This window comes from Cornus florida, unplaced genomic scaffold, assembly GCF_030987335.1.
Source record: "Cornus florida cultivar Cherokee Brave unplaced genomic scaffold, ASM3098733v1 CherokeeBrave_3.0.0_Hap2_Chr06, whole genome shotgun sequence".
Classification (NCBI taxonomy): Eukaryota; Viridiplantae; Streptophyta; class Magnoliopsida; order Cornales; family Cornaceae; genus Cornus; species Cornus florida.
Genome location: NW_026775576.1, coordinates 45,876,243 through 45,948,331, shown reverse-complemented (window position 1 = coordinate 45,948,331; position 72,089 = coordinate 45,876,243). Strand labels below are relative to the sequence as shown.

Sequence of the window (72,089 nt, the reverse complement as noted above, 5' to 3'; positions counted from 1 at the left end):
AAATTCAGATCTTGAAAAAAAGGGATGAAGTGATCACACTTTGGAAGGGTTAAAGCATTCGAGGAGTGTTGTTTAATCTACCTGATGAGCACTGAAAAGTGCGCATTTAAACCCGTTAAGCTTAAGCATTCTAGTACCTTTATCTATCTTACTTTGCCGTTTTAGACTTATTACGTGTTATTTATATTTTCAGGCACTAATCCCAAAATTGAGCTAACTCAGCCAAATAAGAGCTTAATTGAAGCAACCCTAAGATAAACCAAATGAGGGAGCAAAGTGGAGAAAGAAAGGAGCAAAAAGGAATTAAGTTGTGCAGCTGAAAAGTTCGATCGATCCAACTTAGAGTTCGATCGATCGAACATCTATGATTGATCACAGTACTTCTCGATAGATCCAACCTTGGCCTTTGCTGAAATTCCAAGTTCGATCGATCCAACATCACCTTCGATCGATCGAACCCTATTTTGTCCTATTCAAATGATTGATCTTATCCATAGCTGTACGCCTACCAATCACTTTTGTCCTTTTCCCCATAAATATCTTCGAAATTTCTCAGCCTTGTCCTTATCCGGAGGAGTCAGACCACTTCGATCGATCCAAGATGTAGTTCGATCGATCGAACACATCTTCGATCTATCCAAGTTAAGGTTCGATCGATCGAACTTCCTCCAGCGAGAAAAAGTTAAAGTCCAGCTCATTTATTCCGTCCTTCATCCAATCATTGGAGAATATGCCTTGCACGACCACAGCTCATCATAGGGTGTATTTGACCTACCTATATAAGGAATATGATACACTTTTTGGAAGGGAGTCTAGAGTTTCTTGTCACATATTGAAAATCATCTTGGAGGCTATTCTTGGAGTGGAAGAAGGGAGGAAGCTAGAGCACCATTGGAGGAGATCTTCACCAACAAGGAACAGCCATGGAGTTAGCCCTTGAGGGTTGGATCATCACTACCGTGAGTGGCTAGACATCTTCTTGGGGCTAGAGTTAGCCCCAAGCATGCTTTTTATACTCTAATCTTGTGTATTATTGAGGGATTAGTGTTGTATGATACATCTTGATATTCATGTATATATAAATCTTGATTATTTCATGGTTTGTATGGTTTAATGCTTCCAATTGACTATTCTATTCTACCCATATGTCTATGTATGCTAGAGTAGGATATTCATGTGCTTATCTCTAGATTTAGTGTTTTTGATGCATGTCTATGTGTATTGATGCTATAGATCTAGAGATTATCAAGATGATATGCTTAATGAATACTATTTTGGTTCATTTGATGGTTTATGTCTAATCTTGATGGTTTGTGCCTCTCCCCTAGTCTAGATAGCTTTATTTTCATGCTAGTAGTGTAGATTTAGTGTGGTGGTAGTATAATGTTAGATGGGAGGACAATCTACTCTTGATGTTTGATGTTCCATGCTTGTGAGTCCAAATGGCATATTCCTCTAATATTGTGTTGTATGTGGATTGTGAGCTTAATGAAGGATTAATGACTTGTTTTGATCTATTGTGCTATCCCCATGTTGTCTAGACAATATATGCTCTATTATTTAGATATATTGTGCTCTTCACATGATATTTAGACAATGCTTGCTTGATTTGTCATCCTTGCCAATTGAATCAACCTAATGCACACACACCCTTATCATTTTGCAACACATCCATTACCCTCAATTGATCACTTGTTAGTAGTATAGAAAAGTATTGCTTGGTGGTGATCTCTACACCCCAAGACCTCTCTCTCTCTTGTTTACCTCATATTATTTTATTTAGTTGAATTCAATTTAGCTTAATCAACCAATCAACCAATTGTGTGATCACTCGACCTACTAACCCTAATTACCATAGTTCACAATTCGATACACCATCAAATCCCTTGGGACGATCCCTACTCATCCTATCTATATTTTATATAGAGAAAGGTAGTAGTGGCTTTTTATAAATGTAAAACTTGGCCACCTCCTAAATTCACACAACTCTTCAAGCTTGACTTGGTATCGCGACCCTTGTAAAAGAGGACCTGGTCAGATTTTGGCGCCATTGCCGGGGATTAACGGTTTTGTTGGAATTAAACTAGACAATAGTGTTCATTAGATTGCTTCTATTTTTATTTTATTTTCCATTGTATATCCTTTTCTCTTGATTCTCATTATTATTTGTTCAATTAGGTACTTGACTACAAGGAAGGCGAACTTTGGAACTTAAAGCAATCATTGGAGCTTAAAAGCTAAATTTGAAGTTGAAGTGCTAAAGGACCATTGTGAGCAATTCTTGGCACTCTTGTATTTTAATTGTTTCACTTCTTTGTATGCTTGTGATAGCCCTTGTTGAGGCTCATTTTATTGCTAAATTTTTATCCAAGCATAGGTCCTTGTTGAGGCCAATTTTTTCTTGCATTTGGGTTTTAATTGTGAATGGAGGAATTGTTTGATCCAAGTTTGGGGGGGGGGGGGGGGGGAATTACATCCTTTCACTTTATGCTCCTCCATCACATTTTAATCCTTATGAGATTGAGTCCAATTCATTTCACGCATCATCTTATTATGGACTTGATCACTCATTTAATCCTTCTTATGACTATTGCCCTCTACCACCATTTTTTGATGAATTAATTCCACCACCTTCTAAGTACTCACCCGGATTTGAAGAAAAAGTGTTAGCTTTACTTGATGTGCATATTTCACACATTTCACTTATTAATTCTCATTCTCAAACTTTAGCCAACTTAGAAGCTCAAGTTGAGCAAATTGCAAGTACTTTTTCTCATCAAGAAGAGGAGGAAGAGGCAAATGAAAAAATGGCAAGAACTTCAATGTATATAGATGAGGATGATGAGAGTGAGGAGAATGAAACAAGTGAGCTTATGCCTAGCACTCTATCTTGTATAGAGGAGGAAGTGGCAAGTGAGTTAGTGGCTAATCCAATAGAACATAACATGATTAATGAGGACTTTCCTTGTTTTGATTATGATTTTATCTATGATATGGCTACTCTAGAGAGTGAGGAGATGTTGACCACACTTGAGGTAGGAGAGAAGGAGGAGGAACTTGTTGAAGAGGGCCTTCCTTCTATTATCTCTAATGACCCTCTTGAGGAGTGTCTTTTGGAAATGTATAAAAATTGTGGTCTTGACTTTAAAAGCTCTAAAAATGAAATAAACTCTCTAATGGACTCCTTAGCTTACTTAGAAGGTGAAGAAATGGTAATTTATGAGGAGGAGAAGAGGGATGAAGAGAGAGTGTTTCTTATTAATTCAAATGAGTCTTTGAAAGACAATGCCTCGCCAATTATTAATATGGATGATCATTTGAATGTGTTTCAAGAACATAACAAAGAGGCAAGCCTAACCATGATTGATTTTGTTTTCAAGACCGTGGTTGAAAGGAACAATATCATCTCTTTTATTTCTTTTCAAGTCATTCTTTTGGAGGATGATTTTATTGTCATAAGTGGGACATTAAATGAGAAAAGTGAAAAGAGGGTCAATAAGGATGTTTCATATCCAGTTTTTGATTCATTTGATTAGTGAGTTGACCTAACGTCTTGTTAGAGACGTTAAACACTAGTATTCGTAGAGTTTCACAACTCTATTCCTCCCTCATTTCTTTTTATTTTTCATTCTTGTGTACATTCTTCTATCTATTTTTCAAATTTTCATTCTTGTTACCATCATTGGGGCTTAGCATAGGATTTTCTGCACTTTCAGTTCAAAATTAGGCATTTAGTGCCAATTCGATCGATCACAAGATCACCTTCGATCGATCGAACTATCTTTCGATCGATCTAACATATGGTTCGATCGATCATGAGTCCCAACACTTAGAAAAATTTTGGGCCTGCATCCAAATTCCAAAATGCATGCTCTCGGGATCTCCAAATTTTCAAAAGTTCGATCGATCGTAAACCATTTCGATCAATCGAACTACCTTTCGATCGATCCAACATGTGGTTCGATCGATCATGAGTCCCAACACTTAGAAAAATTTTGGACCTGCATCCAAATTCCAAAATGCATGCTCTCGGGATCTCCAAAATTTTACATGTTCGATCGATCGAACTTTATCTTCGATCGATCACAACTTTGCCCCTTTGACCCTTTGACTTTTTGACTTTTTCCTATTTCTATTTTTTATTTTATTTTATTTTATTTTTTATTTTATTTTATTTTATTTAGTTACTTCTATCTTGGTATTAAAAATAAAAAAATATATATATAAAAAAATAATAATAAATAATAATATTTCTTTTCTTTTCTTTTATTTCCTTTTATCTTATTTCCAAAAATCCAAAAATATTTTGTTTAACTTTAATTTTTAATTTCAAAAAAAAAAAAAAAAAAAAAAAAACTTTGCATTCTTTATTTCCTTACATTTTTACCTCTTGCATTCTCATTTTTATTTTTATTCACTTGTCTTTTTATTTTTGTTTGTGTATATATTTGTTTTGTCTAAAAAAATAATAATAAAAAAAATAAGACGATTTTTCAAAGAAACATTCCGTCTTGATAGAGACGTTAAACTTAGCACCCATTTTGCATATTTCTTACATTTTTCATTTTTCTTTGCATGTTTTCACACATAAAAAAAAAAAAAAAAAAAATGAAAAACAAAAAGTAAGAATATTTTGTATATACTTGCATTGTACATATTCTTTCCATTTTTTTTTACATTGTACATGTTCCTTTTTCATTTCTTGCATTGCACATATTGTTTTTCATTTCTTACATTGAACATATTTCTTAATTACATTTTGCCTTATTTAATTTTCTTTTTATATTTTGTTCATGCATTTTATTCTTTGTTTTTCGTGCATTTTGTATATACTTGCTTTCATTAAATGAAAAATATAAAAAGATTCATCATTGTGCCCTTATGTGTAGTCATGCATACTTTATGCTTTAGTTAGGGCTTGATCTTATATCTCTCTTGCATCATGTGTTACATTGCCTTAGAATGCTTGATTTGATTATTCTTATCCCATTTGACATTTGATGTGAGTTTGCTAGTGTGGTTATTCAAGTAGGTTGTTGATTCCAAGTTTGGGGGAGACGTCTTTCGAATTAGATCATGACCAGGCTTCATGTCTACACCACCACGGTATACTCTTTCCATTTTTTTTTTTCCATTGTTCTCATTGCACATTGAGGACAATGTGCGGTTTAAGTTTGGGGGTAAGGTGTCTTGTTGCATTCTACTTAAGATTTTAGCTTTAAATGCATGATTGAGATTTGAGATTGATGTTAGCTATGATTTTGATCTTTTGAGGATTATATTGCTTAAAATTTAAAAATTACTTGACTTGAGAGTCCAATACTCCTTGTATGCCTTGAGGATGCCATTTAGGAGTAAATTTTTCAAAAGATTGATATCTTGCTTGCATTTGTGGTCCACATCATCCTGAATTTGTGATTGTTTTGAGATTCATTCTAGGATTCTACACTAGCACCGGCGCACACTAGCATTCAATTGTGGGGTACATGCTTTGTTGATTATTGAATTGGTTATATCCCAATTGGGTTAGTAGTGCATTGAAAGCTTTCATTCTTGATAAAGGTGGATAACAACCTCTTTTCATTGAGTAGCCGGGATTCTTGCCTCATTAAGCAGTGAACTTCTCGCGCCGAAAGGTGGAGGGCCCAAACTCTAGGTTAATAATTGATTAAAAAAAAAAAAAAAAAGAAGATAAAAAGTTGCAAAAGTAATAAAAGTGAGGACTTCTCCCAAAAGGTGAGAAATAGGAAATGATTAGATGGTTGTTGTCTTGATTTGTAGCCTAGTTGATTTGAGTTTGTAAGTCTATAGGGCTATCTTAACACTTAATGCCCTAAAACCATCTGGTTTGGAAGTTATTGACCTAAAGCTCGCTACATGAATCTTCTGGAAAGCTTAAGAGATCAACACATTGCACAATATTTCCATCTTTGATCCTCAATAAAAAAAATAAAAAAAATTAAAAAAAAAAGAAGAAAAAAGAAAAAAAATAGAGTGAAAAGAATAAGCGCACCTAGAACAATAAAGCTTTAATAAAAGGTCCACTCTCTTATCTTGATGATCGGTTCTAGATTTGTGTGCTAGTTTGAGGGTAAGGATGTGATTACTTCTCTAGTTGGCTAAGATAGCAACACACTTGATGCCGGACCTCTCACATGGATTCTAGACTTGTTTCGATTTTCATGATCATTTTCTTAATATGTGGAGGATCATACTTGCTTGTTTGATGTTGAGATTTTGGGAGATTGCTTGGAAATGGTTGAAAAATTGCATACTTGAGGTAGTTTTCTCCCAATGCTTGTTTGCAATATTGGTGCCTCTTTTGAAAGAATGAGCTTAATGTCTGTGGGTACCATTTCTGGAAACCCTCACGAGACTTTACTCGTCCACTAGGGGTAACCTAGGGGTTTAAAAGGCTTGTTGCATATGCTAAATGCAATCGTGTTCCCTACGAAAATGGTGTTATCATTTTACTTGCTTTCCAGTTTATACTTGTTTAGTTGTTCATTTCATTCCTTTACTTCTTAGTTTATTGCTAGGGACTAACAATATTTAAGTTTGGGGGTGTGATGAGCACTGAAAAGTGCTCATTTAAACCCGTTAAGCTTAAGCATTCTAGTACCTTTATCTATCTTACTTTGCCATTTTAGACTTATTACGTGTTATTTATATTTTCAGGCACTAATCCCAAAATTGAGCTAACTCAGCCAAATAAGAGCTTAATTGAAGCAATCTTGAGATAAACCAAAGGAGGAAGCAAAGTGGAGAAAGAAAGGAGCAAAAAGGAATTAAGTTGTGCAGCTGAAAAGTTCGATCGATCCAACTTAGAGTTCGATCGATCGAACATCTATGATCGATCACAGTACTTCTCGATAAATCCAACCTTGGCCTTTGCTGAAATTCCAAGTTCGATCGATCCAACATCACCTTCGATCGATCGAACCCTATTTTGTCCTATTCAAATGATTGATCTTATCCATAGCTGTACGCCTACCAACCACTTTTGTCCTTTTCCCCATAAATATCTTCGAAATTTCTCAGCCTTGTCCTTATCCGGAGGAGTCAGACCACTTCGATCGATCCAAGATGCAGTTCGATCGATCGAACACATCTTCGATCGATCCAAGTTAAGGTTCGATCGATCGAACTTCCTCCAGCGAGAAAAAGTTAAAGTCCAGCTCATTTATTCCGTCCTTCATCCAATCATTGGAGAATATGCCTTGCACGACCACAGCTCATCATAGGGTGTATTTGACCTACCTATATAAGGAATATGATACACTTTTTGGAAGGGCGTCTAGAGTTTCTTGTCACACATTGAAAATCATCTTGGAGGCCATTCTTGGAGAGGAAGAAGGGAGGAAGCTAGAGCACCATTGGAGGAGATCTTCACCAACAAGGAGCAGCCATGGAGTTAGCCCTTAAGGGTTGGATCATCACTACCATGAGTGGCTAGACATCTTCTTGGGGCTAGAGTTAGCCCCAAGCATGCTTTCTATACTCTAATCTTGTGTATTATTGAGGGATTAGTGTTGTATGATACATCTTGATATTCATGTATATATAAATCTTGATTATTTCATGGTTTGTATGGTTTAATGCTTCCAATTGACTATTCTATTCTACCCATATGTCTATGTATGCTAGAGTAGGATATTCATGTGCTTATCTCTAGATTTAGTGTTTTTGATGCATGTCTATGTGTATTGATGCTATAGATCTAGAGATTATCAAGATGATATGCTTAATGAATGCTATTTTGGTTCATTTGATGGTTTATGTCTAATCTTGATGGTTTGTGCCTCTCCCCTAGTCTAGATAGCTTTATTTTCATGCTAGTACTATAGATTTAGTGTAGTGGTAGTATAATGTTAGATGGGAGGACAATCTACTCTTGATGTTTGATGTTCCATGCTTGTGAGTCCAAATGGCATATTCCTCTAATATTGTGTTGTATGTGGATTGTAAGCTTAATGAAGGATTAATGACTTGTTTTGATCTATTGTGCTATCCCCATGTTGTCTAGACAATATATGCTCTATTATTTAGATATATTGTGCTCTTCACATGATGTTTAGACAATACTTGCTTGATTTGTCATCCTTGCCAATTGAATCAACCTAATGCACACACACCCTTATCATTTTGCAACACATCCATTACCCTCAATTGATCACTTGTTAGTAGTATAGAAAAGTATTGCTTGGTGGTGATCTCTACACCCCAAGACCTCTCTCTCTCTTGTTTACCTCATATTATTTTATTTAGTTGAATTCAATTTAGCTTAATCAACCAACCAACCAATTGTGTGATCACTCGACCTACTAACCTTAATTACCATAGTTCACAATTCGATACACCATCAAATCCCTTGGGACGATCCCTACTCATCCTATCTATATTTTATATAGAGAAAGGTAGTAATGGCTTTTTATAAATGTAAAACTTGGCCACCTCCTAAATTCACACAACTCTTCAAGCTTGACTTGGTATCGCGACCCTTGTAAAAGAGGACCCGGTCACTACCAGCAATCATTCTACAGAGATTAAGAGTAAGCCTGGAGTCAAGAGCTGTTGGATGGGACGTCGCAAAGCCAAAGACTGTCAGCAACTGGTTTTTAGTAGAACAGTAGGTACGAGCCCAAGTCAAAGTTTATTGTACTTTGTTTCAAACATAGTGGATCGTTTTGTTTTGGACTGCGCAGTCCACGAGGTTTTTTCTATAACAATTGGTCTCTTCTGCCTATTGGGGTTTCCTCGCTAAAATTCTGGTGTCATCTCTCTAACTCTACTTGCTTTACTTTTCAATATTTATCTTTGTGATTGTGGATGTTTAAATTGTCATATTGCTTGGATAAATTAATCAATCACAAAAATTGGGCAAGTTGACCTAATAATCTCATCTAGGTCATTTAGGGATTTAATCACAACTCAATCGGCTAACACCTTCCGCACCGTGTAACTCACATTTTTAAAAACGTATACGCAATTTTTGGTTACAAAAAATGTTTATACAATTTTCTCATTACTTGCATTGTCAGTTTTATTTTAAAAATGATAAAAAATAAAAAAATAAAAAATAAAAAAAAATCAGTTTTCATTTTTGTTCCTTATATGTTGTAATTGAAAGTTTGTTTGATAGATTAGAGGGATTATATGTTGTAATTGAAAGTGTGTTTAATTGAATTAACAAGCATGGATGACCAAATAAGTATACATTGTCTAGCCAAACTAGTGAGTAGCACAACATATCAAATCAAGCCATTATTCATTCCTTAAGGTTCACAATTAATGCACATCATCAAATTAAAGAAATATATTACTTACATTCATAAGCATGGAACATCAAACAACAAGCATGGATTGTCCTCCCATCTAAGAAAGTTAGGCAACTACACTACAACTAGGTTAGTGACATGAGAATTAAACTAATTAAACTAAAGAGGAGGCACAATCCATCAAGAAATGAGTATGAATCATCAAACAAATCATAAGAGTAATCTATTTAAACACCATGCCTTAACCATCACTAGATTCATAGCATCAACACACATAAACATGCATCAATATCATAAAATCTAGAAGCAAACACATGAACATCCATTCTAGCATACATAGACATAGGAATAGAATTAAATGATCAATTAGAAGTATTAAACTATACAAATCATTGTAGAAATAAGATTTATATAAATATCAAAGGTTAAGACAAACATTACAACACTAATCCCCATTAATTACAAAACATCAAAGTCTAGGAAGCATGCTTAGGGCTATCTCTAGCCCCAAGAGAATGGTTTAGCCACTCATCGATGTTGTCATCCAACCCTCAAGGGCTATCTCCATGGTAGAGCTCATCTTCCTCCTTGGTAAAAACCCTAGATGAGAGGAAGAACTTTCCAAATTTTTTATATTTCTCTCTCTAATCTCTAGCCAAATCTCTCCCTCTAACCAACCTCTCTTACTCAAAATAGCCAAAATCCTTATATAGATAGCTCCAAGGTCACACCCAAGGTCAGCCCTCGTGCACCAGGACCTCCAAATGATTGCACTATGAGCATACATTTTATTTGGCTTGAAATCAACTTTTTACGCAACTTGAGGCAGTTCAATCGATCACGAGGTTGCTTCGATCGATCGAACTAAGGCGGCGAGTTTTTGGAATAAAGACAAGGCTGAGATATTTTTGGGATATTTTGGGAAAAGGACAAAAGTGGTAGGTGGGTATATGATCAAAAGGGTTCGATCGATCGAAGGAAATGTTGGATCGATTGAAGAAGATATTTTGCTGAGGATAATGACAAAAGGCTCGATCCATCATGGCATGGTTAGAACAATTGTTGTGTGATCGATCGGAGCTTGATTCGATCAATCGAAGAATGCTATTTTCCACCACTTTGCCTCCACTTTGCTCCTTTCTTTCACTAAGCTTGAGATTACATCTTTTATGCTCGAATTTAGCTGAATTGACTTATTTTAGGGATAAGTGCCTGAAAAGAGAAAAAACATGAAATTAGACTAAAACGGTAAAATAAGATAGATTAAGGTCCTAAAATACTCAAGCTTAAGGGGTTTAAATGCGCACTTTTCAGTGCTTATCACATTATATAATCGGATTCTCTCTTATTCCATCTCTTCTTTCAATATTTACTCTTTTATCTAACTCAACTTCAAAGTGTACCCATGAAAATCAGTATTTGGTTTATGCGGAGATCTCAATGCCTATAAAAGTGTATACAATTTATAAAATTTATATACATTTTAAAAAGTTAAAGAAAAACAATTGAATTTTTGTTAACACCTCTGTAAACCATTGCGTATCTAACTATGACAACTATTTGGAAAGGCAAAAAAATAATAATAATAATAATCAAACCAATAGATGCCTCTTCTAAAAATTGCATATATTATCGATAATTTTCAAAAGCATCACCAATTAAAGATATCTCTTGTCAAGAGTTGTCAAGATGTATCTTGTCAAGAGTTATCTATCATTTTTATATATACCTAGAGAGTCATATATTTTAAGATTTTACAAGACATAAAAAAATAAAAAAAAAAATAAAAAAAAAAAACCCTCCATGTTCTCTTCTCTTGTAAAAATGTTATTATATTCTTAAGTCTATTGCCTATATAATTTTGGAGTCATGAGATTTACAGTGTTGCCCAACTCTTCCTTTGAAACGATTTCCAGTTCTTCTCTCTTTTATTACCTTCTTTTACATTGTTATCCCCAATTTTAATATAAGAAATAAATGTTTCTGTCAAAATAGTTTTACAAAATTATATACGTTAATATGGTAATTTTCAACCGTTAAGATATATGTAGTTTATATATGGCTACAGAGTCACATATTTTAAGATTTTAAGGGGAAAAAAAAAGAAAAGAAAAGAAAGATTGCAAAAATATTATTCTATTTTCAAGTCCACCACCTATAGAATTCTTTGTCAGATATACTTGTTTATATTTGTTGGAGTCATCAAAATTGGGGTGCTGTGAACTCTTCATTTGAAATGATTCCCAGGTTTCTACGTTCTTCTCTCCCACACACATATATATTTCAACATGCTACTAATTTATACATTAAAAACAATTTTTTAATTTTAATTGGAGAAATAAACGTAACTTTTCGTTTTAATTAAAATTGGTTTACAAAAGTATATACGTTAACATTCCACAACGATAATTTCCAAAAGGCACCCACGATTAAGATTTCTATTGTCAATGGTCCTTTTTCTATAAATGTCTAGAGAGTCCCAAATTTTACGAATTCAGAAAGAAAAAAGAAAAGAAAAGAAAAAAAAGAATCCTTCATGTTCTTCTCTTTGAAAATATTATTCTATTTTTAAGTTTCATACTGATACTATACTTCTTTTTATGATAATTTTTTAAATTGGATAAAAGTTGTAATTAAATTGTTGGAATTATCATATATAGGGTGTTTCCAACTTTTAATTTTAATTTGCTGGAGTCATTAGATTTTCTTTCTTTTTATATCTATATATCTCCATATTACATACACTTTTAAAGTAGTTATTTTAATTTTAAATAAATAAATTACGTAACATATAAAAGAAAAGCTAAACTAGTTAATGAGTTACAATCTTAACGACAAACTATTTGACCAAGAGGGGGGGGGGGTTGAATTGGTCAACTCCTTAAATTTATAAACTTGAAAGCAATTAAAAAAAGTACATAATAAGCATTGCAACAGGATTTTAAAGGAAACCCTCTCAATTAGGGAAAACCTTGGTTCTTGGCCTCTGCCAATTCAATCATCCACAAGTTGTAAGCAAGTTATTGCACACTCAGCTGTCTCACTCTTTACACACATCCTTGTAAAAAAGTAGACACTATTTTTCACACACTCTACTCGCACACTAGCTCAAAACAGTGACACAGTCACTCCCCCTGTCCTAGGCAACCTTACTTGAACCAAATAAGCTCTCACAGCTCATAACACACACCATTATAGATATGTAACAATGTAATCAAGTCTTTCCTACAATTGAAATAGGTTAGACAGCTCAAAATTCTAAGTTACTACCTCAAAACACTAATCTGCTGAAGATAGGGTTTGAGGGGTAAAATGGGAATTTCCCTTCGAGAAAAATTCAACAGCACCTTACACAATCTTCTTTCACTGTATTACTCATGTTCATAACTTTAAACAATGAAGTATAGCATGAGTTTATCACAAAGATCAATCACAACACATATATCAGCAAAACACAACTTTAGCCTTTGAACACTCAAAATCAAAACATACCACTTTTCTGTCACAAGTCCAACTTCAACAATCTTGATTCATCAAAATATACTTGCTAGCAGTTAAATAACTCATGGAATAGCTAAGTATAACCAATCAGTACTTGAATCCAAGATTAAACCAGAAAAATAAGCTTAACTAGTGATCTTACAGTCCAAATTCATTTTCAGCATGTTTTTTATAAAAAACACAGAACTGAGCAAGTGTAATAAGATGAATTATACTTGTGTCAACCCTCATAATATACCACAGTAGCTTGGAACTCAGAATCACTACTCAAACCAGCACTTGCATCAGTAGAAATGACAGTAGCAACATCTTCTTAGTAAATACACTAACAAAGCTTGAATCAGTGGGTTTTTCCTGCATGGATCATCATGAAACAACTCAGACAAACTTATTCATTCAAGGCTCTCTAGAGTAATATAGTAGCTCACTTTTTCAAAGAATTCATAAGGCTTAAAACCTTAAAATCACTATAACAGTATATTTATAGTGTCACTGAATACACAAGGCCTCATACACCAAGAATGTACACTTGTCACCTTCAGCCAATGATTGTAAGAGGATAATTCAGATATTTTCATGAGAGAGAACCAATGAAAGCAAGCCACCTCAACTATTTTGTCACCTTTCACACCAAAAATTACACCTCACAAGATAAAGCTGTAAATTCCATTCTCATCCAGATTTAGCCTCTAAGAAATGCAATATTCTTGCATATACTATCTCTCTAGGACCACTAAGACGTGTCACATTCTTGAGCACAGCTAGAAAGGACCAAAATGCCCTTGTAACAGATTTTAATCTTCTCAGCAAAGTAAAGGTCCTAAGACTGTATAATTCATAATGTAGGTTCAACCAAGGTAATTCAGTGCAATGCAACTACCTGAGCATATGTGTACATACAAAATACAGCTGAGAAAAGACCATAATACCCCTGAGACCACCTGTAGCCTATTTTTATATGATGAACCTTACTGAACACAGTAATTAAACCTGAGCAGAACTCAAATCAGTAATGTACTATTTCAAATCACTACAAATAATGTGTCACACTAGAGTAAAAGACTATACTACCCCTGTATGATAATTCAAGCAACAGAGCAGCATGAATAAGCCCTCTAAAGCCTCAGATACACAGTTTTTTAACATTAAACAGACAACCATACTTTAGCAAACTTCAGGACCAACAATCTCCCCCTTTTACCGTTATTGACAAAAACTCCAACATGAAATAAGGACTGGGTGAAAAGTTTCAACCACATAGATACCAAATAACAACTAGCATAGTAAAAATCAAAACCAAACAAAAGGAATAGCTAAAAAAATACCCTTATTTCAGTCCTTTCTCCCCTTTTTTGACATTGAAGGTCAAAAAGTGATAAGGACCAACAAATATAAGCTCAGTAGGGAGGTGGAACAACCCTGAGAAGATCTCTAAGGGTTGAAAATCTCTGAGGGAGAAGAGATTTGGTCATGATATCTGCAAGGTGATCTTCAATTGGTAAATAAGTAATATCAAGAACGCCTTTTTAGACTTTATCTCTGAGAAAGTGATACCTGATATCAATGTGCTTGCTCTTCTAGTGGAGTATGGGGTTTTTTACTGATTGTAATAGCACTTTGATTGTCTTAGAAGAGCTTGGGAGGTCCTGAAAACTGAAGTCCAAGGTCTGCAAGGGTGGTTTTCATCTAAAATAATTGTGAACCAGCTTGAGAGGCATCTATATACTCAGCTTCTAAGGTAGAGAGTGGCACAATATCTTGTTTTTTACTCAACCAAGAGACTAAATTGAAGCCAAATAGATAACAGCAACTTCAGGTACTCTTTCTGTCAGGTAAAGATCCACCCCAATCAGCATCTGAAAAGGCTATAATAGGCAGTGAGGGTGAGAAAATGTAGTGTAAACCATAGGAGATAATGCCCTTGACATATCTAAGAATCCTTTTAGCAGCTTGAAGATGAGAAACCCTTGGATTACTTTGAAATCTTGCCACCAAACCCAGAGAATACATTATATCAGGTCTTGAAGCTATGAGGTACAATGAACTTCAATGATAGACTTGTAAAGAGTAGATGGGACAGGTTCTGTGGTACATTCAAGAGTATTAGGAGTATCAGGTCTTGAAGCTATGAGGTATAATAAACTTCAATGATAGACCTGTAAAGAGTAGATGGGACAGGTTCTGTGGTACATTCAAGAGTATTAGGACACAATGATGTTGAGACGACCTTATAATCACCCATATTGAATTTCTTAAGTAGCTCAGAGGCATACTTTTGTTGAGAAATAAAGATTCCTTTGGATGTTTGAATGATTTAAAGGCCTAAAAAGTATCTGAGAGTTCCCAAGAGAGACATTTCAAATCTGGTCTTCATTAAATTGGCAAACTCTGAGGCTAATGAAGTATCTGAGCTTCAGAACATGATGTCATCCACAGAAATTTGAAGAATGAAAAACTGATCTTGATGGATTTTGACATAAAGAGTACTATAAACCTTTCCTCTATGAAATCCTTGTTCAATCAACAACTGGTGTAGCTTATCATACCAAGCTCTAGGGGTATTGTTTAAGACCATATAAGGCCTTATTTAGCTTGAACACATAAAAAGGATGCTTGGGATCTTCAAAACCTTCAGGTTGTTCTAAGTAAACTTCTTCATTTAAGTCTCCATTCAAAAAGGCTGACTTAACATCCATTTGATAAACCTTAACTTGTTTGTGATAAGCAAATGATAATAGCATTCTAATGGATTCCATTCTAGCAATTGGAGCAAAGGTTTCATCATAATCTATACCTGCTTGTTGAGAGTAACCTTTACAAACCAGTCTAGCTTTGTTTATGATAACAGACCCTTTCTTGTCACACCCCAAGACCTATGTCCCGAATTGTGAACACACCACATGGATAAACTACAATTTCAAATACTAACATCCCTGTAACCTGTTCACATACACAGCATTATCCACCTATCCATTCCCATTACAATCCCGTACAGGAAAGTATACAGACAAGATACATTAATTACAACTTTAAAGTGTCGAGTCCGTAATAATATTTATTACAAAACAGGGATGTAACTGAAGCACCTTTATACAATACATTGTCTATTATACAGCAAAAAACACCACAACACTAGCCCCGACTCTGTCTACAGCTGAGGAGGAACATCCTCCACGACATCTTTGCCATGACCTGAAAAGATGTATATAATATAGGAATGAGCAACCACAGCTCAGTAAGAGTTGCCTAAAGTGCACTCCTTAATATCTCCGTGAATCCAAACATAGAACAAATATAAGATAAAGGGATCATACAGGCTCGTGAAAATAATATCATGTGAGATAATAAAATGAAGTGCAATGCAATGCTAATGTCAATGCCACTGCTACTTCCCAACTTCCTGAACACCAATTAACAACACATCCCAATGGTTAATGAATCCGGCCCAGGGTAATCCCCAGTACCACGAGAAGAGGACTGGTCATCTGTCCCTAACCCAAAGTAATCCCAAGCGCCATTTGGGGCCCAGTGACTCAACCACATGCAGAGTATATCTCTACATCCTCTCTAGATCCATTACCGACACGGACACGAGGTAATCCCCATCATCCGGCACCTAAGACCATTCTTCCTATTTTCTTTTCAAAAGCCATTTAGCAACATTTCTAACTTCTCATTTCATCCTAAATTCATCCCCAAATCATGCGAGATGAATGTATAATTTCAATAGTATAATATAACAACACTTTAGTATTAACATTCAACTTCAGCCCATGCATAGTTAGTACTATCAATTCTATTTTCTATAAATCATAGCATTTTCACATTTTAAAACACAAGTCTATAAACTAATCATTAACAAAAATTTACTATGGTAGCACACTTTATCATGATATAATATTACAACATTTCAGAATTTCCAATTAAACATGTTGTCATTTAACCCACACAATCATACAAGATATTTTGGGCACCTAACTTATAGTAATTTCAAGAAAAATCATATAATTTCAGATAGGCTACTGTGCACGAAAATTTTCAGTTTGAACACATTAGAATATAACAAAAAAAAATTAGTTTTTAACTACACATAGCATGCTCGAAAGAAAGACACAATTCTACTCAATTTAGAAGTTCAATTCCAAGGAAATAATTCACTAAAAGTAAAGGTTGTAAACTTTAGAAAAACCCCTACCTCAAGCCAAGTAAGATTCCCCAAAACAGCCAATAAACAGCCTTTAAAACAGCCACGAAACAGCCACAATACAACCCCTTTTTGAACCCAGTAGTGAAGAAATAATTCCAAACTTAATATTAAAAGAACGAATATGACTAGAGGAACATTTTTCATTCACACACCCACACCAAAATCTCATCAAAAGGCCGTCAATTCCGAGCCTAAAAGAATTATTATGGATGAGGAATAAAAGGCACGAAAATTGTTCTGCAGAATTGTTTTGTATCTATCTCCTCTCAATGCAATACACAAGTCATCACACACACACAGAGTATACAGCCAAGTGCCCCTCCACACGTCAAGCATGCACATGGCCAAAGCATAACCCCATGAAATGACTAAAAGGCCTTCACACTTTTACCAAATACCAAGTATGCTACTTGCATACTAAAAGTCCACAATGTCCTTAAAATTACCAATTACCAAGTATGTCATTTACATACAAAAGGTCAATAATGCCCCTCATAAAATAAACAAATGCCATTCAAATAAATTAAACATATTTACAATTTAAATCATAATTACGACAATAAAATAAAAATGTATAAATGTCCAAGAAAATGATTAAAAAATGCAAACCGTTACATTTCTCATCTAACTTGTTTCTGTAAATCCACTTAGAATCAATGACATTCTTGGTTGCAGGTCTAGGAATAAGAGTCAAAGTGTCATTTTTGTGGATTTGGTCAAGTTCTTCTTTCATAGCCACTAACCAATCTTCACTTTTCTGTGCTTTATAGTAAAACTTTGGTTCAATTGAAGATAACATTACAAAATGACTATATTCTTCACCATCTTCAGCTTCTAACTCAGTGAGCCTCTTCTTGTTTCTTATTTGAACACCAGCCTGAGGTGAACCAATGATGTTTTCAACTTGAACATGTTTCTGTGATCCTGGATAAGTGACCTCCCTTTGATTGTCAAGCCCTGAAGTGGATTGAACAACTTTATTTAGTCCTTGAATTGAATAAGAAGGACTAGCTTCTGTTGATCCTGGTATAGAACAGCTATCATCGCTGATACTGGATTGAGAATTCTCATCAAACTTAACATGAATTGATTCAACAACCTTGGAGGATCTGAGATTGTAACATCTGTAAGCCTTGCTTTTGATAGAGTATCCCAAGAATATTCCTTCATCAGCCTTAGAGTCAAATTTCCCTAAGCTTTCTATGTGGTTGATAATGAAACATCTGCTGCCAAAAACTTTAGAGTAATGAACAATTGCAGTCCTTCTATACCACAATTCAAAAGGATTTTTAGTTGAATTTGGTCTGAGAAGCACCCTATTGATGATGTATACTACAGTACTCACAGCTTCAGCCCAAAATCCCTTTGCAAGACCTTTTTCAAGCAACATTGTTCTCCCCATTTCTTGAACAGTCCTATTCTTTCTTTCCACAACCCCAATTTGTTAAGGAGTAGCTACAGCTGAGAACTCTTTCTTGATACCCTTGACATCATAGTAGCTTTCAAACTCTCTCATTGTGAACTCAGAGCTAAAATCAGACCTCAGTCTCTTTATAGTGCACCATTTTTCATTTTCAACAAGATTCACAAACTTAATGAAGTGAGAAATAGCTTCAGATTTCTCGTTCAAGAAGTAAACCCACACCATTATACTGAAATCATCAATGAGAAGCATAAAGTTCTTACTTCTACCACTACTAATAGTTCTAGAAGGACCACAGAGATCCATGTGTATCAAATCAAGAGCTCTGGAAGTGTTAATTTCTTTGGAAGGAAATGAAACTTTAGTTTGTTTTCCCAATTGGCAGGCTTTGCAGGTATGATTATCACTCAATTTTAAATCAGGTAAGCCTTTCACAGCTTTCAGCTTCAGGATTTTAGACAGATTTCTTGAATGAAGATGACCTAGCCTCTTGTGCCACAGTATAGCATCATCAAGTGTGGTTAAGTTACATTGAATAGCTTCTTCAGTGACTGTGTAGAAATTTTGAGAAGATCTACAGGTTGAGAATATAACTTTTTCTGATTCAATGTCAACTACATTGCACTTCTCTTTGTTAAAACACACCTTCTTCCCACTGTCACACAATTAACTTACACTTAGAAGGTTATGTTTGAGGCCTTCAACAAGTAAAACCTCTTTGATCTCAGGCAGTTCTTCAGATTTGCTCACAATACCAATCCCTATAATTTTAGCCTTTTGATTATCACCAAAGATCACATTTCCACCATCAAAGTTTTTCAGAGAGACAAACTTGGAATCATCACCTGTCCTGTGCCTTGAGCAACCAGTATCCACATACCATTTGTCATTAGTGTTACAGGCCTTAAAGGTTGTATACACCAACATACTTACTGCATTCATCCTTTTAGGCATCCACATCATCTTGGACTTTACAAGAGAACCTTTATCCTTAGCCTTCAGAACTTGCGTTATGTCAGATTTTTTCACATACATCTTGGTTACTTTGAAGTTTCTGATGGATGATATAATAAAATCACTTTCATTCAACCTTAAGTTGCTGTAGGTGTTGTCAAGTATATCATACTTTGATCTCAAAGGTTTTATAATTCGAAACCTTGCATACACCTCACCAGTAGTGGCCTTAACAAACACAGATTGGTTTTGTTTAAACTTGGTTGTAGTGTCACATATATAACCAATTCCAATCTTCCCAATCGCGTAGTGGATTGCTTCCAAATTTCAACCATCTTCAAAGACCTTTCTTCAAGAATCAGTGAAAGTTCTTCTCTACATCTTTTGGTGTTGGATTGAGACTTCCATAGACTTGAGAAGATAAGAGAAACAGAACACAAGGTTGACAGTTTAAGCTTAAAGTGTTTAACAAGAAGTTGTTTGGATTTCTGCAATTCTGAATTGAGGATTTTTATCTGCGACTTCTGTTGATTACACTTCACAGCAAGTCTCTCACACTCTTCAAGTATTTCTTCAATCTCTGAGTCACTGTCTTCTTCATCTTTAGTTATAACTTGAGGTGTTTCAAGAATAGCCATGAACAAACATTCATCTTCTTGTGATTCTTCAGGTTTGTCTTCTTCAGGTACTGAATCCCAATCTGAGATAAGAGCCTTCCTTCCAAATCTTCCCTTGAAGTTTGTTCCTTCATTCTTTCTCTGATTTTACCCTTTTGAAGTTAGATAATTTGAGACATAATGGCCAGGCTTACCACAACCATAACAAGTTAGGTTTTGAGATTGATTTCTCTTCTTAAACCCGAACTTCTTGAATTTCTTTGACATGTAGGCCATTTCATCCTCTTCAGACTTTGGTTCAGATTCTTCTACAACTTCTTTGGCTTTAAGTGCAACTTCTCTTCTTTGAAAAGTTGGAACACCAATTCTTATTTCATAGGCTGTAAGAGAGGCTTGAAGTTCATTAATTTTCATTTAAGACAAGTCTTTGTCTTCAAGAATTGTGACTTTAGCATTGAACCTATGTGTAAGAAACCAAAGTATCTTTTTACACACATCAGAGTCTTTAATGCCTTCACCAAAGGCCTTCATGTTATTGACAATATCATTAATTCTGAAAAGATACTCAGCAACTGTTTCCCTTTCTTCCATCTTACAAGCTTCATACTAAACTTTAAAGAGTTAAATCTTGTTTTCCTTGATAACATTATTACCTTCATGAGCAGCTTGAAGTGAGTCCCACATTTCTTTAGTTGTTTTACAATTCTTAACCCTAGTAAACTCTTGTTGCTTCAAAGCACAGAAAAACACATGTTTGGCTTTACCATCATTAGCCACAACAATTTTATCTTCTTCAGAAAGGTTATCAGGACTGAGAACCAAGATACCATGCACAGCAGCATGCCATACATCATAGGAATAAGACATTAAGAATGCCTCCATTCTTGTTTTCCATGAATCATAGTTTAAACCACTAAACCCTAGAGCTTTGTTTGTAACTTGGCCTTCATCCATTACAATGATCAACTATAGGCTTGTTAGAACTCTACACAGCAGACCAAAGCTCTGATACGAATTGTTGGACCAAGAGGGGGGTGAATTGGTCAACTCTTTGAATTTATAAACTTGAAAGCAATTAAAACAAGTACACAATAAGCATTGCAACAAGATTTACAAGGAAACCCTTTCAATGGGAAAACCTTGGTTCTTGGTCTCTGCCAATTCAATCATCCACTAGTTGTAAGCAAGCTGTTGCACACTCAGCTGTCTCACTCTCTGCACACACCCTTGTACAAAAGTAGACACTAGTTTTTACACACTCTACTCACACACTAGCTCAAAATAGTGAACACAATCACTCCCCCTGTCCTTAAAAAATTAACCTGGACCAAATAAGCTCTCACAGCTCATAACACACAGCATTACAGATGTATAACAGTGTAATCAAGTCCTTTTTACAATTGAAATAGGTTAGACAGCTCAAAATTCTAAGTCACTACCTCAAAACACTAATCTATTGAAGCTAGGGTTTGAGGGGTAAAATAGGAATTTCCCTTCAAGAAAAATTCAACAGCACCTTACACAGTCTTCTTTTACTATATTACTCATGTTCATAACTTTAAACAATGAAGTATAGCATGAGTTTATCACAAAGATCAATCACATCACATATATCAGTAAAACACAACTTTAGCCTTAGGGTTTGAACACTCAAAATCAAAACATACCACTTTTCTATCACAAGTCCAACTTCAACAATCTTGATTCATCAAAATATACTTGCTAGCAGTTAAATACCTCATAGAATAGCTAAGTATAACCAATTAGTACTTGAATCCAAGATTAAACCAGAAAAATAAGCTTAACTAGTGATCTCACAGTCCAAATCCATTTTTAGCATGTTTTCATCAAAAACACAGTACTGAGCAAGTGTAATAAGATGAATTATACCTGTGTCAACCCTCATAATAGACCACAGCAGCTTAGAACTCAGAATCACTACTCAAACCAACCCTTGCATCAATAGAAATGATAGCAACAACATCTTCTCAGTAAAAACACTAACAAAGCTTGAATTAGTGAGTTTTTCTTGCATGGATCATCATGAAACAACCCAAACAAATTTGTTCATTCAAGGCTCTCGAGAGTAATATAGCTGCATCTCACTTTTTCAGAGAATTCATAAGGCTTAAAACCCTAAAATCACTATAACAGTATATTTATAGTGTCACTAAATACACAAGGCCTCATACACCAAGAATGTACACTTGTCACCTTCAGCCAATGATTGTAAAAGGATAATTCAGATATTTTCGTGAGAGAGAACCAATGAAAGCAAGCCACCTCAGCTATTTTGTCACGTTTCACGCTAGAAATTACACCTCACAAGATAAAGCTGTAAATTCCATTATCATCCAGACTTAGCCTCCAAGAAATGAAATATTCTTGCATATACTATCTCTTTAGAACCACTGAGACGTGTCACATTCTTGAGCACAGCTAGAAATGACCAAAATGCTCTTGTAACATATTTTAATCTTCTCAGCAAAGTAAAGGTCCTAAGATTGTATAATTCACACTGTAGGTTCAACCAAGGCAATTCAGTGCAATGCAGCTACCTGAGTATACGTGTACATATAAAATACAGCTGAGAAAAGACCATAATACCCCTGAGACCACCTGTAGCCTATTTTCATATGATGAACCTTACTGAACACAGTAATTAAGCCTGAGCAGACTTCAAGTCAATAATGTACTATTTCAAATCACTACAAACAATGTGTTACACTGGAGTAAAAAACTATACTACCCCTGTATGATAATTCAAGCAATAAAACAATATGAATAAGCCCTCTAAAGCCTCAAATACACAGGTTTTTGACATTAAACAAGCAAACATACTTTAGTAAACTTCAAGGCCAATAGCAACATTCCTCAAGCTTTAGAGCATTAAATAAGTCTAGGTTATGAATTAAAGTATGCTAGATACTCTCATAACTCAAACAATACAAGCACAACATGCAATATATCCTAAAACACAAAGAAAGATCTAGTTTAAGGTTATACTACACTCCCTACCTCACTAGGGAAAGCAACCCTAGAATCCAAGAAGAAAATGTCACAAGTACAAAGTTTTGTTGCAAATGGAGTTCCCAAGCTTTTTCCCTTCTAGAGCTAGCCCAAAAAAGTGGAAGGAAAGTGAAGAAAATGAAGGTATAAGGTGGAGCTCCAATGGAGTTAGAGAGAGAAAGTTAAGAAGAAGAAAAAGATTAGGAGAAATATGTGTAAGTATAAATGATATATATCATAAACACCTACCCTAACACTACCTCTCTCACATACCACCATCCACACCCTCCACTTGTCATCATCTTAGCTCTCCACATGTCACCAATCCCCTTCAACACATGGTCCAATTAAAACAAGACACTTGTCCCAACTTTCCCTTAATTGCACAAAAGACCATCCAAATAATATATCTATAAGATAATCACACCATTGCCCCAAATGAAAATATCTTCAAAAGATATTCACACAAATAACCCCAAAAATAAAAATGTCCCCAAAACATAATCGCACAAATACACCCAAATAACAAGAGTTAAAAATGCTTACAAGTGCAATATAAATCCATAATGACATGAGAATAAAATATGCGAGGATGAAATGAATGAAGTGTTGGAAACCATTCCCGAACACTTGACTCGGTCTTGGGCTCACATGACCCGAAGACGGAAAAGAAATAAAATAAAATAAAATAAACAAAAATGATGAAGAAAGAAAAGAAGATACGGTCATCACAACATTGGTGGTTGAGACCTGGTTCTTTTCAAGGGTAAGATGAGAGCCAAGCATGGTATGGGATTAGGCTAGGTGGTACAGTGGGAGGAGGGAGTGGGGAAGGGAGAGAATGTGATTTGTTCTAACCCATATCTCCTGCTATCTACAGGGAAGGGTGAGATTGACTGGTGATTTATTTACATGAATAACTTGACTGCCCAATTGTAGAGGTTTGGAATGATTATTGCCCTGAGATCGGAAAGAAGATGGAGAAACACAAATATTGGTATGTTTGCATCATCTGGTTAATGACTCCACTGAAGCTTGAGATTCCTTTCTTTTTCCTCAATTGCCAGTCTCATTCTTTTCTCTCTTTTTATTATTTTATTTTATTTTTTTTATTTTTTATTTTTTGCAGCAAGACTTTATTTTCTCAACTACAAGAACCTCTTCTATTTTAAAATATAATATATATATATATATATATATAATGGCAGAGACAACGTGGCGGCCAGATCCGATATATATATAATGTAAGTACAGGTTGCTTAAAATAAATAAATTCTTGAAAATTAGACACAAACCTAAAACTAACTGGCAAATTAACAAGCAATAATTACTAAAACTAAAAATTAAACTTACTTTAAAGAGAACATAAAATCAAAATCAAAAGAAAACAAAAAAGTATATAAAAAAAGAAAAGATTAAGAAAAATAAATAATAGGTACAGACCCTAGCTATGTTTAACTGATTAGGAGTGTGGGTTTTTGGTTCATTAAGAAACTCCAGAGGGATGAATGATGCCACTCTCTCATGCTTGGAAGTTGGCTGCAGCTTCCCCATAGTAGTTGCCTCCTATATAATGCGGTGACAATGGGGGTTTCTTGTCCATCTCTAAATGGGGGGAGAGAGAGACAGAGAGACAAAATTGCAAAATTCAGCCCCTAGCCTAATAACATGGAAATCAAATACTCGCAAAACATATTGAACAACTCGATCAAGTTTATATAGTTTTAGGAAGGAACAAACTTGCAAAGAGGTCATATAGGGACTAGGGTTGACGAGTCTTAGTGCTCTATAGACTTCAAAAGGATCAGCAAATCTTCGGCGTTCAAACCGTTGACTTAATACAACCTGGAAAATATCCCCTGCTAGAGTATGCTCTTTCGCTTGCAGTACTGCATTCTCGTATTCTTCACTTGTCATGTTTGACTTCTTCAATGACGGACCAAATTTACATGCAGATAACTCCACAGTAGCTGAAGGCAACTTTGGCCTAAAAGATGAGAAGTAAAGAAAATAACATATACATAAGCATGAATGACATTACAAAAACCATTACTATGATACAAAAAAGAGTTCAACAGTTACTCACGGATCAATATCCTGTACTTTGGAAACCATTATTTTCAAGCGCTTAATTCCGTCAGCATATGCCTGCTCCTGGGAGTAAATAATTAAACTAATCAAATTCTGCATGTTTGCAAGTAAATTATTCAATAAATAATTTCAACAAATGCATTTACATATATACATAAAGTAAAGCACCTGTGGAGTTGTAGAGGATGCGGTGGCTGAAAGGGGCCTTTCATATCACAAGGAATCAATGGATGCGGGTGAGTTTGTTGCTCACTAGCACAGTGGTTGTAGTGGGCACCAGTGTAAGCACAATTAACGTCCAGGTCAAATTTACATTCGGAACCACCGAAAACGAATCCATCACATCTCATTGAGTAGGCATTGCAGTAAGCTGATTTTTTATCAGAAGAATGAGGATGACTTGCTCCATGAGGTGATTGAGCAAAAAGAGCGAGGGGATGTTCCCTGTGAAACAAATGATTTATTGATTTAACCATTGTAATTGTATTACGTAACAAATCATTTAACAATTAAAACAGTAGTTAATTTTAACAATTATAACAAAGCTTAATTTAATTACAAAAAAGACAGACAAAATAAAAACAATTGGAGTACATCAATAAAACTCATGTATATGGGGAAGGAAAAAAAATACAATGTATAACTCATTTACATCAAAGGAAAAAAGAAGAGTAATATACCTTGCTCAATTCCTTTTTCTCTACTAACAAAGCAAGAAAATCTTTCGAATTTTTAAATAATAAATCTTTTAATTGGACAAGAACAACACAGTTTTGAAAAAGAAATCTATACCCAATTGTTTTTCAATTAATAAAACATATAAACTATAATTGTTTAAGTTGGTTTTAAATAGATACATCGGGTCTAGATAATATGGTTAGTGGCAGGATAACCGTAACATGGAACAAATAATTTAACACTATTAATAGTAATTGGCTAACAATAGAAAAGGACATTCACTACAATTCAAAAGAACATGCACAAAAATTTATCATTTTATGTCTTAGTACACCACGTTGGTCGCATTAATGATGCGTTCAATAGTCTTCCAAAGAAAACAAAAATGATAAGATAAGCATGAATATATTTTGCAACCGTAGACTTGAAAGTGTATAAAACATAATAATTCTACTTATTTTTTTAAATAAAATATTTTAAAATACCAAGATAGAAAAACCAAGGATAAAAAAATTAAAAATTAATGGATCGGCATATGAATAAAAGTAAAGAATTATAAAAATAAAAAATAAAAAACAATAGGAGTATATGAATAAAACTCCTGTATAAGAAGAAAGAAAACAAAAAATTGAAAATGCGCTACTCATTTACATCAACGGAAAAAAGAAGATCAACTTAACCTAAATTCCTTTTTCGCTACCAACAAAGCAATAACAACTTTTGATATGGAGATTCTGCAAAGAAATAAATCAGCCATAACAACTTTCGATATCTCTAAATCATCTTTGGGTACCTGAAAATATGGCAGATGAGACTAAGCCCATTAGGAAAGATCTAACAAGCACCTCTAAGAGGTTTTGTGCACAAGTTCATAACAGCAATGGAAAGGTTCCAATAATTAGAAACATGCTATATATGAAAATTAAGATCACGAGCAAAGTATAAGATGTATAATTTCATGCTTCTTCGGTAAAAGAGTATAGTTTAATGATGATTCCAAATATAGAGCAAGTTCTCAAGATTAGGTCAAAATGTAATGAACATTTAGAACATAACTAAACATTAATCGAGAAGAATTTAAGTAAAATCACTCAAAGGGCTACATATTAGAATAATCTCTACCTCAATTAAACATGAAAGTGAAATGGTGAGACGACGATTGTGATAACGATAATCTACAGATTTCCCGTTTCCTTGTCTTCCTCTTCCTCTTCTTTTTCTTCTTCTTCTTCTCTCTCTCTCTAGTAGTTGAACCCCTCTATCTCTTTCTCGGTTCTCTCTTCACTCTCTGCTTTTCTTGTATTCCTCTTTCTCATATGATGCATATAAGTACATGAGAAATAACAACAGGTGTAGTGGTGTGGTAGACACGTGTCTAAGTGCATGAGGAAAGAGTTTATGATCAAGACAACTGTCCCCTTGTTGACACGGAGATGCCACCTCACAATCTACTACATCTTCCACAAATTCTACAATCTCGACAATTAATTAGATAGTCCACAATAGCCTCTAATATAACTCCTAAGAATGTATACAAATCACACTTGTGCCCCACAATTCTAGCAAATGATTAAAAAAAATCCCAAATAAAGTCACTTAACGATTTAAAACCTAATTCAAAATCAGGGGTGTTACATTTTTGCCGCTCCTTTCTCTCTCTCTCTCTCCCTCTAGATATATATACACACACACAACAATTTCTATTATATATATAACAATTATATTTAAGAACAAATTATTTAACACTTGTAATTGCATTATGGTCCAAATAATTTAACACTTGTAACAATGGTTAATTTAATTACAAAAAAGAAAACTCCAATACAAATATTACTTATGCCTAAAGGCCACGTTTATCGCATTGATGATCCATTTAATGTTATGATATAGATGAAAAAATTGAGAAGTTAAGCATAAATGTATTGCATAATCAATAATGTTATTAATAACTTTATCAATGTAAGAGTTATTGTGAAAGTTATTTTGTTCTCTCCTTGGAAAGAACTCTTCAATAATGTCCAAGAGCTTTGGCAATTTTAAATTTTAAAATTACGTACTTTGGCAATTTTAAATTTTAAAATTACGTAACATGTAAATCTTATGACTTTTTTAGAGGGATATATTTTAGAAATTAGGGTATGAATAGTTCCAAAAAGAGTAGGAAAAGTGGTCATCTCACTTAATCAACTTATTATTGCAGTCAATCTACAATGTTTTCTTTCCTTCAATCATGTACAAAGTTTGTTATAGCATATCTAAATTTAATGGCAATATGAGTTGTGAAAAACTTCATTAATCATTTTTAACATATATTAAGAAAAGAATTGTAATAAAATGTAATGAAATCTTTGATGAAAAAGATCTAAGAGAGAGAAGAGAAGTCAAGGATAAAAACAGTAAGAGTTAATGGATGGGTATATGAATAAAACTAAAGAATTATAAAAATAAAAACAATAAGGAGTACATGAATATAATCGTTTGTATGAGAAAAGTAAATAAAAAATAAAAAATTTACATTGCACAACTCATCTACATCCAAGGAAAAAAGAAGAGCAACTTACCTTGTTTAATTCCTTTTCTCGACCTACAAAGCAAGAAATATTTTTCGAATTTTAAATGGTAGTAATCTTTTCAATTTGGACAAAAACAATGCATTTTTGAAAAAGAAAAACTCAGTTTTTTCTTCAACTTTTACGGTCTTGTTGAGTTCAAGATATATAAACTAAACCTTTTTAAGTTGGTATTAAATAATACATCGAGGTGCCAAATAATGTGCCGGTTAGTGGCACGATAACCGCATTTTCCACACAATCATATTTAGAATTACATTAAATCATGCATATCACATATAATCAAATAATAATGGATATAATATAATTCTACTCAATCATATACATATATATATATATATACATATATATATATATATATATTACTTATTAGTTAACATTTATTTTTGGGAAAAGTGCAAAAAACCCCCCTGCACTATTAGGGTTGTGCAACTAACTCCCTTGAACTACATAAAAACCCCTTCAACTAACAAATTTTTGCATTTAACCCCCTTAACTAACAATAGGGTGCCGGAAAAGCCAAAAGACCACATTACCCTCAATTAAAACGACATAGTTTGAAGAATTATACAAGCATTGATATATATATATATATAGAGAGAGAGAGAGAGAGAATTATACAAGCATTGATATATATATATATATATAGATAGAGAGAGAGAGAGAGAGAGAGAGAAGAAGAAGGGAGAGATGAGGAGAGAAGACGGTGATGTGATGGCTCGGCCGTGGATGATGGCGACGGCGATGTGATGGCTCGGCCGTGGATGATGGCGACGGCGACGAGCTCGGCAGGATTGAATCGACTGTGGATGATGGATTGAATCGGTCGTGGAAGAACTGCGGCAGTGAGCTCGCTAGTTGAAGTGGCGGCAGCGGCGGTGGTTGGCTGTGATAAGGAACTGCTGCTCAGATGGTGGAAAGCTCGACTATGGCCGACGAGCAAGGGGGCTTCGGACTGAGGCCGGCGAGCAAGAGAAGCTCAGCTAGCGCAGCGGTGGACAGCCCCATCAGGTCCGGTGTCTAGTTCAGACCCTATACTTCCGACGTACTCAATTTCAGGTCCGGCTAAGCTTCATTCTATCAAAACAGTTCGGTGAGCTTCATTCTAATCATCACCAACCAAACCATTGATATCGGCCACCGTCGAGGTTCAAAGACCAAACCAAAAGCTACGGCAGCTCTGGCCACAGCTTACATCATCCACAACCTCCGGTGAGCTTCCCTATATTTCAGAACTGAGTATTTCAGTCCGGTGAAGATGCTACATCAATCAACTGTTCCGGCGATAGCTCAAATCAATGAGACCCAAAACTGAAAGCTCTGAGCTTGCATTCAAGTTCCGGTGACCAAGGCTTTACACCTTTTTATTTGGCACACCAGAGACAGAAGGAAGAGCTAGAGCGACCAGAGCACTTGGTACCGTATCACACCGAGATACAATGAGCAACCAGATTGCCGCCTTTCGACCGGGTTTCATCACTCCTTTAGGCAAAAATAAAGCAAGAAAGAGAGAAGTTCCGTCTAGAGAGAGCAATTGGTCTTTTGCGCTTGGAAACTCAAATAATTCACACTGAACCACACACCACTAATCGTCAAACCCAATTGAAACCACAAACCCTCCACTGCTGTTAATCTCAGATCAGGAATGAAGAAGATGATGTTCGCACGAATTGCTCCGGCGTATTTTCAGAAACCCTTTTAATTGATGGCCATCACACTTTACGGATGAAAGATAGAATTTGATAGCCACTGTACGGATGAAAGATTCTAGGCATACCCCTTCATCAGCAGTGGATAGCAGCTTGTACTGGTTTAGTGTTTCTTCATCATCTCGACCTTATGGATGGTGTTTTTTTTATTTTTTAAGGGGTTAGGGATTGTTTGGTGGGTATTGGACTATTGGAAATCCAACCCCTCCTCCGACCTCAACCCGTCGCCGTCGCCAGAACAGCACCACCACTTCCATCTCTTTCTCCCTCAATCCCCTGTCGCAGAAGGGCATTATTGTCTGAAAAATAAAGTTTGTTTATCGCGTGACAATCACGCGCTCATTTTTGGACGGTCGGTGGCCGGATGGAGTGATCTGCAACAAATTTGTATAGTTTAGGGGTCTTTTTGCAATTTTGATAGTTTAGGGGGTTAGTTGCAAGTTTCCCAATAGTTCAGGGGGTTTTTTTGCACTTTTCCCTTTATTTTTTTGTATCTTAAGTAGAAGCATATAATAGAAACAACGCAAGAAATAACTTTTTTTTTTTTTTTTTCCTAGTTGGTACTCATATACATGTCTCTTCTGAGACTTGAACACTTGACCTCCCTTTGGGAAGTAAGAGGCTGATACCGCTAGACTACTAACCTGTTGATGCAAGAAATAAATTGTCTTAAGCTTTTTGAAAAATATATGTTTTGCATGGTAGTTAAGATAAATAAATAGTATACTAATATGCATATGAGATAATTAATAATATGCTAAAAATAATTAATTAAATATTCAACTCAAATATTTAATCAATCTGCAAAAAATAATAATAACAAATAATTAAATAAAGAACCTGGGTCGAGACTAGCATTTAATACTATGTCTTTAAGACAATTTATGCCCCGCGTAGTGTTGACGGTGTCACACCCCAAAATTACTTCCTTCCTGATCAATAATATAAACCACAAGCACGTAAAAGCCTAGGTCCAAATACAACTATTTATACCTTTGAGTCAACGAGTTACCAAAGTTCCATAGCGTATCAATATGAACCAAAACATAAATATAGTAACTAATTTTATACACTAAATATCTCGTTAAATAATCTATCTCCAATAAATAATGATATGCGTAACTATGTAATCACTGTCAAGTACTAACTATATCTCCTACCCCTCAATCCATCATGGGCTTCTATAGGATACGATAGTCCCATTTGCTAATTTGAGTCTCACAGAACCAAAAATTACTTGGCCCTTTAGATATCTAATGCAAATGAGAACATTGTGTTTCACATATGATTTGAAGGGTATGTGATGATTTCAACAATTTACTTACTTTTATATTTCCATCTGGTAATTTCCCGTATTGCTGTGCCAAATGCCATGTAAAAAATTTACCCAAAAAAAAAAAAAAAAAAAAAGAAAAGAAAAAAAGCTGATTCAATTTACAGTGACCTATAGTCACCCCTTAACTAGATGTAGCAGGTTATTCTCTTTATAAGAGCAGTAAAGACTAAAGAGAACTAAGCAATTTATCACGGGATCTATATCAAATTGATCTCACAAAAGATAAAAAAGATAATTACCTGGAGAATTCCAACAACATCAAATTTGTCAATTATTGTCATCGACTGCACTTGGTGCAAATTAGGAAGTGTTAACAATAATTCCACGTTCTGCAAAAAATCATTAGCTTTATAATAATTGGACATTGGTGTCCCTAGTATCAAATAAAACTAATAAACAATGAATTGGTGCATGTATGATTCTTTGTAAATCATACAAAGAATCTGTTATGACAAACGCAGCGAACCCAAGATAGAATCAAGAATCACAACAAAAAAGTAAACACACCACACAAAGAACACAAAGATTTATACGTGGCTTGGCAACACCCTACGTCCACAGTGGAGATCCGGCAAAAGTTTCACTATATGTAAAGTCGGAGATTATAAATTTTCAGCCCCTCACTCTGTTTCTATACGAATTTCAAATTCTCTCTTACACCAGTCCAAACACCAAACACCCTTATATATCGGGCTACGAGAGACTAATTAGGGTCCATGACCCATGAGCAAAAAACCGGGTCAAAACTTTTCCTTGGGCCCAAGCCCCCTAACCCCCAGAGCTTTGATGGGCTTAGGCCCACACAAAGCTTATCCAACGGGTCGTGAGCGATCACAACGCGACCCGGCACGAAATTCTGGCCACAACATCACAGAATCACTTTTGTGGTCCCACACGTGTTTCAATTTTAATTATGAGAGTGACGATAAGATTTCAATACTTTACCTGGATACTCTAAAAGCTTAAGCTATTAGAGAGGGTATAACTTTAAATCCTTCAAAATTCTAACTGGTGCAAGGCCTAAGCTGGGATTCTGACAGCCTCTTATATATCATCAAAACAATAACAACACACACATTGCAAGAAAATAACAAGGAAAAAAAAAATTCTCATTTTTGTTAATTTTAATCGGAAAATTGAACGTTTGGCATAGCCACATAGGATATCTTCCAGGAGTTCATAATTTGATTTATTTAGTTAAATATATTTTTTTCAAGTATACAGTTATTCCCCTATAACAAGGATTATTATTTACCCATATCAAAATTCTCAAACATAGCAAGAAGAACAACTCACCTTCGACGCGAAGCAATCATCTCAAAAAGTATACCTCAAACCTTCAAGTTTTCCCATTTTACAGAGGTCATCAATGAAGAGCCTCACTTGCACACCCTGATCAGCAAAATAGATGAGGACGCTCATAAGGACTGTTTCTTTGTCTATCAAAAATGTCACCCACCAGAGAAAGTTTAGAGATCTGCATCCAAACGCAAGACTGGTTGATAATAATCCAAGAACCCAGCCACTTTCAAGAAGACTGGTTGATAATAATCCAAGAACCCAGCCACTTTCAAGAAGACAAGTATAAAGGGAAATTTGGTCCATTTAGAGAGAAATGAAAATAACCTCAAAGCACACGGTTTGTATCCAATACGAGAAGACAATAAAAGGAACATTTGAAATAGTCCATCCATCAAGTACTTTCAATATATTACCAGAATCTGCCTGCCAGTCTGATGGCACAATTCCACTTTTCAACCTCCAAAGTCTCCCATCTCAATAGACCCTCTACTTCATGAATCTAATATTTTCAATCTCAACTTTCTTCAATTCCATATCTTTTATCTTTTTCAACCAGTTCCATGTTCTGCTTCATATCTGTTATAAGTTTTTGAATTTTTAAATCAAATGTATCATCTCCACAAATTCTTTAAAGCCACTTCAAATTTAAACCCATGTTTTCAGCCTCTTTCACAGTGCAATAGTAGATTTTCAAGTCATAATATATTGAGAATCCTTAGGCAACTTCATGTGAAGCCTTTTAGGATGGAGGACCAAAATATTCATGACTTCAACATTCTTCTCTAAGACCCCATTGAAGCAGCAATTGCATATCATCTCTAACCACAGCAGCCTCCATGAACAAATAGGCCACCTTAATAGGCCAACCTAAGGCATATGGCTATCCATTGTTGCTTGTTACTTGCACACTAGTTTCAAATATGATTGAATAGACTTGCCAGATTGATCGAGGAGCAACTGTCTCTTTACGAATATTGAGTGTCTTGATTTGTCGCACTAGAACAAAGATCATTTCCCAGTGTTTAGACTGAAAAAATGTGCAGCTGCTCTTACCCCGATTTTAATACAAATAATGTGGTAAACAATCCATGATGACACTGAAGATATCAACCCCAAAAAAAATCATTGACAGTTGAATGAAGATAATAGAAGTTAAATCCATACAAAACAATCATACACTACCATAGATTATCCGAGTAAACTCTATCTGGACATTAGTGGACAATCTTTGCAATATCCCCGTGCTTGTTGATTGTTGCTGTTGAGGTCAGTCAGTTCTATCCGGACATTAGTGGACAATCTTTGCAATATCCCCGTGCTTATTGATTGTTGCTCGGAGGATCGGGGCTAGACTCTGTTCACAGTTGTGCCACTAGATTGGTAACTGTCGCTTGTATCATCAATCCAAAGCACACTGAGGAGGACCACTGACCATTGTTTTTTCCTTTTCTTGGTAGCATCAACCAATTCCATGTTCTGCTTCATATCTGTTATAAGTTTTTGCATTTTTAAATCAAATGTATCATCTCCACGAATTCATTAAAGCCACTTCAAATATAAACCCATGTTTCTTGAAGATTGCTTGATGGGTAGGAGTAGCGTAAACCTTTTTTTTTTTAATCACCAACCAAACAGAACAGAGCAACAATGAAGTGGCTAAAGAGCCAGAAACAAAAGGAATGAAACAGTCCAAATACATTATGCGAGTAAACACTTCTTGCTCTCAAATAGCCATACAAGTGTCTGCTGTTGAGTTCAGCCAGCTCTACCCAGACTTTAGTGGGAAATCTTTTGCAATACCCCCATGCTTGTTCATTATTGCTTGGACAATCAGGGCTAGACTCTGGTTTGTGCCACTTGATTGGTAGCTCTCACTTGTATCATCAAAAACACACTGAGGAGCACTTACCATTGTTTGAGCTTCATGCATGGGAGAGTGTTGGTTGTTACTTGGATTTCTTGAGCACAAGTAGTACTTGGCTGATCAGTGACATCTTGGGCTCTCTCTTCACTTTCCAGTTATGCTGTTTCTTCTGGAGAATGACTGGTGAGCTACTTGCATGAATAAATTAATTGTCAAATTGTAGAGGTTCTGATTGATTATTGCCCTCGGATCTGAGAGATGGAGAAATACGACTATTGGTCTCTTTGCATGACCTGGTTAATGACTCCACTAAGCTTGAGCTTCCTTTCTTATTCCGAGTTGTCTGTCAAAGAATAAACCAACCTGTAATCATCTAGAGTAAAACTGCAAAAAAGTCACCAATCCAGAGGATGATGAATAGGGATACTCGTTAAACGCACAAGAATCAGACACTGAAAGACTAAAATATGAACAATGATTAAAAAAATTGGCCTAGGCTATAATTTCACAGATATAAAATCTCACGTCTAACACATCTTTTAGCAAACACCACGTACGTTTCAGAAACAAAGTCCACAAAATAAGTTTTAACATATTTCCTTTTGTTGAAGCAAGACTTCTTTATCGAAGTTTAAATACTACTGCTACAGCACTTGTATACCAAAGTAAAATCTTTAGCACCAGTGTTAATAAACCTGAACAAAAGAACACGTCAATGAATCAAGTGACAATATGACTCCAAGAGAAAATGCACATCATTAAAACTTATTATGCTGCATTAGTATTACATTAGAAGAAGCAATAGTTAAAAGTCATGGCTGATTAGACACTTCATTTACCCTTTTGGGAGTAATTGGGGTCTACTTCACCAATTAAACACATTTTATGCCAAAAGAACACAACAACAAAGGGGAACATTTGTAATTGTGATGGAAAAGTTACTGTCACAAAAAATTTATTTTAGCGGCGTTAATTGTCAATGGGTGTTAACCAAATATGAAAGGATATGATAATAGCCAACCGCTAAAAGTCTTGCCGAATAGGTACCTTTTAAAGTGTAGGGTTGCTAGTTGTTTCAGGAGGTGGAGACAACGTGGCGGCTAGATCCTGTAAAGATATATATATATATATATATATATATATATATATATATATTTATATATATATATATATAAGTACCGGTTGCATTAAATAAATAAATTCTTGAGAATTAGACACAAACTCAAAACTAACTGGCAAATTATCAAGCAATTAATTACTAAAGCTAAAAATTAAAATTACTTTAAATAGAACAGAAATCGGAATAAAATTATACAAATAAAAAATAAAAAAAATAAAAAAAAAGTAAAAAAAAAAAAAGAGGAAAATAAATAATAGGTGCAGACCAACCTAGCTATGTTTGCCTGAATGGGAGTGAGGGTTTCTGGCTCATGATGAAACTCCAAAGGGAAGAATGATGCCACTTTCTTATGCTAGGAAGTTGGCAGTAGCTTCTCCACAGTAGTTTTCTTCCCTTGAAGGTTCTTGTGTCCATCTCTCAATGGAGAGAGAGAGAGAAAGGGAGCCTACGGCATGCTCGGGCATTTCTCCTACATGAAGGTCCAGCTTCACCTTGGGGTTTTCTACCAGGTCTTTTTCTTGTCTGTGAGAACTCTATCTCTAATTCTACTTGGATCTGTTTTGAGAGTTTGAAAGACCCTCTTAAATAGCTCATGCATAGCACGGGCCTGAAAGTCATAAGATTTTCATTCAATTAAAAGAAATAAACTGAATATTCCTTTATATACAGAAAATTTAGAAGATAATTTTCTTAATCACTCGATCTCATAAAATAGACGAACAAAGCACGAGCAGACTGCTAGCTTATAGCTTAAAAAACAACATAATAAGCATCCATATAAGAAAAAGTAATGAGAAACCTTTCCGACATCATTCCGTCCTAACTCAACCAACAAAATGTGTTTTGCACACTGTTTTTGAGCGTTTAGCTGCTGCATTTCCATCCCTTCAACCAACTGTCGATTAAGGATCTTCCCGTCAATGAGAAGGGTACACATCCTTGTTAGTCAGTATCTCACAATAAAAAATTTACACATGAGAATTTGAAAATGAATTGTTTACCACATAAAAATTTTACACATGAGAATTTGCAAATGCCCAAAGCTTGCAAACATTCTAAGCCAAGAAAGGCTGACCTAAGTTTTCTAGGAACCTCATATGAAAGTAATTAAGAGCAATCATTTAATAGTTTACATTCTTTACACGCGTAATAATCTCTGGGCTTGAAGCAACTAGAATACACCCCCGGGCCTAATAACATGGAAATCAAAATTAAAATTAAGATTTTGATTTAATACTCCCAAAATACATTGAACAATTGGATGAACTCAGACAGTTTTAGATAGGTTTAGGTAGATAATACATGCACTGGGATTTATGACTCTCAATGCACATTAGACATAATTCTGTTTTGTGTTATATAAAAAATAAATTAAAAAATTTGAAGAGCCACAGTGAAATTTAATGCGTTTCACAAGTTCATGTCAATTGTCATTGTCTGCAAATATCAACCCTATCAAAGCACGACTTGGAGGAAAAAATTGAAATATTACCATTCAATTGGTGAAAATGGAAGTATTAATTGAAATTTGGGTCCACGCCCAAATCACATTTCATAGCAAATTCCAATGTACAAACACAAATTGGCTTGATATATAGGATGGTTAATATAACATGCCCAATTACTCATATATGAAATTAATCTCTAAAAGGCAAAAAATACACTTAAATTTACTGATTAATATTTGTCCCACTAATTATTTATCGTCAAAATAAATCCCATTTCATTAAGCAAATCAAATTTTGTATGTATGAGAGGGAGGAGTAGAAGAACCAGCAGCCACCTCGTCGAGCCTTTTCTTCTCGCAGCCCGAGCCCGCCAAGACTGGAGGTCGGAGACGCGGCAGAGGCGGTGGTGGAGGTGGTGTTGTATTCCGCTGGGAAGAGCTTCTTCTACTACTTTGTCACGTTGTTCTCTCTTCTTGTCTTTCTCGGAAAAGACTAGCAACAAAATCCCTATGATTTTTAATTAAGTTCTTTTTTATATAATTTCTCTCTTATACTATTTGAGTACTATTTTTTTTATTTTACCTTTGACATTATTATTTTATTTTGATGTGTCTATATGGTATTTACTATTATTGGTTTAGGAAAAGTATGAAATCGTACAGTTAATATGTGGAGCAGGGATCCAATCATAGTTAGTAAAATACAGTACGGAAAAAATACGAGTTCGAAAACGTATAAGTATAATTCGATATTTTTTTAAAATACGTTTAAAAAATTTGGCAAAAAAATACAGACACGTAAAAATATGAATATGGATACATACGTGTATAATACGTTATATATTCTAAAAATTCGGCTATACATATCTTATTATTTTCTTTTATATATATATATATATATATATATATATATATATATATATATATTTGTAAGGATAATAAAGAATATGTAACAAATAATGAAATAAATATATTACAATTAATACTATCACAATAATCATAAAAAAAAAATTATAAGTATATAACGTAATATTCTACTAAAACATCTAGGGAGTGTGGTGATCTACAAACTTCTAAAATAATAATAATAATAAAGATATTAACAAAATTTAAAAGATCTCACAACAAAACAAAAATCTATAAATATCTACAAACATCAATAAAAACTTATAATTCTTCAAGATTATAGTGTTCCATAAATATATATATATATATTTCATTGCTTTGATTAAATATCATAATTGGAGTGACAACAATAAGAAATTGCACAACAAATAACATTATTTTGATGGATGGCTATACCAAGCAAAAGAAGGTAGAAAACACAATAGTTTGCACAACAAATAACATTATTTTGATGGTTTAAAAAATAATGGCTCTACCAAGTAAAAGAGGGTAGAAAAGATAATATTTTATATTTTAGAAAAATACGCTATTAGAAATGTGAATTTTGTAAACAAAAAAAATAATAATTAGGTTACGAATTAAACGGAGTAACCAAAACGAATAAACGCATTAGATACGGGGTGATGAAAAAAAACGCGTATTTTACCGTATCTTTCAACTCTAATCGGCAAACGAAAATATTTTTTCAAAATTCGTACGTACGCGTTTAATTCCCGTATCATACGCGAATTAACTAACTTAGGATCCAATTAATCAATTTGATTAAGGACATGTAGTCCATTGATAAATTTGTCCAATTTAGGGTTTTTAATTAAAAAAAAAAAAAATTACTTTTTTTAAATAGTCTTTTTGTATCCTATTTGGATGTGATTCTATTGATATACCTTTGCCATTATTTATTATATTTACATAATGAAATTTGAGTGATTCTTATTCAATTTAGAGTATTAATAGAATTTATGTATAAATTTATATAATATTATTATGAGTAAAGTGAAATAAACCCCCCTTTCAACTATACCTCAATAAGCAAAAAAACCCCTTGAATTTTTAAAGTAGCAGAAACCCCCCCTATACTTGGTTGTCTGGTTGCAACTAACCCATCCCGATGGGCCGATCATTTTTTAAGGTTTGTCGGGCACGTGATTAGGAATATTTGATTAAAAGACCATACAGCCCTTATGGAATGTAAAAGACCAAACAGCCTTTGGTTGGTCACTCAATAGTCCAATACCCACCAAACAATCCCTAACGCCTTAAAAAAAACAAAACAAAGAAACACCATAGATCAGGTAAGGATGAAGAAGACGATGTTCGCATCCACCGTCGACATGCTCGGTTCTCTCATCGACCGACGATGTGCTCAGTCAAACCCGATACAGCGCTTGGAAACTCAAATTATTCCCCCCACATGCACCATAAAACCTAATTGAAACCACAAACCCACTGCCACAACCACCATCACCGTCGATCAGGTTGGGGATAAAGAAGATGATGTTCGCGTCGACTGAGTGCTCCAATTCCGCGCTTGGAAACTCAAATAATTCACACCGAATCACACACCATAAGCCGTTAAACCCAATTGAAGCCACCACAAACCCTCCACCACCGTCAATCTCAGATCGGAAATGAAGAAGATGATGTTCGTATCGCCCGATTACCTGCTCAGTCAAACCCGATACAACCCTTGGAAATAATTCATACCGAACCTCACCGTACACCGTCAAACCCAATTGAAACCACAAACCCACTACCACAACCACCATCACCGCCACCACCATTTGCCACGACCTTCTCTCTCTATTGCCACAAACCCACTGCCATAACCACAAACCCTCCACCACCGTCAATCTCTCCATCTCTTTGAGCGAGACTATGATAAAAATAAAAAAATAAAAAAAAACAACAAAACCAATGGCAGACACATTGTAATAGAGACTCCGAAACCCAATTTCTCACCGAACTCTTCTCTGCACCGCCGGTCCGTCATAGCCGCTGCACCACCCACCAATTCCACCGGCCGAGCCCGTCCTCACTACCGTCCGTCCTCTCCACCGCCAAGTTCATCCTCACCGAAGCTCTCCACCTTGCTCCCGCCAAGTCTCCAAGGCCAATCCCGTCGCCCACTGCTGGGCCATTCCTCCACCGTCTGCTAACTGCCATCGCCACCGCTGGGCTGTTCGCTGCCGCCGCCGATCTGAACTAGCTCGTCGCCCATCGCTGTGCCAGTTTTGTCTCCTTCCCGAGCTCAACCCCCGTAGTTGCCGCCATACCACCACCACCACTAAATCCATCTCCTCTGCCATGATGCCTCTCTGGCTCTCTCGTCTCTTCTTTAAGTTCTCTCTCTTAGCTTGCTGTGGCTTGGGTTATGTTTGGTGAACGTACAATAGACGGTAAGTAAGTTAAACGACGTAGTCTTCTACAAGGGTAAACTGGTCTACCACTTTTTCTGGCGCCGGAAGTTGACGTGGTGGGGTAAAATAAAACAAAATAATAATTTAGGGAGGTTTTTAGCAAAACCCCAATAGTTTAAGGGGGTTTATTACATTTTACCCTATTATTATTATTAAGAAACTTCTCATTGATATCAAATACCCTATTATTATTAAGAAACTTCTCATTTATATCAAATTTCTAATTTTATGATTTATAAATATAATATAAACTTTAATATTGTATTTAATTTTTTTTTACATTGATTTTTACTATGTACATTTTTACTAGTATTGTTAAATAGACGACAAAAATGATAAGATAAGCACAAATTTATTACAAAGACCCAAAAATGATACGATAATCACATATTTATTGCATAATATACATCAAAGTAAAAAAGAAGAGCAATTTACCTTGTTCAATTCTTTTTTCTTTACAAACAAAGCAAGAAAACATTTCAAATTTTACATGAAGATCCAGCTTTCCTACCTTTTTACACGTTTCAGAAATTCTGGGCTTGAAGCCACCAAAATACAGCCCCTAGCCTAATAACATGGAATTCAAGTACTCGCAAAACATATTGAACAACTGGATGAAGTTTATATAGTTTTAGGAACAAACTTGCAAATAAGTCCTATAAAGACTAGGGTTGACTACTCTTAGTGCTCTGTAGACTTCAAAAGGATCAGCAAATGTTCGGCGTTCAAATGGTTGACTTAATATGGAAAATATCCATGAAAAATATCCCCGGCTAGAATATGCTCTTTTACTTGCAGTACTGCATTCTTGTATTCTTCACTTGTGACTAGGGTTGACGACTCTTAGTGCTCTGTAGACTTCAAAAGGATCAGCAAATGTTCGGTGATCAAACCGTTGACTTAATACAACCTGGAAAATATCCCTTGTTAGAATATGCTCTTTCGCTTGCCGTACTGCATTCTTGTATTCTTCACTTGTGGCTAGGGTTGACGACTCTTAGTGCTCTATAGACTTAAGACGTTCAAACCGTTGACTTAATACAACCCGGAAAATATTCCCTGCTAGAATATGTTCTTTTGCTTGCAGTACGACTTCTTCAATGATGGACCAAATTTACGTGCAGATAACTCCACGTGGCCTAAAAGATGAGAAGCAAAGAAAATAACATATAAGCATGAATGCTGTAATACAAAGTTACTCACGAATGAATATCCTGTAATTTTGAAGCCATTATTTTCAGGCGCTTAATTCCGTCAACATATGCCTCCTGGGAGTAAATAATTAAACTAATCAAATTCTGCATGTTTGCAAGTAAATTATTCAATAAATAATTTCAAAAAAATGCATATATATATATATATATATATATATATATATATATATATAAAGTAAAACACATGTGGAGTTGTACGAGAAATAGAAGAAGAGGATGCGGTGGTTGAAAGGGGTCTTTCATATCACAAGGAATCAATGGATGCGTGAGTTTGTTGCTCACTTGCACAGTGGTTGTAGTGGGCACCAGTGTAGCACAATTAACGTCTAGATCAAATTTACATTCGTAACCAACGAAAACAAACCCGTCACATCTCATCGAGTAGGCATTGCAGTAAGCTGATTTTTTATCTGAGGATGACTTGCTTTATGAGGTGATTGAGCGAAAAGAGCGAGGGGATGTTCCCTGTGAAACAAATGATTTATTGATTTAACCATTGTAATTGTATTACGTAACAAATCATTTAACAATTAAAACAGTAGTTAATTTTAACAATTATAACAGTGCTTAATTTAATTACAAAAAAAATAGACAAAACAAAAACAACTGGAGTACATGAAAAAAACTCATGTATATGGGGAAAGAAAAAAAGTACAATGTCACTAATTTACATCAAAGGAACAAAGAAGAGTAATATACCTTGCTCAATTCCTTTTTCTCTAACAAAGCAAGAAAATCTTTCAAAATTTTAAATAATAATTCTTTTAATTAGACAAGAACAACACAGTTTTGAAAAAGAAATATATACCCAATTGTTTTTCAAATAATAAAACATATAAACTATAACTGTTTAAGTTGGTTTTAAATAAATACATCGAGGTCCAGATAATATGGTTAGTGGCAGGATAATCGTAACAATGAACAAATAATTTAACACTTTTAATAGTAATTGGCTAACAATAGAAAAGGACATGCACTACAATCCAAAAGAACATGCACTATAATTTATCATTTTATGTCTTAGGACACCACGTTGGTCGCATTAATGATACTTTCAATAGTCTTCCAAAGACAACAAAAATGATAAGATAAGGGCCTGTTTGGGGGATGCTCCATCTTGTTCGATGCCCTTCCCTACAGTGCAAATGGATATTATTGAGGACACCAACTTGTTTGGTATGGGCTGTATTGTGTCCAACAGTGCTAGAACAATTTCAGTTTTTGGGCCAATTTCCGGAACAAAAAAATCACGTTCCAAAGTGTTCCCAAATTATGGTTGGCCCACTATTCACTGTAGAATGGAGAACAACAGCCCAAAAACAAGGAATCCGCAGAACACAATGTAAAGAATCGGTCCATCTTTATCTAGGGTTCTCTCTACACGACTGAGGCGATTCACAGTGTACCCTTTTGTGTCTGAAGCTTTCCGAGATCTAGGGTTGAAATCGACACCATTGATGTAAATACGAAGCTTCTCGGCAACGTCTTCTTCTCACCGGTGAGTTCCAAACCTGCATCTTCTTCATAAATGGAGTCATTCTGTTCTGTCTAAATTTAGTCACATGTATAATGAAGATCCTTGTTCTCGGTGTTCCACTGTATATGCAGATCTGAAGATAAACTTCCCCTTTGTGACCTCTGCGTTTTTCGGCGAACCAAGCTTCGCCGCTACTCTCTGCACTCTCGGATTCACAGGCGATTTTCGGTCTATTTACCTTCATCATCGACACCAAGTGAGTTAATTTTTTGTTTGCTTGAAAAAAAAAAATTAATTATGAAGACCTTGTTGCTTGATTTGTTGAGGAATGCTCTCTTGTATCTCTATTTATGGTGTACTGTGGCTTCGCCGGACCATCAAACTGCCAAGCCTCTTGTATCAAGCTTCTAACTTGCTTTGATTTTGTAATTTGTCTGTCAATTAAAATGTTCAGTAATGGGAATTTTGTGATGGAATGTTCAAAAAATTCACAGTGGACTGAAGGAAAGGGTTTTAATTGCAACCCGGTGACACTGTTAGATCCTGTGTGCATTGTATATATATACATATATTAAATAGACATATATATATATATATATATATATATAATTAATTATATATAGGCATAGCCACTGTGTGCATTTTTTTGTTAAATTGATGCATCTTTGTGATCAATGATCCTGTGTGCAGGTAGAGTTGATATATATATATATGGATGTTGTTAATGATATAAAAACAAGTATTTTTCAGTGATTATTTTTTGAATACTTGAATACTTGATATAAAAACTTGTTGTCTTCCAGCGATTCTATCACGTTAATCACGCGACCTCATGCTCTTCAGTTCTTGATATGAGCCACACATATTCCTATCTCTATACTCGACATATATCATTCAACAAAACAGTTGTGAAATGTCAGAACAAGTGTGTTCAATTGTGTAATTATTTTAGTAAGAAGAATTTACTGACCCACAATAAAAGATGAGATGTTATCATGGACTAACCTCGCAAAAAAGAAAAAAGTTACCATTCTTAATTAGTGGACAAAACACATATGATTAATAATTGTAAAACTTTTGACAAGGTCATAAAGACAAAACTATAGAGGACCTGGGGATAAAGAAATGTTTGATTACAAATAAGGAATGAACTGAAATAAGGAGTATGAAAAACAAGAAAATAGATCTAACCCCTTGTATAATGTTTTGGGATTCTATCTTATACACTTTAACAATGAAAGATCAAATAATCAAAGGGCTTTTGGACTAGTTGTATAACTTGAGGTTCGAGCCTGGGCCTAGACAAAAAGGCGTATATGTTTGCTTTAACGTTGAGATAAATATGAAAGAAAAATGGTAAATCCGATGACATCATTCCCAACTTACGTGAGTATAATAGGATGTGTCTAATTATCGGACTATGTAAGTAAAACAACTCAAATTGTTTTTGCATTTAATGGCGTGATTATAATTGTGTAGTTAAGACGATGTTATTGGCTAAGATTATGGTTGTTAATGACCCTTTTAACACATTTTTATTAAAACTATGTAATTAGATGGATATCAATGCTGACAATGTTTGCTGACAATGCTGACAATGTTTGAAAAATTATATGGTTGGATGACATGCACCAACGTCTGCAAGTGAGTGGTCATGTGCAGGAAGAGTTGGAGGATGTAGTTGCTGTTATGCAAGCTCAACAAAATCGGCAAAACTACATTATCTATGAATGTTGTTGTTGTCTTACTATAACTATATTCTTGTTGTTTTTGCTCATATTGTTGTTGTTTATTATTGTGGCTGTTGACAAATGATGTAATATTGAAAGTTTAATTTTATTTCATGAACTTTTATTGGCATTGTTGACGAATGCTGTAATATTTTTGATACTCATGTAAGTAATATATTAAAATTTGTAATACCCCGTAATTTTAAAGAATGTATTTAAATTAATTTTGTGTTAGGTTAATTAATTTTATTTATTTGTGCATACTACATTATTATATTATGTTCATTTAATTGTGCATGTAAAGTAATTGTGTATGTTAAAATAGTAAATTTATTCATTTAATTATGCATGTATTATTAATAATAATTTTATTTGTTGGTTATGCTTATATTAATCATTATTAGCTAATTAAAGTATTATATTTGTGTTATATAGTATTATGATGTTATAATGTATTCTTTTGTAATAATAATAATTATATTAGTTTAATAATAATAATAAAAAAATAATAATATAATAATCATATAATAATAAAAGTTTATTAATAATAATATTAGTAATAATAATAATAATAGTTATAATAAATCAATGTAATGATGGAAAATTAAATACTAGGATAGAATTTCATTTACTATGGTAGAATGGTGGATCAAATATCTTGATTAAAGATAGCATTGTCTTAAAGCCATATAGGTAGGAATATGAGAAATGGGTGAGAAGTTATTATAAATTAGATATTTGTAATATTTATATTATATATTTTGTGTATAAATTAACTAGCTTGCCTTAGAAAAAAAAATAAAAGGGAGTTAGAAGCAAAGTATAAATTCTAGAGAGCTATTTTATAAGAGTGAAAGGAAAAGAGAAAGAGAAAGAAGCTTGGACCGGTGTAGGCAATTTTACCCGACTACGCGCAGACCGGCGGATTTATTTTAAATCCAAAAAGGCAAGTTATTATCTACTTTTCCCCTTTGAATTAATAAATTAATTGTTTAGCTTATTTTTATGCATAGAGCCAAGGTTTGGAGGTTAATAAATTATTAATTTTATTTTATTAAATTAATGGAATTTTAATTATATAGGATGGTATATATTTATTTAATGTCCTATGAAATTAATAATGGCTAAAAATAATTAAATACGACTTTAGGGATTTTTCTAGAATTTTCTAGATTTTTCCGGGCATTTTCTGCAATTTCCGGCGACCTTCCGGCGAGTTTTCCGGTCGCCGGCAGTGGGGGAGACGACCGGAGTGATCCGGTGCGACGCGGCACACCATAGGAGGGTGTACGCGCGCATCCTGGCCATTAGTGGAGTCTGATTGATCCGGTGCATCGCGGTCCATGATACCGCGGTACACCCGGATCTGTGGGCGTTGGATGGAGGGAAGATAGGGTGAGATGATCCGGTGTGACGCGAGTACGGAATCCGGATGCAGCCAACCAACCAGGAAGTGACACGTCAGCAAGGCACCCTTAGTGCGCGCGTGGCAGCGCGTGCGCGCGCGTGGGAGCGCGTGGCTGATGCCAGACGCGCGTGGAGGCGCGTGGGAGAGTGGGGAAGGTTGGGCTGCGCGTGGGGAGGCTCTGGGAGGCGCGTGAGGGCGCGTGTGGGGTCCCTACAGCTGCTGGAAATTACCAGAATACCCTTAGGGCCTGTTTTGTAAATTCCAGAACCTTAAACTTGGATTTTTAGGTACTGTGTTGGTAATTACGGGTTAACGGGCCACGAAATTATTATTTTAACACCCGTTACTTATTCTTATGGCTGATTAATCTTTTCTAAGCATTTATTGGCTCGTTCGCAGTACGGATACTAATGTGATTTATTTAACGACATTGTTAAATATAAATAGTGTTATTATCGTATTTAATGGTATCAAACATTACTGTTAAATTAAATAAGGCCATGGTTTTAATCAGATAAATTATCCATGATATCTTATAGGATGTTTATACTGTTAATTGATATATAAACCATGATTATTATGCTGTGTGCATTTCAGGAAATAAATGGACTGTTTAATTATGTCGCATTTATATTATATGGATGTGTTGCCATATAGAACCATATGAGCTGGCTAATAAGTTTAGACTCATTTATACCTTATGCATTCGTTGCGATAGACAGATGTGTGGCTGTCGGGGTATGTGGTTTAATATTATTGGCATGTGTTGCCTAATTGACATACTCGGTATATTTATTAATATTATTGGCATGTGTTGCCTAAATTGACATTCTCGGTACATTTATTAATATTGTTGGCATGTGTTGCCTAATTTATATGCTCAGTATATTCATCAGTACTTTGCGAGGTGTTATCACTGTGTAGTTCGTTATAGTCTGCGTTGTCAGTACCGTACACCATGTATAATAGCTGATTTCCCGGGTAGGGAAAGGCGACACTTGACCACCTAGTGTGAGTCTAAGTGATCACCGTCTATTCTGGTTGAGGTCATGTTATACATCGGATAGTTCCCGTAGGATGTATACAGATATAGTACTCATCCGATTCATAATGATTAATTTATTTGATTCTCTGATTTGGGTCATAGTAGAGAGGACTTGCTCGTGGGGTTGACCCACCATTGTTGTTATTTCAGGATACGGTCAGTATCCGTTTCAAGGCTGAGGTTAGCAGTGTGGGACCATCATCCGAACTCATCTACTCCTACGATCCAGTGCAGGGTAGAAGTTTTATGTAGTATTTCAGTTTCAGTTTTTATTTACTTTTGACGTTGAACTCTCAGGGTTATATTTAGGGATCCCTGACGTAGGATTTCCAAGTTGTAATGAAGTACTGTATTAAATAAAGGATGGATGGATGTTGTATTATTTAATGTTTCTTTCCTGTCTAAATTCTTTTAATTCCATCATTTTGTATTCCATGCTTGTATATTGCCAATTGTTTTGATATCCCTCGTTTTTCGTGCATAAGCCTGATCAACTTATGCGTGAAAAATGTGGGGGTGTTACAGTTGGTATCAGAGCATTCCAGGTTCGAGTGTCTTAGGGATCTGTGATTACTATACTTCCGCGTTGTGTATTCTGATAATTAGAGCCTAAGTATTAGGGTTCTTTGTATTCTTTTAGTCGGTCCATGATAATGTACTGACGTTAGATTCTTTCTGAATTTAATAGAAGGATGTCTCGGCGTGGGACAAGGAATGCGAACCGTCATCGCAGTATTTCCCCAACTCAAAATGAGAATCAGGAATTTTCTCCTCAAGTTGCTGATATCATTGCACGAGCGGTGGCAGCAGGAGTAGCATCTGCTCTACGAAACCAGCAACCTCCTCCGATAGTACCTGTTCCTGAACCAGTGGCACAGCCAATGTCATGGGACAAAGTTCGTCACTCGTTCATCCGGGGAAATCCACCGACATTTGCGGGGTCCACAGATGTCTTGTTAGCATATCAGTGGAAACAGGAGAGCGAGCGTCATCTTCGGATGGTAATCTGTACCGAAGTGCAGAAACAGATGCTGGCTACGTTTATGCTGATAGGCAATGCATTGCAGTGGTGGGAGTCTGTTACTACTGTCGAAGACAGGACCAGATTGACGTATGCTGAATTTCAGACTCGCTTTGACGACAAGTATTTTCCTATGTCAGTAAGATCAGCGATGAAGACCGAATTTCTGGATCTGCAACAGGAAGATATGACTGTGGCTGAGTATGAACAGAAGTTCATAAATTTGTCATTATTTGCACCAGAGGAGGTCAATACGGAAGAAAAGAAGAGAGACCGCTTTGTGAAGGGGTTAATATGGCCGATTAAAGTGGTGATCTTAGGTAGTCCAGCATATACTACTTATATCCAGGTGGTTAATGCCGCCTTACAGCACTGCCAGATGAGGAGTGATTACCGGAAGTCCAAGGGAGATAAGCGGACTAACCGAGACTACCAGACAGTGGAGAAAGGAAGCAGCAGTGGTACCAGGTCCAATGATCGGGGCAGATTTCAAGGACATCAACCTTGGAAGAAAAACAAAGGAAACCTAGATGTGCAGAGGGATGGAGTCCCTAATCAGGGTAGACAAGGTGGGATACCTCAGACCGGACAGGAACAGTGGTCGGGAAATCAACAGAGAAGGCAGGCAGGTCCTTTTACGGGACGTTGTTATCACTGTAGAGAGATTGGGCATCCGGCCAAGATGTGTCCCAAAGCTAAGCAGGGACAGTATGGGCAGCCGAGACCAAATCAGCCGTTACCTCTACCGGCCCCACCGATGCCACGTGGGCAAGTTCAGAATTTTCCGGCACTTCCAGCACCACCATTTCCTCCGGGACAACCTCCACAGCAGTTGCACCATGGCAGAGTTTATAACTTCATGCCACATAATACGCAGGCTCCTCAGGCTATTGAGGGTATGTTTTCTATACATGGTAGAACTGCTCGTATACTGTTTGACACTGGTGCATCACATTCTTTTGTGTCTAGATCTTTTGTTATCTTATCTGGTATGACGACTCAGTTATGTGACCAACCTCTTAATATTTATACACCATTGGGAGTTGGCGCAATTTTACGAGAGTATAGCGGTGATATCCGTATAGATATGGGCCGGCTTCGATTTCTTGCAAATTTGTTAGTGTTAGATATGCATTCGTATGATGTTATACTTGGGATGGACTGGTTATCTCAGTACCATGCTCAGGTTAACTGTTACGAAAAGTCTATTGTATTTTCCATACCAGGACAGGAGATGTATCTTCTTGTTGTACCACAACCTGATAGAGGGCCTAGCACTTATTTGTTCGTTCTTGAGGAGGACTCACAGGAAGCGACTGCGGTATCTCTTGACAGCATCCCGGTAGTACAGGAATTCCAGGATGTATTCCAGGAAATTCCAGGCTTGCCACCGAGTCGAGAGATAGATTTCGTTATTGATTTAGCTCCAGGCACTACGCCTATTGCTAAGGCGCCGTACAGAATGGCACCAGTGGAGATGCGAGAGTTGAAAGATCAAATTCAACAGTTGCTCAGCCAGGGATTTATTCGCAGGAGTACTTCACCATGGGGAGCACCAGTACTGTTTGTAAAGAAGAAGGATGGATCTCTTCGTCTTTGTATTGATTACAGAGAACTGAACAAGGTCACTATTCGCAACAAGTACCCGTTGCCCAGAATTGATGACCTGTTTGATCAGTTGAAGGGAGCTACTTACTTCTCAAAGATCGATTTGAGGTCTGGTTATCATCAGCTACGAGTCAGAGAACAAGATGTTCCAAAGACAGCATTTCTCACGAGGTACGGATCTTATGAGTTTCGTGTTATGCCTTTCGGTTTGACGAACGCTCCAGCTGTCTTTATGGACTTGATGAATAGAGTATTCAGAGAATACTTAGATCAGTTTGTCATTGTTTTCATTGATGATATTCTGGTTTACTCTAAGTCGGAGAAGGACCATGCCAGACATTTACGCACAGTATTGCAGACACTTCGAGAACATCAGTTGTTTGCGAAGTTTGAGAAGTGTGAATTTTGGCAGAAAGAGGTCAAATTTCTGGGACATGTAGTGTCAGAAGAAGGGTTAGCAGTAGATCCAGCCAAGGTTGCGGCCGTTATGGAGTGGGGACAGCCTACCTCACCGACAGAGATTCGCAGTTTTCTGGGATTGGCGGGGTATTATCGCAGGTTCATCCAGGGATTTTCCAAAATTGCGGGTCCACTTACTCATCTGACTAAGAAGAATGTACCATTTGTATGGGATGATTCTTGTCAGACTGCTTTTGCTGAATTGAAGAGTAAGTTAACTTCTGCACCTGTCTTAGCCACACCTCAGAGTGGAATCGAGTATTTAGTATTTACCGACGCTTCTCTGAAGGGTTTGGGTTGTGTGTTGATGCAAGAAGAGCGACCAGTTTCTTATGGGTCTAGGAAGCTTAAGCCTCATGAGCTTAATTACCCGACTCACGACCTAGAGCTCGCCGCAGTGGTTTTTGCCTTGCGTATTTGGAGACATTATCTTTTGGGGGAGACTTTTCGATTGTTTAGCGATCATAAGAGTCTACAGTATTTGTTCACACAGAGGGAACTGAATATGAGACAGCGCAGATGGTTGGAGTTCGTGAAAGACTATCATTTCTCTATTCAGTATCATCCAGGGAAGGCGAATGTTGTAGCAGACGCACTCAGCCGCCGACCCTATGTCAGCCTTTCAGCTTTGTTTACAACAGAGTGGGATGCTTTGAAGACTGTTGATGAGTTAGCAGACGCTTTTATGGCATGTGTGGTAGTAACTCCTTCTATCATTCATCAGGTCATTCAAGCGCAACTCTCAGATCAACAGTGTATTGATCGGGTTTCGGAGTTAGCCTCCGGAGATGTTCCTTTTTATTCTATAGGGACTGATGGAGGATTGAGGTACAAGGGACGTTTAATTGTGCCTTCAGCTGATAATTTGAGAAATGTTGTGATGAGAGAGACACACACTTCTCAGTTCTCTGTACATCCAGGGGGAGACAAGATGTATCAGGACATGAAACGCCAGTTTTGGTGGGCCGGCATGAAAAGAGATATAGCTATCTTTGTCTCTAAATGTAGCACCTGTCAGATGATTAAGATTGATCATCAGAGACCGCCAGGATCGTTACAGCCACTTCCCATACCAGAGTGGAAATGGGAGAGTATTTCCATGGACTTTATAGAGGGATTACCTACTTCACAGCATAATCACAACTCTATTTGGGTCATTGTTGATAGATTGACCAAGTCCGCTCACTTTCTGCCTGTTCGTTCAAACTTTACGTCAGAACAGTATGCTAAGCTGTATATTGCAGAAATGGTGAAACTTCATGGAGTACCATTGTCCATCGTATCAGATAGAGATCCGAAGTTTGTATCGGGATTTTGGAGGAGCTTTCAGCAGGCTTTGGGTACAGAACTTTATCTTAGCACTGCTTATCATCCTCAAACAGATGGACAGACTGAGCGAGTTAATCAGATTTTAGAAGACATGTTGCGGGCATGTGTTCTTGATTTTAAGGGCAATTGGGAGGAATATTTGCCGCTTTCAGAGTTTGCTTATAACAATAGTTATCAGAAAACTATTGGTATGGCACCATTTGAGGCTTTGTACGGCAGACCGTGTAGGTCTCCTGTCTGTTGGCTTGGAGTTGGTGAGAACAACTTTCTGGGTCCTGAATTTATTAAGGACACGTCAGAAAAGATCGCTATCATTAGGGATCGGATGCGTACAGCTCAAAGCAGACAGAAAAGTTATGCTGACCGTCGAACTCGTGCTTTGGAGTTTAAGGTTGGTGATCAGGTTTTGCTTAAGGTTTCTCCCATGAAGGGAGTAATGCGGTTTGGGTCAAAGGGTAAGTTATCGCCTCGTTTTGTGGGTCCTTTTATGATTACAGATCGGATTGGGGCAGTAGCTTATCGTCTGGCTCTACCAGATAATCTTCATAGGGTACATAATGTTTTTCATGTATCTATGCTGCGAAAATTTCTACGGGATGAAGATCGATACCAACACATTGATGTGGGTGAGATTGAGTTGCAACCCGATGCAACCTATTTGGAACAACCTTACTGTATTCTCGATCGTAGGAATCAGATACTGCGCACGAAGACTATTCCATTAGTACGTGTACAGTGGAGTCATCATAATGCTACAGAGTCTACTTGGGAACGGGAAGATATTATCCGTGCCAAGTATCCAGAACTTTTTACTACAGGTATGTAGTGAATTTCGGGGACGAAATTCCTTTATTAGGGGGGGAGAATGTAATACCCCGTAATTTTAAAGAATGTATTTAAATTAATTTTGTGTTAGGTTAATTAATTTTATTTATTTGTGCATACTACATTATTATATTATGTTCATTTAATTGTGCATGTAAAGTAATTGTGTATGTTAAAATAGTAAATTTATTCATTTAATTATGCATGTATTATTAATAATAATTTTATTTGTTGGTTATGCTTATATTAATCATTATTAGCTAATTAAAGTATTATATTTGTGTTATATAGTATTATGATGTTATAATGTATTCTTTTGTAATAATAATAATTATATTAGTTTAATAATAATAATAAAAAAATAATAATATAATAATCATATAATAATAAAAGTTTATTAATAATAATATTAGTAATAATAATAATAATAGTTATAATAAATCAATGTAATGATGGAAAATTAAATACTAGGATAGAATTTCATTTACTATGGTAGAATGGTGGATCAAATATCTTGATTAAAGATAGCATTGTCTTAAAGCCATATAGGTAGGAATATGAGAAATGGGTGAGAAGTTATTATAAATTAGATATTTGTAATATTTATATTATATATTTTGTGTATAAATTAACTAGCTTGCCTTAGAAAAAAAAATAAAAGGGAGTTAGAAGCAAAGTATAAATTCTAGAGAGCTATTTTATAAGAGTGAAAGGAAAAGAGAAAGAGAAAGAAGCTTGGACCGGTGTAGGCAATTTTACCCGACTACGCGCAGACCGGCGGATTTATTTTAAATCCAAAAAGGCAAGTTATTATCTACTTTTCCCCTTTGAATTAATAAATTAATTGTTTAGCTTATTTTTATGCATAGAGCCAAGGTTTGGAGGTTAATAAATTATTAATTTTATTTTATTAAATTAATGGAATTTTAATTATATAGGATGGTATATATTTATTTAATGTCCTATGAAATTAATAATGGCTAAAAATAATTAAATACGACTTTAGGGATTTTTCTAGAATTTTCTAGATTTTTCCGGGCATTTTCTGCAATTTCCGGCGACCTTCCGGCGAGTTTTCCGGTCGCCGGCAGTGGGGGAGACGACCGGAGTGATCCGGTGCGACGCGGCACACCATAGGAGGGTGTACGCGCGCATCCTGGCCATTAGTGGAGTCTGATTGATCCGGTGCATCGCGGTCCATGATACCGCGGTACACCCGGATCTGTGGGCGTTGGATGGAGGGAAGATAGGGTGAGATGATCCGGTGTGACGCGAGTACGGAATCCGGATGCAGCCAACCAACCAGGAAGTGACACGTCAGCAAGGCACCCTTAGTGCGCGCGTGGCAGCGCGTGCGCGCGCGTGGGAGCGCGTGGCTGATGCCAGACGCGCGTGGAGGCGCGTGGGAGAGTGGGGAAGGTTGGGCTGCGCGTGGGGAGGCTCTGGGAGGCGCGTGAGGGCGCGTGTGGGGTCCCTACAGCTGCTGGAAATTACCAGAATACCCTTAGGGCCTGTTTTGTAAATTCCAGAACCTTAAACTTGGATTTTTAGGTACTGTGTTGGTAATTACGGGTTAACGGGCCACGAAATTATTATTTTAACACCCGTTACTTATTCTTATGGCTGATTAATCTTTTCTAAGCATTTATTGGCTCGTTCGCAGTACGGATACTAATGTGATTTATTTAACGACATTGTTAAATATAAATAGTGTTATTATCGTATTTAATGGTATCAAACATTACTGTTAAATTAAATAAGGCCATGGTTTTAATCAGATAAATTATCCATGATATCTTATAGGATGTTTATACTGTTAATTGATATATAAACCATGATTATTATGCTGTGTGCATTTCAGGAAATAAATGGACTGTTTAATTATGTCGCATTTATATTATATGGATGTGTTGCCATATAGAACCATATGAGCTGGCTAATAAGTTTAGACTCATTTATACCTTATGCATTCGTTGCGATAGACAGATGTGTGGCTGTCGGGGTATGTGGTTTAATATTATTGGCATGTGTTGCCTAATTGACATACTCGGTATATTTATTAATATTATTGGCATGTGTTGCCTAAATTGACATTCTCGGTACATTTATTAATATTGTTGGCATGTGTTGCCTAATTTATATGCTCAGTATATTCATCAGTACTTTGCGAGGTGTTATCACTGTGTAGTTCGTTATAGTCTGCGTTGTCAGTACCGTACACCATGTATAATAGCTGATTTCCCGGGTAGGGAAAGGCGACACTTGACCACCTAGTGTGAGTCTAAGTGATCACCGTCTATTCTGGTTGAGGTCATGTTATACATCGGATAGTTCCCGTAGGATGTATACAGATATAGTACTCATCCGATTCATAATGATTAATTTATTTGATTCTCTGATTTGGGTCATAGTAGAGAGGACTTGCTCGTGGGGTTGACCCACCATTGTTGTTATTTCAGGATACGGTCAGTATCCGTTTCAAGGCTGAGGTTAGCAGTGTGGGACCATCATCCGAACTCATCTACTCCTACGATCCAGTGCAGGGTAGAAGTTTTATGTAGTATTTCAGTTTCAGTTTTTATTTACTTTTGACGTTGAACTCTCAGGGTTATATTTAGGGATCCCTGACGTAGGATTTCCAAGTTGTAATGAAGTACTGTATTAAATAAAGGATGGATGGATGTTGTATTATTTAATGTTTCTTTCCTGTCTAAATTCTTTTAATTCCATCATTTTGTATTCCATGCTTGTATATTGCCAATTGTTTTGATATCCCTCGTTTTTCGTGCATAAGCCTGATCAACTTATGCGTGAAAAATGTGGGGGTGTTACAAAATTCATGAAACTATGATATATTGAAACTTTATTTCAGTTCCATATTTGGAATTTTTAATTTATTTTAATGGTTTTTATAATAAATTTAGATAAATGGAGGAACAGTATGTTAAAATAATACAATCATTTTTTTCTAACTTTATACTTAATAAAGTTAGAAAAAATGTGTTGAAGAAAATATTATTTAAAAACATTTTTAATCCAACATATTTTATTATTTTATTTATCAAATTAATTTTGGTTACACTTTGGAACATCAAACATGTTTTGTTCTCATATTTCTTAGAACAATATACATTACCAAACATGTTCTACCATGTTTTTGTTCCGTGATTCGGTAGAGCAAACTTGTAACACCAAACATGTTTTGTTCTCATTTCAGAACATCACACTACAAAACACTTGTTCTGTTCTAAGCTAGAGCAGTACACTACATCACACTACACTTCCCAAACGGGCCCTAAGCATGAATATATTTTTGCAACTATAGACTTGAAAGTGTATAAGACAAAATAATTCTACTTATTTTTTAAAATAAAATATTTTAAAATACCAAGATAGAGAAACCAAGGATAAAAAAATTAAAAATTAATGGATCGACCTATAAATAAAAGTAAAGAATTATAAAATAATAAAAAAAAAAACAATAGGAGTATATGAATAAAACTCCTGTATAAGAGGAAAAAAAAACAAAAAAATTAGAATGCACTACTCATTTACATCAAAGGAAAAAAGAAGATCAATTTACCTAAACTCCTTTTTTGGTACCGCAATAACTTCTTTTGATATGGAGATTCTCCAAAGAAATGAATCAGCCATAACAACTTTAGATATCTCTAAATCATCTTTGGGTACCTGAAAATATGGCAGATGAGACTAAGCCTATTTGGAAAGATCTAACAAGCACCTCTAAGAGGTTTTGTGCACGAGTTCATAACAGCAATGGAAAGGTTCCAACAATTAGAAACATGCTATATATGCAAATTAAGATCACGAGCAATGTATAAGATGTATAATTCCATGCTTCTTCGGTAAAAGAGTATAGTTTAATGATGATTCCAAATATAGAGCATGTTCCCAAGATTAGCTCATAATGTAATAAACATTTAGAACATAACTCAACATTAATAGAGAAGAATTTATGCAAAATCACTCAAAGGGGTAGATATTAGAATAATCTCTACCTCAATTGAACATGAAAGTGATATTGTGAGAGGAAGATTGTGATAACGATGATCTACAGATTTCCACAAGCGATGTATAAGACGTATAATTTCATGGTTCTTCGGTAAAAGAGTATAGTTTAATGATGATTCCAAATATAGAGCAAGTTCCCAAGATTAGGTCAAAATGTAATAAACATTTAGAATATAACTCAACATTAATAAAGAAAAATTTATGTAAAATCACTTAAAGGGGTAGATATTAGAATAATCTCTACCTCAATTGAACATGAAAGTGAAATTGTGAGACGACGATTGTGATAACGATAATCTACAGATTTCCCGTTTCCTTGTCTTCCTCCTCCTCTTTTTTCTTCTTCTTCCTCTCTCTCTCTCTAGCAGTTGAACCCCTCTCTAACTCTGTCTCTTTCTCGGTTCTCTCTTCACTCTCTGCTTTTCTTGTATTCCTCGATGCATACAGTACATGAGAAATAACAACAGGTGTAGTGGTGTGGTAGACATGTGTCTAAGTGCAGGGAAGAGTTTATGATCAAGACAACTGTCCCCTTGTTGACACGGAGATGCCACTGCACAATCTACTACCACATCTTTCACAAATTCTACAATTTTGACCATTAATTTTTTTTTAATCAATTTCACCTACAGCCCTGACTTTTAACCATATTTCACTTATACTCTTTAAGTTTCAAAATTTCACCTACCTCCCCTTTGTGCAAGTGTCATCTACTTTGCTAACGGAACTTAGTAATTTTACAATTTTGCTCATCAATTATATATGAATATCTATACATAGATTGTTTATAAGATTCAAAGACGAAAATGCCCTTTAATTATCCATTGAAATGAATATATATACATTTATTTGTATCTCTTTATCCTCCACCACCGGCCCTTTCTTCTATCCCCGCCGGCTCCTCCCACCACTGTCTTCGTCTTTAACGGCCACCACTATCTCAAAAAGCCACCACCACCACTTCGGAATTGGGTATGTGAAACTTCACATATGTATATTCAATCACATATATACACACACAACACAAATTTTCTGCCATTTTTTCAGATTGAAGGAATTATGGGTAGCCGGAATTAGGTGGTGATGTTATCTATGTTTTGGCCATATTTTAAGGAAAATGAATTGCGATTACTGCTGAAACTACTCTTCTATTTTTTTCAAAATTGTTGGTTAGACTTTTAAACATGTTGGTATTTGAATTTTGATTAGAGGTTGCTTTTGTTTGATGAGGTGGTTCTCTTGCTCTGCTTTAGTTTCTATGTTTTAGAGGTTGCATATATATAAATATATATACCAAGTATATGTAGTCATCAGGCCCCCATGATAATATTACATTGTTGAGACCACATCCTTGAGAGTAATTCCATTCTTAATGATATAAGCCGGGTTCTTTGAATCTGGATTGTCCTTGAAATACTACCAATTATGTATTTATATTTATAGAGTTTTATCAAACTTAGATGACAATATATATATATATATATATATATATAAATAATATAATATAAAAAATAAGTTACATGCAGATAATTAAGTTTGATTGAAGAAGAAATACCTTGTGGTGAACAATTGATTCATCAAAAGCGCAACCAAGAGGGAATGTGTCACCTATAATCTCAACATTGGTTAGAAACTGAAATTAAATAATTAAAATAAATATATACTAAACCAACAACAATCCATTGAGGAAGTCCTCCAAAACTAGGATGAAGAAGAACATTTCCAAGATCTGAAACCCATACATTCATAAGAATTACAAAAACATGTAAACAATCAGGGCTTGAAGGCGCTGTTGGAGACCCCTGATTGAAGTGCGAAACGGAAGACCGGTGATTGGTTTACGATTTTGGGGAGACCAGTAGTGTTGGTGGCGTCAAAACAGAGGACGATTAATAAGGAGACGGCCAAAACGACGTCAGATCGATGGTATTGATGATGGTGCTGCCGCTATCGTCTGTGATGGTGGTGATGCGGCAATATGAGGACACAATTGTCCTTTTGAGTTTATAAATTAAGGGTAATTTTGTAAATTTTCATTGGTAAGTGAGGTTAAAAATGTCATTTCAAGTATTGTAAGGGCAAAATTAACCTTGTACTGATTTGTTCATGCTGACACCGTCAGTTGCTTCATGGCAGGGAGTAATTTGTTACATAGACCAAAACCTCAAGAGAGGTAGGTGGAATATTGAAACGTAGAAGGAGTGTAAGTGGAATATAGGCAAACGTCAGGGGGTGTAGGTGGAATTAACCCCCCCCTTTTTTTTTTTTTTAAACGAAAAATGCAACTACCATTAAACAGAAAGCATAATATAATCAGAAGTACAAGCATTTAACAACCACAAAGGCCATATGCTCCACTCAAAATTACAACATTTGGCTGCCAAAGCCTTTTTACTCAAAAGATGAGCAATAACATTACCCGAACGGGGGGTCCAAACAAGAAAGGCACCCACACAAGAAAACAGAAGGGAAGGGATATCGTCGAGAATAACCGAGAGGGCTTCTTCGGAGGGGTGGAGAGCCATCACCGATTTGCAATCACCCACCACTAAAACCTTAGAATAACCCCACATGTTGAGAAGAGTTAGAGACTCCCGAAGCACTAAACCCTCAGCCACAGTAGGACTACATACATTCTGCAGAAAAAAAGACGCCACCCGTATAGGATGACCCAAGTGGTTCCTAAGCAAAACCCCACCACCACAACATTTAGAAATAGAGCAGAATGAAGCATCAAAATTCAACTTGAGACTACCAAAACCGGGTGCTACCCAACGGGATGGGCGAGGAGGAAGAGATGGAGGAGGAATGGACTTGAGAGCATCCTGATTTCTAACCTCGCGGAAGTCATGAAAATTCAATTTGGCCCATTTGGAAACATCAAAAGGCTCCCAGAGAAAATTATTAAACATAAGATCATTTCTGCTCTTCCACAAAGACCAACAAATAAAAGCCACAAGGCTAATGCAAGCGGACGAATCCGCACCATCTTTCCAAATCTCAGTAAGGCTAAACCAACGCTTTTGCCAATAAGATGGAGACAAGTTGCTAAAATCCAATCTCAACAGACTAAGCTTCCAAACTTTACAAGCAAAAGGGCAAGTGCAAAGAATGTGATCAAGCGACTCAACTTCCGAACCACAAAACTTACAAAAAGGCTCCTCGGAGCCACCACGCTTTTGGAGTTGAGTAAGCATTGGTAAACGATCGTGGAGACCTTGCCACATAAAAAGTTGGATTTTTTTTGTAAGTCTGAATTTTCCAAACATCACACCACATTTTCGACTTGACCGAAACAAAACTACAACTCGCTAGATTAAGGAAGATCTTGCGTTTTTGGAGGACTGAAAGAGCAACATAATAGGCATTTTTCACTGTGAAGCTTGTGTTACCATGACTCGTCGTTTCCGGCGAGGGTGTCCGTGTCGACACGATACGACACGGACACGGACTCGGGATATGCGTCCGACCTTGTACGGTCAAGATCGGACACGGCCGTTGAAGAAAACCCTTGTTTCAGAGGTCAAAAATTGTGATTGGAAATTACTAGTTTCGGCGCGATTTTCAGGAAGGAGGTTTTGGAGAAGACGAGGGTTTTTCACACGTTGGTTTTGCATAGAAACCTACCCTATTTGGAGCGTGTTGTTCATGTTCTCACGCGTACACAAATTTCGCCAGATAGTTGCCTGTCATTTTCATTTAGAAACGTGTGTGTATATATATGGTAGTACTCCCTCTGTTCCATAAAAAGTGTCACTTTTAAGGAATCGTGCCTCTCACAAATTGAATTGACACGATTTTTCAAAAACGACACTATTTTTAGGACGGTGGGAGTAGTATATATATATATATATATGTATATATGGTACCTATATAATTAAACACATTGAATTAATGAGGCTATACTAGTATAGTGATCCTATATAACTATATAATTAAACACATGAAATTAAAAATCTCACACTAGTTTAGTGATCCATATATAACTATATAGTTAAACACATTGAATTAAGGAGGCTAAAATAGTATAGTAATCCTATATGACTATATAATTAATCAAAGACATGGAATTAAAAATCACACACTAGTATAGTTATCTATATATAACTATACAATCAAACACATTGAATTAAGAAGGCTACACTAGTATAGTGATCCTATATAACTATATAATTAAACACATGGAATTAAAAGTTAACTAATGAGACAATAGTGATCACTAATCAATTGATAACTATATAGTCATTGAACTCATGAGACTATAATAATCATTACTTTACTATTGAGACTATAGTAATGAATAGATAAGTATATAGTAATTGAACTTATGAGACTATAGTAATCAATAGTTAACTAATGAGACTATAATAATCACTAATCAATAAATAACTATATAGTAATTGAGTTCATGAGACATAGTAATCAATAGATAATTATATAGTAATTGAGAGATTATAGTAATCAATTGAGTTAGATGATGAATTAATCATTTAGATGATTTATTGCTAATTATTATTACTTTGCCTATTCAAATTTAATCACTTAGATGATTTCTTGCTAATTATTATTACTTTGCTTATTCAAATCTAATCACTTACATGATTTCTTGCTAATTATTATTACTTTTCCTATTCGAATTTAATCACAATGACTAATTGAATGATGAAATGTGATACCCCCGGATTTCTGAATACGGGTTGGCCAGGCGCACGCCCGAATACCCGGGGATATCAAAAACAAATCGGTAATAATCGAACACAGAATACAAGAGGATAAATAAGAATAAATAAAGATGCTGAAATGAACACTAAAATGATAATCCAATAAATCCTCATAATAAATTTTTATTAAATAATAAAATATTCTGATACAACAAATTTTCCAATACAACTCGGGAATCCATACTGTGTGGACCCCTAGAAAATCATAACTGAATAAGTAACCATAATGACTGTCTACATCTAAAACATGAAACATAAATGAATCTCCTAAGTAGACTCGGAAGAGTAAAGAAGTAAAGTAGACTGATCCCTGCTCAACACGAACAATCCTCTACACCTGAAGAACACCTGAAAAATAATAGCGGGTCAGGCCTACAAACAAGTTCTACTCTACTACAGTCCAAGCAGAAATCGATACACGTATACATCCTAGTCAATCCAACAATAACTAGTAGTCCGTATGTATACACACACACACACACACAGAGTAAAGGAACCTCACTAGACTATAGGGTTGCCTCAACCTAAATATTAGGCAACATGCAAAACGCACACATAGTGGGCATGAGTACCTAGACCTACCGGGGCGCACAACTACATTATATCTAGCTACACATCCCCAGCAATATACGCACCCTAACCATAGATCCTGACACTCAAGCTCATATCATGGCATATAATTATATATATATAATCCATCCTATCCAGTATAAAGTAATCCTCTATAAGTCATTCAACTTGTTTAGCTAACCTGACTTGAATATAAGGATGACTTAAGATTTTAGTTAATCTATTCCCTTATAACAAATAGGTAGGACTTAACTGATAAGTTAATCCGTCCCTAAAATGCCACCGTCCCATACCGGTGCATTAAACCACACAATCCAACAATTGATGTAACAAATAAAATAATACATCAAATAATCCAAAAATTAACATAATAATAAAATATCATGCTAACACAAAATAGGAATAACTAATAAACTTCTTTAAGCTTCCTACATCCTGTATCCTATACAAACTGAATCTTAAATATGCTGATATTTATTTTATAGCCAAGTAAACATTCTCCAATTTCAATTCATGCTAAATATTTAATCTTAATTGCTAGAACAATTTAAAAGATTAAATCCATTCATTTGTTTAAAACATTTAAATATCATGCATCGTTATAATCAAGTCTATTTAAAATTTATTTAAACTCCTACCTAGTCCCTATTTAATGTTCAGGACCCTTTAAAACCAATTAAGATCAATTTAACACTGTTTACGAAAATTTCCCAGGCAAGGCTCGAGCTTTCCTCCTAATAGCTCGAGCTTCCTAACTATAGCTCGAGCTTTTCTCTAATAGCTCAAGCTTTCGATCCATAGCTCGAGTTTTTCTCCTATGGCTCGAGCATTGCTTCTAAGGCTCAAGCACTGTAACGATGGATCGAGTACTATTACGCGATTCAACCCAGAAACCCTATTGTGAATTTATTCTTTACTGTTTAAGGATTCAAAGGCATGTTTCTAGGTTCCATCAATACACAAACATGAAATTACATCATTTAAAATATGTAAAAATTCATAGAGAAACCAGATCAAGTCCATGAATTTATCAATTCATACAACAAGAACAAATATGAACCAAATTCATAAAACCTATGTTCTAATCCAATTAAACATGCATAATTATTTAGTTTCATGTGTTTAAGAATCCTGGAATCTCCTAGGCATGTATAGATTCATAAATTAAATGGAGAGAGATAGTAGAAGAACTTGCCTTAAACTTTCGGATCGAAAGTTAAACTTCTTCTTCCTTGATCTTCTTCTCTAAAGGTTTTTCTCCTCCTTCATTCCTTCCTCTTCCTCCTTCTCTCTCTAACTCTCTTTCTCTCTAAAATATATTACATGATATATTTCTATCCCCCTTTTACAAACTTATAGTTATATATTTATAGGATAAATAATAACCCTATTCCTTTTCCCAATCCAGGTCAACTTAATAATAAAATAATAAAATTAAAATATTAAAAAGGTAACTTAAAATATGTTATGTATATAATCTATGTATATCATTATTAAATAAATAAAATATATACATCAGATTATTTATTAATAGATTATTTATTAATACTTAAGTTACCATAATATTATAAGGTAACTTAAAACATGATACCTATAAAATCTATGCATATCCTTATTATATAAATATATAAAATTTATACATCAGATTATTTATTAATACTAAAGTTACCATAACATTAATTAATAAATTATTTTCCTTTTATATTTATATGTATATACATATATATTTATACATATACATATACAACTATCCATGGGTAATTATCCATACCCATTAAACCTCCTATCTAAGTAGTCCATGGGACCCAATTGGTTGGCCCATTACTACTAACCTTAACCATAAAATAAAATAAAATAAAATAAAACAAAACATTTAATCATTTAATCTACAATTAATTACAATTTAAGCACATAATCTAATAAATAAATAATACAAATAACACCTAGACAAATAGCCAATTAATCAAGTAACACTTAATTCAATTAAATACATAAGCAATTAGTCAAATAATCAATTAAACCATTAAAAATGTAATTAAAACAAATAAATAAGTACTGAGACTATCCTTTTAAATTTAGGGGTATTACATTCTTCCTCCCTAATAAAAGGAATTCCGTCATTGGAATTCGCCCTTACTTTCTTCCATTATTTCTGAAAACTGTGAGCGAATTACATCCCCTTGTTCCCAAGTAAATGCAGCCTCACTATGATGGCTCCACTTAACTCCAATGTATCAAGTAGTATACTTGGTTCCTATATTTAAGAAACACAATAATCATACAATTCATAGGTTGTATTGAATAACAACGTAATCCACCCAACTTAACAAGGTAATAGTTTATATTCCTCCAAGTGCCATAGAATATAAGCACAAAACTCCTATGCACCCAGCGCTAATGATTTGGTAACACTAATCCAGAGGCGACTACCTCAATTTATAAACACAACCTTCTAAAAGTCAATGTAATAAGTAAAATTGACCTTTCTCCAAAAATCGTCTTGCTTCCTATATGAAAGACATAACGAGCAAACTAATCCCTGATAGAAAACTCTAGTGTACGAGTTCGACTATTTACAACATCCTACTGCCGCCTCCAAATCGCGCGCAGTCCATTACAAAGGAGAGTATTTCTCTCCGACATATTTTTAAATACAGTCAAGGTTTGATTGTACAACCTTAGTTACCATTTCAAACCAACAAATAAGAGGTCTGCATTATGAAAAATACAAAACCTCCAAAGTTGTCACACTCCAACCTTCTTGTGCAAACATTACCACAGATAAAATTGAAAAACGAAGTAAATTCTTCCAATTGTCCATGAAAACCTAGGATATACGCCTCAAACATATCCTTTATAGTCTAATTTAATCTCTCTATCAATTCCTCCGTCTAGAGATATAAAGCAAAGCTGCTGCTCCAAAATCTTTATAAAGCTCCTTCGAAATAGCACTTTGCATCCACTATAATGGACATCCACATGCTATAACACCACTATCACTATACTATAGAACTATTATGAAGTTCTAAAATGAACATCTCTCCAATTAATGTCCGCAAGCGAACTTTCTCAGTCCACCACTCTTATTCCATATGAAAAATTGAAATTCCAAATCAATGTCGATAATCCCTACTGACCGTCCACTCCTATTTAGTCTTACTTCCATATTCGTTATAGGAAGTGGCTAAAGATTCCTATAATATCTGACGATTAACTTTCCACCTTTTTAGCAAGTGTTACACTTAGGGCAATTATATACATGTCCCTATCCGTACCTGTTCACCAAAACTAATATTTGATGTCGTGATGTACCTTTTAACCGTTTAAGTGTACTAAGAAAAAGTAGAAGTTTTCCATCTCAATCGCCTGACCGTCATATCACTATTTACAGAAACTACTAAATCCTCCTCCAGTACCTTAAACTCTATCTGAGTAAGGTAACACCTTCTCCAAAGGCAGCTCCGATATTCAAAGTTGACCTCCTGAATTACCTTGGTAATAACAAGTGTTATTATTACGCATGCTATAAATTCAACTGATAACTCATCAACTAACTGAAAGATTTAAATATCTTATTGGTTGTTGAGAGCATCCACTTCCATAATTGCTTCCACCAAATGAAAACTTGATATAAAGTGTGAAACACCACTTCTATCCATCTAAACCATCTCGTGATCCATTCTATTTGTATGAACTGAAGTCCTACCTGTTCGAAATAGGCAAGAGTTAAGCTGATTTAATTTATCAGTCAACTAATATCCCATCCAGAATCCCGACCCTTGTGTAAAATCAGCGATCCCTCAACTAAATTTGTAAAATGCTCTCTTATTTCCACTTCGGTATCGAGAAAGGCTGCAAAGGATCTAGTGATCTCTGATGGTCAATCTCGACTATCTAAGAAATATTAGACTTGGAGAAAAATCACTGTGTCCCTCCTCTTGCCTTGCCTCCGAACATCTTCTTCATATCGTGATGTATCGTATTTCCACCTGGATGAAATAAAGAACTAAGAGTTGTGAATCTTAGTCCTTGCATCCTCCCTTTAATTTGTCTACATAAAGTACCATAAGTCCGGTACCACCAATTTTCGTTTGCACCCATTGTTTAAATTCAAGCATCTTCAAAAGCGAACTCTGCAATCAAATCCATGCATCATTGATTTGTGATAGACTTACCGATAATGAAAGTCAACTAGTAATTCTATTCATCAAAAGTCAACTATCATTTTAACTCTACAAAAGTTAATAAACTACGACCTTTCCATACACACCGTACACATCTTCTTTATTTATAGGTGATCGGTCTTACCATCTTGTCTTTGACACACCCTATTTCTTTAACAAAAGTAGGTATCAATCCGATTTCTCATCTAACTTCCAAAAGAATATGGAACTTTTCCATCCATCCAACAAGTCGTAAATTTCCTAGCAACAACTAATTATTGTGAATTGTGACCTTTTAGAAAATTTCATATTATTTATGTAAGTGAAGAGACTTGGTTTCCTTCTCTATGTGCAACACCGGCAACTCCTCCTAATGACAAACCCTCGTGAATAAATTCTTAATTAATAATTAACTGATGAAGATTTATTCAGTCTACTGTCTTCACTTGGCGTCATTCTACTAGGTACCTAAATCAGCACAAAATCCTCCTTTTGACTTGGTAACAACTTCTGGAATTTCCAAGAAGATGTTAAGCAAATCCAGCACCTCTGATAAATCATCAGGGCGTTACAATGATCTTTATTTACCACAACCTCACGAATACAAAAACATTATCAACCCTCTTATCACGGCGTTGTAATATGATATGAATCCATACTTAGCATAAAGTAGATCTATTAAACTAATTGTACTAGATTATTTGACTCGTAGTGATGGTTTAACTATCCCATCCAAAATAACATACCATAATGACGCAGGTCCTGGTCTAATAGATTAACTAGAATTATGTATATCTACCAAATCCTATGACCACACGCTCACAATCCTAGCGTAAATAATGCTATTACTCCATGATGTAAAAACAGTAATTAGCTGATCACATGCTTGTGTCCCCAACTAAACCACATACCATTAACCAGAATAATCAACAAAAATAAAACACGTATGACAAACACAATAGCACAAAATATACTCCTACTTAAGACATTGTTCAGTTTAGAAGAGAAAGTCTCTTTGGAAATCAACCTTACCAGATTGTTTCACAATTTCCTTTTATAGTTTCATAGGTAATCATCCAACCTCAAAACAAATCCTTTAAACATAGCTTAAAAGCATCATATGTTTGCCTAAGCAAATATTAAGGGCTTAACCCTCATTCTCCCTATACGCGGAATGTAAATTGTCTAACTTGGCTTTATAAAGTGAATTAGAACGTCACAACATAATCCCCATACTCTCCTGAACATGATACAAAATCATATGTTTTGTTCTGATAAGAACTCTATCAAATCCCCAAACTCCTGAAGAGTATTTCTTATATATCTCTTTTAGAGATGATAAGAAAGTTTAACTATATGTAGATTGATCAACACCAATTCTGCTAATATTATACGCTATAATACTAGCACACAAGATCACCCTTGCACGATCATTCATGTTCAAGATTTAGTACCCTCTTCCTTGGATACTCAGAAATCTCCTCCATTAGGATCCTCTTCGGGCTCCTCCTCCTCGTTTTTCTCTTGTTTGAGAAAAAAAAAAAACTGAAGTCGTGTTGGCCCCGATATACGGTGACCTATCACGTACACCTAAATCCTTCCTTGGCTTATACTTTAAAGTAGCGCCAAACGAACCTAAACCTTCGATCCCTAATTTTGCCTTTTAGCAACGAAATCGATAATGCACTCCTTTACTTTTTTGGGTCTTTATTGCTTTCGCCTTGGACCCCATGCTCTTCCTAGTGCTAACCATTCTGTAACTATAGAATATAATTGACATCAGCTCCTCCTAACGAACCGTAAAAAGAGTACAACGAATCCTAATATAGGCTCTAAGTTTTAAGAGACGCAACGCGGAAGTTACATAACGAAAGACACTCCTAAGGACACTTGAATCTGGAGTGCTCTGATACCAACTGTGATACCCCTGGATTTCCGAATGCGGGTTGGCCAGTCCCATGCCCGAATACCTGAGAATATAAAAAATAAATCGGTAATAATCGAACACAAAATACAAGAGGATAAATAAGAATAAATAAAGATGCTGAAATGAACACTAAAATGATAATCCAATAAATCCTCAGAATAAATTTTTATTAAAAAATAAAACATTCTAATACAACAAATCTTCCATTACAACTCGAGAATCAATACTGTGTGGACCCCTAGAAAATCACAACTAAATAAGTAACCATAATGACTGTCTACATCTAAAAGATGAAACATAAATGAATCTCCTAAATAGACTCATAAAAGTGAAGTAGATTGATCCTTGCTCAGCACGAACAATCCTCTACACCTGAAGAACACCTGAAAAATAATGGTGGGTCAGACCCATAAACAAGTTCTACTCTACTACAGTCCAAGTAGAGATCCGATACACGTATACATTCTAGTCAATCCAACAATAATTAGTAGTCCGTATATATATATATGTGTGTGTGTGTGTGTGTGTATAAATACACACTAAAGGAACCTCACTAGACTAACCTGAATAGTAGGCAACATGCAAAACACACATATAGTGGGCATGAGTACCTAGACCTACCAGGGCACACAATTACACTATATCTAGCTACACACCCCTAGCAATATATACACCTTAACTATAGATCCTGAAACTCAAGCTCATATCATGACATATAATTATATATATATAATTCATCCTATCTAGTATAAAGTAATCCTCTATAAGTCATTCAACTTGTTCAGCTGACCTGACTTGAATATAAGGAGGAATTAACATTTTAGTTAATCCATCCCTTATACAAAATAGGTAGGACTTAACTGATAAGTTAATCCGTCCCTAAAATGCCACCGTCCTATACCGGTGCATTAAACCATACAATCCAATAATTGATGTAACAAATAAAATAATACATAAAATAATCCAAAAAATTAACATAATAATAGAATATCATGCTAACACAAAATAGGAATAACTAATAAACTTCTTTAAGCTTCATAGATCCTGTATCCTACACAAACTGAATCTTAAATATGCTGATATTTATTTTACAACCAAGTAAGCATTTTCCAATTGCAATTCATGCTGAATATTTAATCTCAATTGCTAGAATAATTTAAAAGATTAAATCCATTCATTTGTTTAAAACATTTAAATAACATGCATCGTTATGATCAAGTCTATTTAAAATTTATTTAAACTCCTACCTAGTCCCTATTTAATGTTCAGGACCCTTCAAAACCAATTAAGATCAATTGAACGTTGTTTACAAAAATTTCCCAGGTAAGGCTCGAGTTTTCCTCTTAATAACTCGAGCTTCCTAACCAAGCTCAAGCTTTCGATCCATGGCTCGAGCTATACATCAATAACTCAAGCTTTTCTCCTAAGCTCGAACACTGTAACGGCGGATTAAGTATTATTACGCGATTGAACCCAGAAACCCTACTGTGAATTTATTCTTTACTGTTTAAGGATTCTAAGACATGTTTCTAGGTTCCATCAATACACAAACATGAAATTATATCATTTAAAACATGTAAAAATTCATAAAGAAACCAGATCAAATCCATTAATTTATTAATTCATACAACAAGAACAAATATGAACCAAATTCATAAAACCTATGTTCTAATCTAATTAAACATGCATAATTATTTAGTTTTATGTGTTTAAGAATCCTGGAATCTCTTAGGCATGTATAGAAACACAAATAAAAGGAAGAGAGATAGAAGAAGAACTTATCTTAAACTTTCAGATCGAAAGTTAAACTTCTTCTTCCTTGATCTTCTTCTCTAAAGGTTTTTCTCCTCATTCATTTCTCTTACTCCTTCTCTCTCTAACTCTCTATCTCTTTAAAATATATTACGTGATATATTTCTAGTCCCCTTTTTCAAACCTATAGTTATATATTTATAGGCTAAATAATAACCCTATTCCTTTTCCCAATCCAAGTCAACTTAATAATAAAATAATAAAATTAAAATATTAAAAAGGTAACTTAAAATATATTATGTATATAATCTATATATATCCTCATTAAATAAATAAAATATATACATCAGATTATTTATTAATAGATTATTTATTAATACTTAAGTTACCATAATGTTAAAAGGTAACTTAAAAAATGATACCTATAAAATCTATGTATATCCTTATTATATAAATATATAAAATTTATACACCAGATTATTTATTAATACTAAAGTTACCATAACATTAATTAATAAATTACTTTCCTTTTATATTTATATGTATATACATATATATCTATATATATACATAAACAACTATCTATGGGTAATTATCCATACCTACTAAACCTCCTATCCAAGTAGTTCATGGGACCTAATTGGTTGGGCCATTACTACTAACCATAACCATAAAATAAAATAAAATAAAATAAAATATTTAATCATTTAATCTACAATTAATTACAATTTAAGCACAAAATCTAACAAACAAATAATACAAATAACACCTAGATAAATATCCAATTAATCAAGTAACACTTAATTCAATTAAACACATAAGCAATTAGTCAAATAATCAATTAAACCATTAAAAATGCTATTAAAACAAATAAATAAATACCGAGACTATCCTTTTAAATTTAGGGGTATTGAAATATTTAATTAAGAATAATTAAATATTAGGTAAAGAAATACAATATTTATTATTAAATTAATGTTGCTATTTTATACACTAATTTTGTGACTTCACATCATTACAGGTACGAAAGTTGTTTGATTTTTAACTTAATATATAATATTAGATTTTATATCAAAGAAAAGGCTATTTGGGGGGGATGGCTTAGTCAGGTCATTAAATGCTGCTGTGACATATTTTGTGGCTCAAAGTAGTGCACCATTCTTATACGCCACCATTTTCAGAAGAGCTCCAGCCTGCACTGTTTTCATCTTCTTTCTCTCTTCTTCCTGCACCATTTTTATGTTGCTCCGACCTGCATATTTTTTAGGTTGCTATTCTATATACTCTGATCTGCAAGACTGCAACACAAGGAATACTTGAACAGGTATATATAACTTCTCTCTCTCTCTCCGTATGGTTATACAACTAAATCAACTCATACAGTCATACTTGTATAATTTTATTTTATGCACCTCCAATGGATTAATTTTATTCTTTTAAGTTTTCAGAATTTTTTTTGATAATTTTATTCTTTTAAATTTTATTATGTTCATTATAATTTATAACAATAGGTATATATAACTTCTCTCTCTCTTTCTCATGGCAGAACTAGTAAGACAGAAAAGAAGAGGAAGAAGGTCACTATTCATAGAATCAATTGTCTACCAGTAGTAAAAAATCTAAAAGCCACCTTTTAGTAACTTGGGAAGGCGCCAGTTAGAATCAGTTGTCTTTGCCAAGAATATAGTAACCGTATGTACTATTTCCTTTATGCATTCATTGGTTATACAACTGAATTAACTGATACAACTAAATCAACTAATACTGGAATAATTTTATTCTTTTAAGTTTTGAGAATTTTTTTGATAATTTATTCTTTTAAGTTTTATTCTATTCATTAAATATATCATGCATTTATATATACACTTGTGTTTTAGACTTTGGATACAATGTCCTCTTTATCTCAACAATCTGTCAAAGGGAAAGGAAAGACAAACCTACGACCATTAAAAGCTCTGGGGTCAGAATTTGATGACAAACCACTATGAAATCATGTGAAGGTTCTTAGTCTACTAGTATATGGAGGTGGAAACAGAACTTGGTCTTACAATTATTGCAACAAAAAGGTTACTGGATCCTATTCAAAAGTGAAGCGTCATTTATTGAAGATTCCTAATCAAGGGGTTGAAGCTTGCAAGTCTATCAATAATGATGTATTTCAAGCATTAAAGAAGGAACATGTCCATTCTGAAAGCAAAAAAGCTCAAGAAGAATTGAATGTGATAAAGAAGGAAGATTATTTGTCCTTGCCTGAAGGATCAGATTTGTTGCAATGCAAAAAAAGAAGGGCATCAGCTCCAGGAGTGCTGGAAAATGCATTTAATGTAGCACAAAGAGATATCGCAGATAATCAAGTTGCTCACATGTTCTATGCATCTG

General features: G+C 35.1%; 1 protein-coding gene and 2 long non-coding RNA genes across 15 annotated transcripts; all 3 read right to left on the bottom strand.

Annotated features, from left to right (window-relative positions):
• Positions 1 to 23,261: 23,261 nt before the first annotated feature.
• On the bottom strand, positions 23,262 to 37,780 carry LOC132311422 (uncharacterized). Of its 11 annotated transcripts, none has more exons than XR_009482986.1 (9): positions 36,459 to 37,770; positions 35,929 to 36,266; positions 35,587 to 35,646; positions 32,670 to 34,882; positions 31,613 to 31,702; positions 26,439 to 28,342; positions 25,249 to 25,524; positions 25,076 to 25,143; positions 23,262 to 24,976 (listed from the first exon to the last, which is right to left on the bottom strand). It is a non-coding gene; the product is annotated as an uncharacterized LOC132311422 (long non-coding RNA). The 11 variants fall into 11 exon arrangements; XR_009482989.1 differs by having other exon boundaries at positions 26,439 to 26,551; positions 28,320 to 28,342; positions 31,613 to 34,882; positions 36,459 to 37,767; XR_009482990.1 differs by having other exon boundaries at positions 26,439 to 26,551; positions 36,459 to 37,755.
• Positions 37,781 to 40,757: 2,977 nt separating this feature from the next.
• On the bottom strand, positions 40,758 to 57,142 carry LOC132311421 (uncharacterized). 3 transcript variants are annotated; one of them, XR_009482978.1, is made up of 4 exons: positions 56,822 to 57,142; positions 56,129 to 56,235; positions 41,926 to 42,108; positions 40,759 to 41,697 (listed from the first exon to the last, which is right to left on the bottom strand). It is a non-coding gene; the product is annotated as an uncharacterized LOC132311421 (long non-coding RNA). The 3 variants fall into 3 exon arrangements; XR_009482977.1 differs by having other exon boundaries at positions 40,761 to 41,568; positions 56,822 to 57,141; XR_009482976.1 differs by having other exon boundaries at positions 40,758 to 42,108; positions 56,822 to 57,138.
• Positions 57,143 to 58,868: 1,726 nt separating this feature from the next.
• LOC132314020 (uncharacterized) lies at positions 58,869 to 59,774 on the bottom strand. Its single transcript, XM_059812945.1, has one exon. The coding sequence runs from the start codon at positions 59,772 to 59,774 to the stop codon at positions 58,869 to 58,871; it is 906 nt and encodes a 301-aa protein (XP_059668928.1).
• Between the last annotated feature and the right edge of the window lie 12,315 nt (positions 59,775 to 72,089).

Coding starts and splice junctions, on each gene's coding strand:
- LOC132314020 (XM_059812945.1), bottom strand. CDS start 59,774: ATGCTTACTCAACTCCAAAAGCGTGGTGGCTCCGAGGAGCCTTTTTGT.